Source organism: Orbicella faveolata, unplaced genomic scaffold (genome assembly GCF_042242905.1).
Source record: "Orbicella faveolata isolate gen_17 unplaced genomic scaffold, um_ofav_v1 contig_1, whole genome shotgun sequence".
NCBI lineage: Eukaryota > Metazoa > Cnidaria > Anthozoa > Scleractinia > Merulinidae > Orbicella > Orbicella faveolata.
In genome coordinates this window covers 32,157,635-32,213,550 of record NW_028301536.1, presented here as the reverse complement: position 1 = coordinate 32,213,550, position 55,916 = coordinate 32,157,635, and the positions used below count along the sequence as shown (strand labels likewise).

Here is a 55,916-nt window from a genome sequence, read left to right as displayed (position 1 = left end):
TCGAAAATTTTCCAGTCGATAGATTTTTTAAAATTTTTACGGCAGTCAGATAATGAATTCCTCGTGTCAAAAATGCAAAAAAAATTGGGGGTCACCGACTTCGTTTCAGAGATAAAGCGTGTGGAAAACTACCCTGATTTTGAAAAATTGGCGCACGTAATTCAGCATGGTCTACAGGGGTTTATAGTTAAAAATATCGAAGGTGAGTCAACGGAGGCAAACGACCTTAGTAATATTTTGTAGAAGTGGTTCTGTTGCGTAAATAATTCCAATTTTACCAACGTTTTCACAAAACTTAGCCCTTCAAGAGGCAATTGAAACCGTCGCACAGATAAACGAAGAGCTACAAAGAACGGAATTCGATGGGGCATTTTGCAAAAAATTCAAACTTCTAGTCGATAGATTTTCTTTATTTTTTCGCCAAACGTAGAAAATCGGTAGAGAAAATGATCCATCAAAAGAAAAGTAGGGGTCACCATAGGTCCAAGATCGTTTAATCCAGGCAAAGCTATAGCAATGGCCATCTGCCCTATCATTGTTCATGTTATTACTTAGCGCGCGCTCTCATGCATGACGTGGCGAGTGACTTTGCGTGCACAGTAAGGATGCGCAGAAACAATTAGCGCGAACGTCCTCAAGGTGGCTCCATATGGTAATCATTTATGGCGTTGCGCGCACAAGTGTTATGTTTTGAATGCTGTTTTTGCATTCGCTTTCACACCCAGTCCTTTCAAACTTATTACATGTAATAACGAATGATTAAATAGTATTTTGCTATCATTTGGGCTTTAGTCTTGAATTACAAATGCCCAAACAAATGTGCTTTTTACTGTTTGTGTGGCTTTATTTGTGATTTTCTTGAATTTTCTTCGGTGAAATCTTCCAAAATTTTTACAACACGTCGCTTCCAGCGGGATACGAATTTCAAACACGAAAACAGTAGGGTTTGTAAAGGCAGTTTTTTCAATTTTTTTCAAATTTATGTCTTTTACCGCTGCAAAAAATCTGGTCTTATAGATTTCTCTGAAAAACGAGCTCCGACTAAAGTAAAATATTTACTACCAATCTGCCAAATTTTACGGAATTTCACTGAGGGAAACGCGAGAAAATTCACTGTCAGTTTTGCTTAAATTCACTCTCGACCCCAGACCCTTCGCTTTCTTGATCTCGCTGTCCGTCATGCGCAAAAGAGAACAGCTCTAGGGTAGAGAATGCCTTAAATTCTTTTGCCGGCTCTTTCAGCGCGCTCTTTCTCAATCTCAAGTTTGCAAGAAAGCAGATTGAGTGTCTGTTGTAGAAACGCACAGTATCATGGCGGAAGTTAAAATCTTCAGCACAGGGGAAGACTGCAAGTCGTCTTGGAGGGACGCAGGAGCAAAATACGATAAGACAGACGAGCATTTGGAAATCATGGGAAAACCAGTTATGGAGAGATGGGAAACCCCGTACATGCATAAATTGGCTTCGATAGCAGCGTCGAAAGGCGGCCGTGTTCTGGAACTCGGCTTTGGAATGGCAATTTCGGCGACAAAAATCCAGTCTTTTCCTGTAGATGAACACGTCATAGTTGAATGCAACGACGATGTGTTCAAACGGCTTGAAGTGTTTTCTAAAGAAGCCAAGCAGAAAGTGACTCCGTTGAAAGGTAGGGTAATTCAAGCATTGCAAGCGAACGGTATCCGGTCACTTCGCTCCATGGTCATTTCGCCTCCGGTCACTTCGCCCCAACCAAAAGTCACTTCGCCCCATAACCGAGGTCACCTTGCCCTATAAAAAAGTCACTTCACCCCATACGGAAGTTACTTCGCTCCATGATATAATTAACGTGCTTTTATTATGTTATTTTAAACTCCTAGTATAGTTCCACTGTTTAAGGAGTATACTTATTAAAGATTAAAGTGTATATATGATTACAATATTGTCTCTATTTGCCTAACTGATGTTATAGTCGGCCCATTCATAAATACGATGTGGATGACATGTTTGTTAGTTTCACTCGCCCTAATCTCTCTCTGTCCCCCACGCCATGCTGATGTTGTTGATGCGCTCGTTGATCGATGGCCGATCGAATTTCAAAAACTGTAACCCTCTAGAGTATGAATTGCTTGTAAAAACCTTGTTTTTAAACATGTTCGTGGTTAAAGAACTTAAAAAGCGATCAAGATCTTGGCGTAGTTATAGTACGATCGTGTCTAAATATCTTTGTTTGATTACGCGCGTTGTTTAGTGTTCACTTGTAGCACTTACATAGCAACAAAGTCAAACGAAGTCCGTGGATCGATCGATGGCCGATCGTATGCGAACATTTTTGAAAACCATCCAGCGGCTTTTACCCTGTAAAGTTTCAACCGCCTGTAAAACTCTTTCTGTCATATTTGACCTGAATGTATTTCATTTATTGCGAGTGTAGTTGCACAGAACTTCTGTTAATGAAGACTGTATTGTTGTTTTCTTGCCACGCGTAATGTGTGAACTTATGTTAATTTTTTTTGGCACAACACGTCAATCTTTCAACGGACTTGTTTATTCGAAAATTCGGAATATGACCTTAACCTTAACTATTTGTGTTACCTTAAAAGATTCTCTATCACCCTTGGATAAGTGAACTTGCAATGTAACGCCTTAAAATGCTTTTAGTTTTCCAGTGCAACCCTAACCCTAAGCCAACAAACGGTCAGCCAAGCGGTTGCTGAAAGCCTGCTCTTACCTGAATGCACCAAGGGACTAGGCCGATAAACCAACCAAACAAAAAAACAAGCGGCTCCTCTAGGAGCCACCAAATAAAATAAAAGCAATGATCAACAATGCAATACATAGAATACAGAAAAAAGAAATTAAAACATGACAATTGTTTTGATAAAATAAAATCCTAGAAAAAGCCGAATAACTTATGCAAACTTATCTTTATTGAAACTCGTAATTTTTTCCCAAAGCTCCCTTGTCTAAAATTATTGTTTAAAGTAAAAGAACAAGAACAGAGCAAAAGACAAGCAGTGTTTCATCGCTGTTAAGTCCTGAAATTTGAAGCGTACATCATTGCTGTGTTGTTCAAGTTCCCATGCATTAATGGGGTTTTGAGGGATTACAACGGATAAGAATTCGTGTTGAGGAAAGTAATTGAACGAAATGATATTTAGTGTATTTTGAGGGATTACAACGTATAAGAATTTGTGATGAGGAAAGTAATCAAACGAAATGATATTTAGTGTTACCAAGCGTATTTAAGCGAACGTGACTGGAAGCTGCATTAGTTAATAATCTGAATTGACATAAGTCTTAAGTTCAAAATCAGTCCAACTCCAACATCAAAACAAAAAAATTCACAACAAATTTCATTAATTTCTTACATGGAGCAAAGTAACTTCTGTATGGGGCAAAGTGACTTTTGTATGAGGCGAAGTGACTTCGATTATGGGGCGAAGTGACTTTTGGTTGGGGTGAAATGACCATGGGGCGAAGTGACCATAATTCAAGCGAACACACTAAACCTGTGAAAAATATTGTGACTTGTAGAATTGCGGTGAATTATTTGTGCAAAACCTTTTGTCAATTATCGTTTTTTTTTTGTTTTTTTTTATAGAACCATACTTATTTATTATTTGAAGAGTTCTCTTTTTATCTGAGGCCCCCCTGCTTGGAAAAGCAGATGCAGGTTGCTTGCCATGAGTCACACACAATTTTACACTGCAGAGAATGAGTGAAGTCTGCGACCGCTAGGCCTTTCCACAAATATGCGGTAATTTTTTTTGGATATTTAGAAGTTTCCGAGATATTAAAATATTTAGAAAGTTTAGAGATATAAATTTGGAAATATTCATAACTTTGGATTATGTGTACTAAAGGCATACTCGATCGACTCGATTGATATCTCGATCAACACTTGATCAACATCTCTCGATGGATACTCGGTCGACACTAGGTCGAAACTCGATCAACATCTTGATTAACACCCAATTGACATACAGCTGTCAGTGTCAACTGACTCATATGTATTGATTGACACTCAATCGCCTGTCTGCAAACATTAGCCGACTCTCGACTGGCGTTGGACTGAGATGTCCATCGAGTGTCATCTGATGTGCTGATTGAGTCTTGATCAAGAGTCGATCGAGGGTCAATCAAAAGTTGATTGAGGGTCGACCAAGGGTATTGATCGACACTTGACCGTAGATGCCTTTAGTACACATGATCCGAATGGCTTAGCCTTGTGTTGTCCTCGCTGTTTTCTTGATACAGTACTCTCTTCTGTGCCAGAGACAATCCAGTTCAGTGATTGCCCTCTTGAAAAAATGTATTCCATATCACTAAAAGGGCTAAGGCTTCAATTTTCCAAGAAGATCGATGCTGGTAACATTGAAGTGCCTGAATTTTCTTCCTCATCTCCTACTACTCCAAGAAATTTTGCCCCAAGTAATTCAAAATTGTTGTATTTTTATGACAAAAATAAGAGATTTTTATAAAAAGTGTTTTATAATAAGATATTTAGAAACATTTTGTGATATTTAGCAGATCTTTTGGGAATTTCTGGAAAGATATGTGGGTGATTTTACATGATATTTGTGGAAAGGCCTAGCAACAGTGGAGGGGAAGGGTTTGCTAGGGCTACAGTCCAACCAATAGTAGTAGGATATTGGATATTGTCATCCAGCCCATATGTTTAGTTTATGTACGTGTAATGAAAGAGCACTATTTCCACAGGCTTGTGGGAAGATGTGGTTCCTAGCCTAGACGATGGTTCATTTGATGGCATCCTGTATGACACATATCCATTGTCAGAGGAGACGTGGCACACACATCAGTTCCTGTTTATCAGGGATCACGCGTTCCGACTCCTCAAACCCGGAGGGGTACTGACATATTGTAACCTCACTTCATGGGGAGAGTTGCTAAAGACAAAATACGATGATATCCAGAAGATGTTTGTGGAAACACAAGTCCCTGAGTTACTGAAGAGTGGATTTCTAAAAGAGAACATATCAACAGAAATCATCGAAGTTGATGTACCTCCTGACTGCCGCTACTACAGCCACAAGAAAATGATTGCTCCTATCATTGTAAAGAAGTAGAAAAGCTACTCTTATGCTTACATGAATTGGCAGGGTGTGCTGTAGTACTAGGAATTTGGATGCCATAAACCTTTAGAATTGTTTATATTTTTCACATCTTTTTGCTGAAGCTTTGACAACATGTCTAAAGAGCACTTTAGTGTGTTTTATTAAAGGTCCATAAGAAAAAATGGATATATTTATATATATGACTGATTTTTGAGAAGGCTCTGAGCTACAGAAATGCATGCATTTCAGTGTTCCATCTTCTGCCTAGGGTTATATGGAATTTACAAATGGATTTCAATCCACTAGGCCACTGGTCAGTACAGGTGGAGATTAACATGTGTACTTTCTCTCACCTCACTAAGTAGATTTCTTCACCAACTCACTTAAAACTCTGCCAAAAGAGTGTTTGTTCCACATACCACATCAATTTAATGTAGATGTAAGGGATCATGTGTACTATAGGAATACATGATCGAGTGCTGATCAATACCCTCAATCAACACTCCATCAACCCTCGATTGACACTCCATTGACACCTTAGTTAAACTGACACTCCATCTACACTTGATCGACATCTCTGTCGACAGTTGGGGAGTCAACCAATTTTTGATTGATGCATCTTAGTTGGTCGACACTCAACCGATTATCGACCGACTGTTGATCAAGTGTTGATTGAGTTTCGACCGAGTATCGATTGGGATGTTGATGGAGTATTGATCGAGATGTCAATCTAGTCTAGGGTATAGATCAACACTCCACTGGGGAGGTCTTTAGTACACATGATCCGATGCAAGTGTGTATTTAAAGACTCTCATATGTGATTTACATACATTTACCACCAGGACATGAACCAATCCCAATTCTTAACCTGAGCACACAAGTCCTAAATGGCCTACCGTCATCTGCTCAGTCAACATTATTTCAATATTAAAGAACAAAACAGAGGCAATAAAAAAGGTGTATTACATAGTACTTGAATAAGCCATTACTGAGTTGCCTTGGGCCTCTGTTTCAAAATGAGTCTTTGTGCAAAACCTTTTGAATGTATGAAAATGAGTTTGATTTGCATGAAAATGAACATGTAGGCCAAATACATTTCCATAGGAATGGTTTTGCATGAAGACTCGTTTTGACACAGAGACAAAAGTTCACTCAGAAGTGGCTTATTACGCATGTCATCATACTCTATACTGATGTCAAATGTGGGATAGAAAGGAACACATCTTACTGGTTGCCATTATAAGCACTGCGTCAGACATTGTGCTGTGGTAGAGTTCAATGTTTGTTGTGTTTTGGAAAAATTGTTATAAGTAAAATTACAATTTGCTCTCCCTTCAACAATTTACCTACATTGTATAGGCAATATCTTTATCTTGGTGTTCTGGGAGCATTTCCTGTGTGAGCAAAGGTACTTAGTCACAATTTTAGAACTGCTGTGACCAAAAACTGTGGCAAAATCACTGATGCTGTTCCTTCGAGGATTAGTGGTTTGTCAGTATCAATAATTCTTTTTCTGCAGCATGAAGTGACAAAAGGAGCATTGACACTCCTCCAAACTCATTCCCACTGAAGGCAAAGTGACTGTTGCAGGTTTGATTGTGCCATGTTGGGTAAATTGCTTCACTCTTGAACATTAAATTTGTCTTTCAAGAGCTCGAAGAGAAAATCTATTGTCAACCTTACATCCTACCTATTTGCCCAAGAAAAAACTGTCCTTTACAAGATACTTCAATACTTAGAATGATATTCTACTCAAGATGCCTCCAACAGTTACATTATGGTGCTTTTGTGTAGACAGAAGGCAGTTGGGAAGATACTCAAACCACACCCAATGAAATAAGGTGAATTTGATCTTGGTAAATTGAATAGAATAGATACCTTAAGTTTATTTATACACAGTAAAAACATCTGGCCTTTATTACAAAACTTGAATTACATTCTAATACCATTTAAGTAAATGCCTACCTTCCCAATGACCAATACAGGGAGCCCAGACAGTATGTGCCTTATACTGTATTGGTAACAGCAGTCACCTTGGCATACGCCATTTCTCATTTAAATTCTCAGTACATGAAGAGTATGAAGAATATATAGTCTGGATAGAAGACAGTCTGGTTGGTGAAACAGAAGAATGGAGTCCAGTTTACTTAAATTTCTAAGTAAAACGTTTTTTGAATGGTGGCACTTGAAATTTGTGTGAAAAATTGGTATTCAGGTTGTCTGTCGGTACTCCCTCAAATCTCAATGATTTGCTTCTTGAATTAAGATTAATTGGATGCAACCAAGAGCTAGTAACAGTTTCCAGGACTTTCCAGCAGTTACAAAGTGATGTTACAATTGGTATTACAAATGCCCAATAATTGGTGAATAAGTTCTAGGGTACTTACCATCTACATGGGAAAACCGGAAATTCCAGTTGCAAAATCAAATGGTTCGCGCCATTCCGTTTGGGAAGCTTCAGAAAATATGGGCTGTGGTTTGAGGTGATGCTATTTTTCTGCTGTTTCAAGTCTCTCTAGCTGATGTGGATATACTTTATAGCGATTCCCTCTCCCGCAATGTTCAATTTCATTGTTTAATGTTTATGCCTGAAATTTCCAACAGGATGGTTTTTAGTGCAGAGTGCACTATTGGGATGGTTATGGGGGTTGCCTGCCGCTAAGGAACTAAGGCGCTATGACGCTATGGCACTATGGCCCTATGGCGCCAAGGTGTAAACTTTAATGTTTGTTTAATTGATTAATTTCAATTAATTAATTAGTCTAGAGGCAAGGAAGTAATGGGAGTAGGGTGGGAAAGGTACATGTGTACTCTACGTAAAACACATTCCATCGCCGTCGCTTGACTTTGAACATCGCAAAGCTATATATTTGTTTCAGGTAACCCCTTGCTCTCCTTGTGGTACTATTCTCCTTAGAACAAAACTAATTTGCCCTAAACGCATGCGTAGATTAGTTAGGGTTCGTGGCTTCTATATTAGGTGAAGGATACATTGCATACGGAATCACGCACAAATGTTGAGTGGTTTTCCTTATGGTAGAGCTCAACATGTAAGACGCATGCGTTCTAGCATTGTTAGTGTTATACACTATCTTTACACGCAGTATTTTATATATCGTGTCATGTGACCAAGGACGGCAGTTATTTTTCAGGTAGCGCCAGTTGTCCCTTTTTATTGCAAAAGTGAAACGTTACTGTGGCTGCGTAGCTTTTAGAATTACAAACAGGTCGGTTCAACAGATATCATCTGCTGTTTTCAATCTACAATAGTGTGCTTGTCAGAGTTCAAATATATTGCTTCTCCTTAGCGACTTGTTTATTTCTTGCCTTGAGAGACCAAAAAGTTCTCAAGTTAGTGGCGTTAATACTCCGCAAATTGTGAATTTGTAACAAAAGAAACCAGGAAAATGCTCAAATATTGCTGCAGACGCCGTGGCACCTAATGAAAGCACAAATTAATTTAATCAGTCTTTGAGGAGACTCATTCATATCAGCCAAGTAGTGCTGTTTATCTTCAATACTTTTCGTTGAAAAGCTTCTCAGCCATCAATATCGTTGTGTGTTAATTTTGAATTGTTTTATTGTTAACAACAAAGGTGGCAACAGAAAAAGAAAGTGGTATTTCGTGACTATCTGATAATTAAATTAGTTCTTGTTCATCGGTAAAAATTTGCATTTTTAGTAAAACATCGTCTCTGTTCCGTTTCTTCATCACTACATCAGATATTTAACTTTCTTTCATTTATCTCCAAAAAACAAGGACATCTTCCGTATGTTTTGGAGAAAACAGGGGTTTCATATTACATGGCTTTGCGAGGAAAACAAAAGTATCAAGTTACAAAGTTGGCGTGAAGAGCTAAATTGTCACGTTTGCTGCTTCAGCGTATTGTTGAATTTAAAATGAACGAAAATCAACTTAAAGCACCAGTAGTAATTAATTTGTGCGTAATGTTTGGACCTTGAATGAAAATACAACCTTGAAACATACACACTGCAAAGGGGAAAAGCCGTAGCAGACTACCAAGATAGACACAAACCGGAAGTGAACCGAGTAGGGGTGAGTACTTATGGGACTACTGTACCAGAGCTATCAATTGCGCTTTGCACTATCTGAGATTGTCTCACTAGTTGTAAATGGTAAGCACCCCTGATCATTGTGGCAGAAGAGGTCACCATAGCAACAATACAACATGTTGAAACACCATTAATTTTTCATTAACTTTAAGTGCTTGTCACTCAAAACTGAGCAAGGAGATCCCCATTTTTTGGTTAACAATCAAAGATAAAAGTTTTGTGAAGTTTGAAAAAGTTAAGGTGCCTCTGCACACCTTACACAAGTTTTTGAACGTATGTATGTTATCACTACAATTCTGCAATAAATGATTGAAGTCATGATCATCAAGCTTGTTTTTTTAGTTGTAAACAATTCAAGCTAGAGTTAAGGATGTTAACAGGTTTTACTGTTGCTATGGAAACCTGTGAGCCAATCACTGGGCATTTGTGTGATACCATTATTGTAGCATCATCTGATAAAGAGTGGTAGTATTGATACATCAAAGTATCAGTGATGGAAGCTGTTGTCAGCCACCTTAATACAAGACAACTACACACTTGATCCAATCAACTTAATTATTGCTTTATTACATTAATAATTTTAATAGTTTACATTCATTTGAGACCAAGACCTTCTAAAAGTTACACAAGGTTTGGAAAATTACAAATTACAAGTTAGGATATTACGATGCAGATTAAATGCAGCAACCTGCAATACTTGCACTTACATTGTACATTATTATACAACTGAATATTATTTACTTAATTCTTACTCCTGCAACTAAAGAGTTACTTAATGGTCTCCTAACTTCCTTTCCAATTTGCCTCTTTGGCACAGGCCCTTCTTTGCAATATTTTTTTTAGGTTTTCTTTGAGACTGAACATTGCAATTTAGTAATTGACAGCCCTTCTCTCTTTGTTTGCCCAGTTAGAGTCCATCCTTGACACTGGTCTCAAACTTCAAAAAATGTTTCTAAAAATTAGTGTTATCTCATCTGATAAATTCCTCTGACAATGCTTGACCTACAGACCAGACACTGGCTATACGATGAAGCATTATTAGCTTATTATTAGCCTATCCATAACCTTTTGACAATTACCATTATAATTGTATCTATAACAAAATTTCCAATCATGATTGGATCTCTGCCTGCTATTAGTCACCTAACTGGTGTGCATTCATGTGGGTGTCCAATTGTACCTATCATGTTCTCTTGCAGGTATCTAATTAGAACTATTTGTATTTAGATGCCTGTAATTGGATACCTACATGATTCACATGTGAATTACGTGCACTTTTATGGCTTCCTCAATGTTTCCCAGTGTTTTTGAAACTTAGGAAAATGCTACTGACCTTTTTGCTCAAAAGAAGTTCTCCAAAGACTTTTTCAATTTTGAAATTTGTTATAGATATGATTAATTGGTAAGTGGACCTTGTGTCATACAATTCAGCGAGTAATCGTGATCATAATTTAAAATCGGCCTTGCACTTCACTCTTGTCCGTTATTGAAATTACTTGCCCGATTACTCCCTGAATTGCACTCCACTTGGTCCAATTACTATTACAAATGGTTCCAACTGAAGTTGGGAGACAGGGTACTTAGTAAGGACTGGGCTCTTATTTCTTGATCAAAACCATCTCCTAAATGCTGAAGCTATAGCAAAATTCATTAATGAAGCCAATCTAATGGATCAATGAGACCAACAAGTTAACAAATCATCTTGACTAAATATTACAATAAACTCTGTTTTCAGAGGGCTCAATATCTGAGGAGGGAAGTAAATTATAAATGTAACAGTAATTTAACAATGATTCCAATTCTAATTACAGTATTCAATTGATATATGTTTGGTTCTCTCCTTTGTATTAATTTTCAGTTTGAAACCAAATTGAGAAAATAAAACTCCCCTGAAAACCTGCACTTGTGGCCTCTCCTTTCCATGGCATAAATGTAATGTACAACTGAATACAAAGATCCAAATCTAAAAAAATATATAATTATGCAGTTGTAATTATTCTTCCTTTACCCTGGTCATCTCTCTGTGCTGCAGATCTACCTCTATGACCTACAGCACTACATCTCTTTGTTTTGCAACCTTGCGTTTACACAAAGTTGTATTTTCAACACTTCAACAGCAATCTTGATCACTATTAAAACAATATTTATGGATTATCAGTTGTGTTATGAAACCCAAACAGTTTAGGCCAAAAACATTAACTCTGAAGGAAAACATTTTATGAAACAATAACCTTCTTTAGCTAACTTCTAGGTTCTGGTTGTTTAGCTGATGATTAAGTTAAACAACAACAACTCAAACAACTTGACCCAGGTCCAGTAATACATTATGTTTTCTACAGGCTTGAAATAAAAATTAACACTTACGTTTAATACAAGTCATAATTAACTAGTTGTCTCATGTTTTGTCAATTGCCAAACTCATTTTGACTCAAAACTTTGATGTTCAACAACACCAAATAAAATGTATTTTACTGACCATCAAGTTGATCAGCTGGCTGAGACAAATCTGATCATTAGACATTCCTCTGAGTGCAAAGCAAATGTCTAAGTCATGTTACAAATCAATAACATTTAAGATCTAGCCCTTGTTCAGAAAAACATACGTTGCTTGTAGGCTAACCAGAGCACTATTTATACTTACTATAATGCTATTTGGCTCAATGCAGTTAGTCACCTATCTCCAGCCCACCATCTGCCACATTCCAAACCATGGGGAATTGGGATTAAACTTAACATTTGCTGAACAATCAGCAATGACTCAGCTATTGGACTTAAGTTTCAACTTGACTCAGGGAACAGATTTACTCACAGACAGTCCCACTGTTTTCTTCTTTCAACGCAAAAGCCTAGTAAGTTGTTCCATCACTTATTTGTTACTTCTACAGTACATTGTAACATCTAGATCTACAATTATATGACATGTTTTCTACATAATAATGTAAATAATCTCAGTCAATGTTTTTTAGTGACCTTGAGGTATAATATTTTAAAATCAGTGCCTATACTTCATAATTTTTGGGGGGCCATACCAAACATCTAGTGTAATTACAGTGCTAATTCATTAAATTGATTTTTGATTCATACAATTTTCTTTTGTCAAAGACATGTAAATTTGCTGCAACTATTTACAATATATCATCAACTCCACTGATTAGTTTCATGACTTGATTAAGTACTTTGGGGGTTGGAAATCAAATGAGGTGTAAAACAGCAGATATCCGGCTGAAGTCTGCAAAAGAAACAAATATTTTCTGCCATAAATAATAAATTTATTATGATATGATCTAATTATGGTATGGTATGATGTGGTGTGATAAATGATATGATATTGTTCCAGAAATTTATCCAGTCTTTCCCACACCCTTATTTGAACCCTCCCCATTGTCATTTCAAATAACCCTCCTTGGAGTGAGTACATGGATAATTTCTGAAACCACACAACACAACAATCATTCAAATATCAACTCTACTTTGTAAAAGAAATGCCAAACCAAAGAATGCCCAGTTTAATGCGTTTTCTGGGAATATAATTAAATGCACTTATTCCAACTGTCTGTCCGTTGAATTTTACCCACAGTCAGAATGAATGCAGGTTGCCAAAAATAATTGTTCCTCAATTCAAGTATTTATGTGCTTCCTCTACACTTGGGCAAGAGACTCTTTATTAATGGCTGGCAATTAAAAATTCCTTTGTGTGCATTTAAATTAGCCTAGACAATGACCTTGTATTAGATTAAAAATTCTTCTAATTGTCATACTGACAAATTAATTTATAATCAGCGGCTATTTATGAAAAGGGTCTATTTCATTTATGAACAAGAAATAATTTTACTGGGAGTCAAGGATGAAATGAAGCACTTGTGGATAACTCCTTGTCTCATGAGTGCCCCAGATTTGTTTCCTAAAAAAGAGCCTCGAGTAACATGATTTAATATTCACTATCAAGATGAAACCTAGAAGATCACTAGTAGACATACCACAACTTCTCTGGGTGACATCTCAGTTACATACTGATCATCAAACTTGTACCACTTCTTATCATAAACACTCTTGCAGAATGCAGTGTAATGTCCGCCATGCATGGTTCCATAATGATTGGAAACGGCATGCAGGTTGTAACGTGCTGTAAACTTTGGACCCACTACAAAGTTGGACATGTCCAACTGTGACATTTGAAAGGAGACCCCTGTTTGAAGTTTCTGACGCCACATCCCTTCATATTGAAATCTACAAAAAATGTACAAGATTACTACATGGACCTTACACCTGCTTTCAGTGTTACATGCATAGCAACTATCTCTGCTCTGAATGTTTACATCTTTCAAATATTAAGTGAGCGGTAGCAGCTTAATTCTACCAGAAGTCACTATTGAGAGCTGATTGACTACACTAAAATTGTTTGAATTATCCCGTAAATTGGGAGTCCACAATCTTCTTCATTCATTTGAGGTCAGTAATTGTATATACTTGTCATTTGTTCCGCTAATAACCAGAAAAATTGCTAGTTTCACAGGTAAATGGTATTTCAGCCATTTATGTGGTCAAAAGATGTCGCCTATGCATGTAACACTGAAAGCAGGTGTAATGAAATGAACTACAGTTATGTACTTGCTAAGCCAACAGACAACTTGCTATGAAGACTTGCCACAAGGCGACCTTTGCTTAATCCTATGCTTAATCAACACTCTCTTGCTTTGCTTAAGGGCAATCTTTGAGCAATAAAGTCAAAAGCAAGAAACCAACAGTCAAGGAAAGTATTATTGGAAAAGACTTTTCGAAAGTCTTATAACTATTGATAACATATGTCTTGTCAGTTATTTGTACGTGTCAGTGACCAACTTGAGAGCAATTAAGCGGCTTTGGTCACTGAGCACTTCCCAATTTAGTTTTGGTTGTACATTTTTTCCATTTCTACATTTTCCGTGTTAATGTTTTAATTTAATCAGTGGAAGGTTTGTAAATAGTGCAAATAAAAATCTGAATCTGAAAATAACAGACCCTCCAAATTAAAGTACCTCTCAAGAATCATAGATTCATAGATGCACACACTAAAGCTTGTGTAAGGAAAGTCATTTTTGATTACCGTTTGAGATGTACAACAAGGATGGCTGGCAGCCTCCAGATCTGAATTGTTTTACTGGCTTCCCTTCTTTGTTGGCACTTTGGACAAAACCTGACATGAAAAATTCAAATTAGACCTGTCACTGATGGCTACCACAGTGCCTTATACATTGTAGTCATTCAGATTTCATTTTCAAATTGGCTGCTGGGTGACACAGCACACAATATTGGGTCAATATTTAAAATACTTACCATTTATCATCTCCTGACATTTTCTCAGGTTTTGTAAACAAGGCTAGGCAATCCTGAAATAAGTAATCAATTAATACTCCAAAAAATATTACACATCCAAACAATAGTACATAAACTACAACTTCTAAAATATCTCAACAAATCTCAATATTAATAGCCCATTAAGGTATATTCTATAAAGGCAAAATTCTAATCCTCCGTCTGTAGTCTTCTGATGACACTGTTTGCTTGTTAGAAACAAGATTTATTGATTGTAGCTAGAAATATCCATACTATCATCTTCCATATCATGGTTGACTAAATCAACTTAATTATTGTTATTTATTAATTAATACATGGAGGCACGGTGGCCTCCTGGTTACTGCGCTCGTCTCTGGATCAAGCGGTCCAGGTTTGAGCCTTGGCCAGGGACATTTTGTTGTGTTCTTGGGCAAGACACTTTACTCTCACAGTACCTCTCTCCACCCAGAGGTATAAATGGGTACCAGCGAATTTATTGCTGGGGGTAACCCTGCAACAGACTAGCATCCCATCCAGGGGGAAGAGGAAATACTCGTAGTCGCTTTATACTACAGAAACCGGGATAAGCTCCAGCCTGATGGGCCACTTGGCTCGAATGCAGACTATACCTACCTTTACCATTAATCAATACACATACCTGGAGAGTGCAGCGACTTGCATTGGCTGGCAGTGGGAGAGTAAGGTTGGAAAAAGTGTCAAAAGTCCTGGATTCTTTACTACAGACCATACACTTTACAGTTGACATGAACAAACCCTGAAAAAAATGACCAAACAATTGTGTAATCATTACATTAAACAACACAACTCTTGTCTCTGCTTGGTTTTTCACACATCGCTTTTTATGTTATTGCAGCACAGTCACATGTGTTTAATCACAGTTGTCAGATTACTATTATTGTAACCCTTTGTGAAAGACCAAATGTTGTAATTGAACACCTTGCCACTTGCACATCAGTAGAGCAAACCTTGTGCACTTAAACTCTGGTCTTGCTTTTTTGATCGAAGAGAAAGCTATAGATGTCATCTTACATCAAACAATTCCACCATAATAGATTCATTCCTCTTCTTGTGGTTTTCCCAAGCAATCTTGGCAGCTGTTTGAGGGTCTAGATCATCAGCAGGTGCCTTAAGATATGGCTTGCTCTTCACCTACAGGGAACATACATGACAAAAAAATTTGTTGATTTATTGAAATTTTAATAGTACTTCTTACTAACTATTTCACTCTCAAGAATAGGTAGGTGTACAGGTAGGAAAAGAGGGAGGTAGGAAGATTGGTAGGTACGTGGGATGCAAGGTAGGTAGGTAGCTAGGTAAGTAGGTAGAGAGGTAGGGAGGTGGGTAGCAAGGTAGGTAGTATGCAAACAGTTAGGTATCAGGTAAGTAGGTTGGTAGGTAGGTAGGTAGGTAGGTAGGTAGGTAGATAGGTAGAAAAAAGAGGTTAAGTGGGAACATTAGTAGGTAGGTGGGGAAAGTGAGAGTTAAGAAGGTAGTAGGTATGTAAGCACCAGGTGGGTAGGCGGGTGGGCAGGGTGGGTCTTTCTGGTTTGTGTAACATTGTACAACACAGAGTATTGCTACTCTCCTAGGTATGATACTACTTCAATACAACATTGGCAGACCGTTGCTCTTACTAATGGTTTGGCATTTAATATTTGACATTTGTGTCTAAAGTGATAGCCTAGAATGAAACTTACTTCTTATTATACCTATTCAGTACCAACAATACCTTGTTGAGATCCTCTTGTAAGCCATCCATCAAGAAAGCTAACAGTTCCTGGGAATCTTGTTGGTCATACCCAGAGAACTGGGATTTAAACTTTCCAACTGTTCGTTTGAAATCTCCTGGCGACACACACTTGAATTGTCCAGAATGCAGAACTCTGACAAGCACTGAAAAGCTCTCTGCTAGTTCCCCTGAAAAATAATTTGTTTTGTAATGGGCATATGCACTTGCACTGGTTGATAACAAACTAGGATCATTATTTAAAAAGCTGTGTAATACAGCTGGACCTGATATTATTTTCAACTTGGTTATTTCAATCTCCCTGTAATGTTGAACCCAAACTCATTTCCCTTGCATTTGCCCTGGTTTATTTTGCAATTTACTATCAGCTATAGATGACCTCAGTTTTTCAAACTCTCTGCTATTTTGAACTGATTTTTGTTTCTAGAAAGATTGTATGTAAGTCCATCTTATAATGGTTGTCCTTTAACAAAAAACATGTTATATTCATATTTTAAATCATGACATGAATTTCAACTTTTGTCACCTACCCTTTGTTCCATCTCGATTGCTTCTGTTGAGATCTTCTCTGTAAACCCCTGAAATAAAAAAAGCAGCCAAAGGGGAAACACTGCTCAAGCACTGTACAACAGAGTTCATATAACAAGTGTTTCCCAGGTTACGGAGTCCTGTTAATCCAGTTCCCAGCCCTCCATAGCTAGGGTTAAAGCTGTCAAGCTGGTTGGCAGACAAAGGTTTAGCACTGCGGTTTATAACTGGTCTGGCTGTTCCTGTTTGCTCCGAGTCTGGTTTTGATAAGCGATCTATTACCGGTCTCTTAGGACCAGAAGTGCCCTGATCACTCTGCTTTTTTAGGTTTGGTGAGGAATTGGATCTGCGCAGCATTGGCCTTTCTACTGAAGATTGTCTCTTTATAGGGGCCTGCTGTTGCTTTTGCACACTAGATTGTGGTGCAGCAGGTGTTGTCCCTGATGAGGGTGGATGCCAATGTGTTGTATGAGTATTATTATCTTTGTAGTAAACTTTTCCTTCACTTTCAACTTTCTCCCAGCCCGGTGGCAGTCCTGTTACACTACTTGATTGTGGTGCAACAACTTTTGTGCCTGACTGAGATTGATCTGGCTTTTGCACACTAGATTGTGGTGCAGCAGGTGTTGTCACTGATGAGGGTGGTTTCCAATGTGTTGAATGAGTATTGTGATTTTTGTAGTAAACTTTGTCTCCACTTTCAACTCTCTCCCAGCCAGGTGGCAACCCTGGTGTAGTTACATAGGCAGTTGCCTTGTTGGAAGCAGCCTGTTGAGAAGACTTTGACACCTTTTGTCCACCATGTGGCTGTTTTGCGGATCCACTAGGAACATCCTGAGTTGGCTTCTGATCAGAATTAACTACATGTCCTGGAGGGGAAACTTGACTTGAATTAATAGTTGTATCCCTTCCATTTGGATTGTTTCTTGAATCTGTCCTTGGGATGGGTGAAGTGGCAACCTGATGATGTTGTGCTGCTGGAAGGGAGGACTGTCCAGGAACTTGAGTACCACCATGAGACACTTGACTCACTGATGGAACTTGTGGGTGGTTTCCTGGCTGCACACTTTGTTGGCCAGGCATATGGCCAGAAACAGGTGGAACAACAACTCCAGGGCCTTCGGGAGGTACTGATAATTTTGAAGATAGCTGTGGTCCTCCAGCAGAAGATAAAGTTGATATTGTTTGAGTAACCTGCAGTGGAGCCACTGAGTGTACTTGGCTAGTTGAAGATGTGGAATTCACACTAGCAGGCTGAGTCCCAGGCGTTGACATGTTTGAAGATGAAGTCGACTGTGAGATAGTGGATTGGGGTGGTGAAATACCAGGTTGAGCAGATGGCTTGCTTGAAGGGCTTGAGAATGGCACACCAGGTTGCAAAACTGGCTTTGGAACAGTTGCACTTAGTAAAGATGGTTGGGTATTTGGTGCCATTTGAGGACCAGAGTTAGGAGTGTTTGCTTGAAGACCTGTTTGACCTGAAGGATGTGGTGCTGTCATATTTGGTTGAGAACCTGGTGGCCTAGGTCCTCCTGGATTTGAAATAATGGCCTGTAGAGCAATTTGCATTGAAGACTGCATTCCTGGTGCTGACGATTGCAATATTGGAGCACCAGGTTGTGAGGATGGCATGTTCCTTGGATCCAATTTTTGAGGACCAGTATGCGACAGTTTTCTGTCAGATAGTGAAGCTGAGACAGCTGGAGGAATTCCTGGTTGATTATAGTTTGGGCCAGGTGTGTGTACTGGACTCAAACCTTCTGAAGGAGCTTTCCCTCCTGGAAGTGGTCCTGAGGATGGTACATTGGGAGTAGGTTGGAAAGGAGCTGGGGAAGGTGATGGTAGCGATTTGTCTTGTTGAATACTGCCTTTTGGGTTAAGAAGTTGGCCATCCACATTTTGAAGACCTGCCGTTGGGAGGGCTGGATACTGGAGGCTACTGTTAAGATGACCAGTTTCAGGAGATGATGGCAACTGAGGTGATGATATTTTCTCTTCTGGAAGTTCAGGGTAGTCTAGGGATGATAGATCTATGGGAGTTACAGGTTTAGGTTGTGACTGCACCTAAGAGTGAAGAACGGTATTTGTTAATAGAGTAAAAGGGCACAGATGACATCTTTGCTACAAAGAAAAGACGTACTGGCTGCAGTACATTACACAAATGGCAATCATAGTCATCAAAATGGCTGCTGGCAATGTGACATTCACTAAAATGTCATCTTGTAGACTCAAATTCTGTTTCAATCTATTAGCAATAGATTGACTTTACAGTACACCCTTGACTGCCAAAATTGAGCCAAAATGCAGCTGTATTTCTATAATTACTTATGAAATATAAATGACTTTAGGTTTTTTTTGGCAGTGTTGATGTTTTGAATGTACAATATTTTTCTATATTTCTTAGTCTCAAGCTACCTTTGGCAATTCTGCTTTCAGAGCAACAGATGGATAATGCCACAACCAACTATGGAATCCACCATCAAGAAAGAGTGGTTCATTCTTTAATGAACTGTATGAGTCAAAGGTAAATATCACATCTTTGAGCCTTTGAATTCTGCTTTCAGGTGTAATGTCTGCAATCTTTGTTGACTCATCCATTAAAATAACAAAATCTTTTTGTCCTCTCTTATTCCAAATCTTTCTTGTTGCCTCAGGCAATCTTCTTTCTATGCTGCCAACTGACACCCTAAAAAAAGAAAACATATCATTATTAGAAAATATCAGTTGATAACACATTATTTCAGGCAATAAACCAGTTCAGATATAACATAACTATGACATAACAAATTTTCATAGATTATCTTTTGTAGGTCCTGAAGGCTATTACACATAGATAATTTCAAAGCATACCCCCTTTCACACTTTTTGTATATATTTCTTACTAGCGTTTAAGGCCATATTGGAGATCAGATCAGATCTACTCTACTCAGTAGCACACCATGAGTGAAAATACTGTTTACTATTGCACAGACATAATATTCTTACCCTTGATCCAGCAGTTCAGCTGGTATATTTACACAACATGAACATCTGATGTGATTCTCAACAAACATGGAATGAGGTCGGCAGTCTAGGATCAGAATTTTGGACTCACTCTCTGGTGTTAGCAGGTTGTACAGATCTTGTGCTGTTACACATCTGAGTGAACCATCTGTAGCCGCTGATTTGGCCATGGAACTTGGAGACTCCAGACCACTAATTAGTGTACCTAACACAAATGACAAATCAACAAATGTTAAAAGTGTTTATGCTCAGTTAAAGACTGAACCTTAATTTGCTGGTGTTCTAAAGATCATCATAAAATATCACCCTTTGTCATTATTTAACTTTCTAGCAGGAAAAATTAAGAAATGAAAATTTGAAAAGCACACGACAACATGTATGAGAGATTGAGGCAAAATGCCATTTTGATTGCAAATTTTGAAGTAAATCAATGTTTGTTTTCTTTTTTCCTATCTCTAAGTCTATCAGTCAGTCAGTCAGTCAGTCAAGCCACTTTCTGTCAGTCAGTCAGATTAGTTAAATATAACCTACTTTAGACTAGTCACGAATACTATATAACACTTACCACTACCACTATCTTGTGATTTCGGTGTGAGGATTGAATTATGACTGACCTTAGTGGCAAAAAAAAAAACAATTAATGACTGAAAAAGAGGCATTTACACGTATAACAAGATGAGCATTCATTTAAACTACTTGCAAGAAGTTGACAATTAAAACAAGAAACTATGTGTAAATAAAATTCATATTGTTACCTACCTTAAGCTTTTGATAAACATCAGAGGATGAACTAATAGAATTTCCATTCAAGAGCAAATCAATATCGCTGTCAAAACCACTGTCACTGAAACAATACATAAACAACATAATGCCTTAGTTAGAACAAGTTCATTTATTTCACATTATTTTGTACCACTGATAATAAAATGTTAATCAATTAAATTATTGACAGACTTATTCATGTTCAACTTTTTGTAAAACACTCTGACGTTGGATGTACTCTGGGATTTTGATGAGGATTTATAAACCCTGTCATGAAATCATGTTATATGTTTTTACTTTTCTAAATTAACCCTGGGAACACACCTGAGCTAAAAACTGTCAGGGAATTTGGGCAAACTCCCTAGTCCTTGTAGACTCTAACTTGTGGCAACAGCAGACAAATATGGAGATCACTTGAAACATTTACAATAATTACTATGTAAAAGCACTTCTAACAAAGAAAATCATCAGATTTATTGAGTTTCCTAATATTTACTAGGTGGAATGGTGTCATCAATAGTCTTGTATCAATATAATACAATAGGTAAAAGTCTGCATACGAGCCAAGTGGCCCACCAGGCCAGAGCTTATCCCGGTTTCAGTAGCATGAAGCGACAAGGAGTATTTCAACTTCCCCCTGGATGGGACGCTAGTCATCGTAGGGTTCCCCCCCAGCATTAAATTCGCCGGTACCCATTTATACACCTGGGTGGAGAGAGGCACTGTGAGAGTAAAGTGTCTTGCCCAAGAACACAACACAATGTCCCCGGCCAGGGCTCAAACCCGGACCGCTCGATCCGGAGACGAGTGCACTAACCATGTGGCCACCGTGCATCCCAAATATAATACAATATTGAATTTATATTTATGAACTTTTTATAAATTTTTAACTTACCTGTCTGTTCCATTGCCATGCTTTGCCTTCAGCGATTCCAAATTTTCTACAGAAAAAAATAAAAGGAATTGAAATTGTGCTCTGTTTCTACAATTATTATAATTATTATTCAAGAAACTATTACCAAAGTTCCCTTAGCTTAAAAAAGGGTCCAAGCATCAAACATTGTTACACATAACCCAATCAGTAGCTCATGCAATACTTTGAATAATCTTGGTCAACACTGGATTTTAAATGTAAAATAAATGTTACAGTCCTTCTAACCTCATGCTAAACCTATCAAACTGATTTTCAAAAATGTCACTGGTCCTTCAGCTTAATATGAGTCAGGATGTACACAAGCACTGATGCCTCTAGAGGCACCAGCACAAAATACAGTTGCATTCAGACACTGGGAACTTTAAGTACCCAAGTACCATACACATGTAGTGTGTGAGTACAAGTGAGAACACATTTTCTGAGATTTGAAATTCATTGATAGCATAGTCAAATTTGCTTCTTAGGAGTCCCTTGTTTTACTCTGCAGAAATTGACAATTGAGTTTATTTGTAACTCATTTCGAATTCATTTTGTTATAAATTTGTACATGGATGACTCCAGAATAATTTTGAAATGGCAAAAGAAATGTGACAATTTTTGCGTGCAATACAACAAGTACAGTGTGAAATGTTTACCTACTGACAAACAGAAGGTCCAATAAATAATTCTTACTGCATTATTTTATAAATACTTTTATTAATAAATAACTAAAAAACATGTTACTCTTGTCTTCCTCTTCTTTTCGTTTTGCTTCTTCCTGTGCTTTTTTGTCAGCTTCTTTTTGAGCTCTAAGCTTTTCATACCTGAACAAACATATTGTAGGCCCTCAACACAGATAATAGCACAATCACAGTAATTACGTTTTACAGGGTGTACTTGGATTGAACAAATATACCTTTACACAGTCAAATGAACAATTCATTAACTGTTTTGAGTTCAACATTTCACTTAACTTAATCATGATACATTATTTTAACTGTTGGATCCATTGTTTGCCCTTGACAAAGTGATACCATATAGTTACATAAAAAATCCTGGAGAAATTATAAATTACCTAGCTGACGCCTTGGCAGGTCATTTTGCACTACAAAATGTCAGTGGGTGCAGTGGTGCATCCATATAAAAAGTGCCTGAGTATGTAAAATGTGTGGGCCTGGAGTTCTAAAGGGAAGGTCCACCCAGATTGAAAAATAATATCACTGGACTGAATGTTTCGTAGAGCATTGTCACTCATGTGACCAGCAGCCATACAAATTTATTGTAAAAAAAAAGAAAGTGTTTACATAAGAAAAGAGTTCAGCTCCCACAGGATTGGTTTGGTACACCAACATTATTCTATAAACAATTTATAGAGCCTACCAAGATCAAAAAGGTGGGGTTTGGCCCCCTCCTTCCTCTACCAAGGTGCAGGCATGCAGCATGAGAATTGAAAAAAATCAAAGAAACCAACCTTTTATCGAGACTTTTTTGCAGTGCTTCTGCTCGGTTTATAGACTTGATGATTTTTGATTTCCCCATTAAATTGTCAAAGTAGTTCTACAATTAAGAAAATACCAATTTTACAAATTCTACAATATATATTACATACTTGTAGGCAAAGAAAAGTGTGGTATATAGGATACTGCCTTTACTGGGGTTACATATTAAAACAATATTACCTGTTTTTTTGTTTCATATCTAAATACCAACAAATGAACATTTTCCCATTTACTGCTCAATGATCTACAGTCTACAGTTCTCTACAATGTCTGTAGAGTTGAATATCACTGTGAAAGTATTTGGGATGAATCTAGATTTAGGCTGGTTTTGCTACCTTTTGAGTTTGCTACATTCAAGTTTGCTACACTCAAGTTTGCTACATGTTCGCTACTCACAGGCCAAGTTTGCTACCTAAGCTAACGGAGTTTGGCTTGGCAGTGTATAAAAGAACATAATCATCACGCATGTTACATCTTACATGTAGGTCTCTATAATTATTTAGAAGCATCAGCTAGAAGCATGTGGTTGGATTGATTTTCATTGATACAGTTTAATTTCAGGAAGCTTAAAAGTTTATCGATAGTAGTGAACACAAATTAAATGGGTAACGAACTGGAAGTTGTGTGTAGTAAACATCTACATGTAGCGAACTTGACAGGTAGCAAAACCAACTGTTGCCATATATCTACATGCATTTAGAGGAGGTACAACTAAGCATGTGAGGAGGCTGAGGGCATTGTGTTTCTTGGCCAGGAGTACTTTCAGATTGATCTTATGGCTAGAGAACAATTAGTTTAGACCCTAGCACCTGTAATCTTGAAATTTGAGTTTTGTTAGCTTCATGCAAGTTGCTTTCCTTTTAAAAGCTCTTGCTTTTGAAACCTCTCCTTTAGCTCAGAATCTCCAATCATCTTCCTTGTGGTGGGTATCAATATTTTCTGAAACCTCACATTCTCCTAGAGAAGCAGATCTGAAATAATGCCAGTGCACTCACCTTGTTGTCAGAGTATTTCTTGGTCTTTTTAATCAAGGAGATGATATTAAAAAAGCGCATGTACATGGCATACGCATGCTCTTCATCACCTTCCAGGTCATGACTCTGAGCTTTCAAGTAAACTTTATCAGCTGACTTGATGTATCTACAAAGATAAGATTAGTGCTTAGTCAGATTATAAGCATATTGAATTGTACATGTAACCACTAAACACTAAACTTCTTTATACTGTTTTGAATGTGCATACTAATGAAAACTAACCTTTTTGTTTTGTTATCTAATTTTAGATATTTTCCTATCATGATATGATTGTATATTGCTCATCTTCCTTGTTACTTTTTCTAGAGCACTATTGTGTAGTTTCAGAGAATATCCATACCTCCCCGACAGAAGGGATTTTTTCCAAGACCCTCCCACCCCTCTGGAAATTCCAACTAAACTTGCTACAGTCCTTTAAATTTTTTGGTCTTAGAGAACCCCCTGCCCCCCAGGAAATTCCAATCCCCTCTGTGGGAGGAGTATGGATATTTTCTGGTGCTGCACATTGGACTTTTGGATTTTGGCACTATGTAAATTAAGTGTTATTATTGTAATTATTAATAAGTATTAACTTATGTATGCAATACATGAAATGTATGCATAATCAAAGATCACTGAATAATAAAATTTAAGATGTTTAACATACCATATTTCTTTGAATAATAGCAGGGGGTATTACCCCTTTTTTGCACCAAAAGGGGACAATTACTTGAGGGGGGGGGGAGTGATTAAGCCAGGGGGACGATTCTTTCAATATTGCTTTAAAGGAGTCACCTATACCCATAGCAAAGCTCAAGGGAATAAAGGAAAAAGCATAAAAAGCATGTTATAACAACAACAAAAAAACTGTCAGAAAACCTGTGCTTTTGTAAACTATCTGTTGTATGTAATGATTAAATCAAAGCTTGAATGTTATCCCATTGGATATTCAAGGAGTAAATGCCTAATTTACTGGGGGGGGGGGGGGGGAAGGAGAATGAAAGGGGAGATATAGGGAGAGAAGGGTTGATTACCAAAGGACATGGTAAGGAATAGAAGGGTGAGGCAGTGTTTCAGCCAGAGAATTTTCCTTCAGGGCCAAAGTGACCCCTGAAGATCCTTTTTAGGGGCCAATTTTGTAGGAAAGGGGCCAATAAATTGAAAGTTACAGAAGGAAAAAGTCTATCAGGGTACCAAGGAAAATAAAGCAGTTTATTAGGATCTATGATAAAATTTAATAGTAAGTGCTTCTTGAAGTGTTTCTACTCAATTAAGTTTCAGATACCAGTAGGAAGGATCCCTGCATTACAAGAGAATGTATACATACATGATGTAGTCAATGATCAAGGGTTTGCAATGCATTATAGGGCGATTTCAAACACGGTCAGCCATTTGGAAGTTTTCCGATGTTAGAGAATCAATACAGCAAAGCAAAAGGATGAATTGACTTCTTTTCTTATGTTGAATGTTTTAGAAGCAAAGATCTTTCAATACGATTTTCTAGAAGGACATAATGTGTGACAAAATAACCATTATTGATCATCAACACAGAGAAATTTAGCCGCCATCATGGCGACTAAACCAGAATTTTTGGTCGCCAAGGATGAAATGTTAGTTGCATTGGCGACCATATCGATCACAATTTCGAGCCCTGGGATGGCTTTTTAATTATTATGCCTGTGTTAAGCCTGAGTCTTGTAAAAGGAAAGGGTCAAATTGGCCCTTTTTTCGTTTTTCTGGGGGCCATCTCTGATTGTGATGCGGGATTGCCGCAATGGCGCGTTCTGGCAGAAACACTGGAGTGAGGGGCAATTTATTCAAAGAGAGTCAGGGAGTGAGAGGCATTATTCGAGGGAGGGGATCATTTCAAATAATCCCCTTGAAGGGGGATAATTATTTTGAGTGGGGATTAATCAAGAAATGTACACTGTACATGTTGTTTAGCCCCTAGCTGGTGAGCCCCCAACCATTCACTGTTGTATTCACACTTAAAAAAAGGGAAATAGACAGTGTTGTCAACTTCTGGTTGAAGGCTAAACAGTTAGGGGCAAATCAACTTTAGGGCTGAACAACTTCACACCTAATCAAGAGGTGGCTATTATTTGAGGAAATACTGCATGATACATTGTCACGATGAAGCCATTCTACCATGTAATCTGAAAAATTTACAAATCAAGAACAGAACCAGAATGTGCTCCTGCTATAACCCTGTCTGTGACTAACTCTTCATTGAACAATAAGCATAAGAGATAACTAAATGAGCTACACCACGAAATTCTTAAACTGTTGACTGTCATATCCTTGGATTCATTCTTAAAGGGCATAACTGACACTCTAAGGGACATGTGTGGCAATTTGATTTCTTATCTGACGGAAAAGTTTTCAAAGTTCAATGATATATTTTGTGTGAAAAATCCTTCTCCATCGACCTTGTGAGGCATGTGAAAAGGGTAATACCGATATATTGAAGAACTCCTTAGTAATGCATGAAAGATTTAAACGGCATAATGTGTTTTGAGTTGAATACTGTCGAGAAATATGATGTCCTCAAGAGGAGATTTTCGAGCCAGCTAAAGATGAAAGCTACTTTCCCCCTGTAGCGGTCTTATTGGAGAGAAAAATAGAAAAGAAAAAGGAACAAAAGATGGGAGGATGAATATCGGAAACTTTATATAGCTGCAGATGTGAATGCAAGTTGAAAGAATGTAAAGTGTATGTGCTTGTATTCAACAGACATGGCCTTCACACAACATAAAGATGATAAATATTCTTTACAAAAAAAGGCCAAAAGCTGGCGGATAAAGAGATTATCAAAACGCACATGAAACTCCACGCTGATCCGTGGCAAATTCATGGTTTGCATGATAGTATTAAAATGCCTATTGGTTAAAAAAATTGTGTCAATCAAACCCAATCAGGTTTACGGTCACTTCGTTCCATCAAAGTCACTTCATTCCACCAAATAGCCACTTTGTTCCAAAGAATAGTCACTTCGTTTGAGAGGCAAACTAAGCTATTAAACTTTTATTCTCAATAGATTTTTCCGAAAATTCGAAGTTAACGAATGCTTGGTCTGTTTTGAATCTTCGTTTACCAACGAGTTACTCCGCGGCACATCTAATAAATGTGACATCGATGTACCAAGACTTTGAACGGGCAAGGAACTCGGACTGCTGATCGGTAACGAAAACTAGGTGTCTCCGACTCCGCACTCTGATGTCAGCGTGCAGGAACTCTGATGGGATATGGTCTGCTGCAATTTCAAATTCCAAGTCCTGGGGATCTTTTTAGTCTGATGTGAAGATTAAAGCACTTTCATTGGGATATTTCACCTAGTTTACTTTTGTAAACGCTTTATCGCGACAATGGCCCTTTAATCTAATTTTTCACTGCAGGCAAGTCTATAAACACGCATGACATGGTGCACGCAGTTGGCTTAAAGACTGTTGTAAACTTATTTGATGTGATCTAACCGAAGATTGTACCATTTTCTAGCCTGAGAAATGGAAATTATTATTCATGTAAGGACATATTACTTTGTTTTCGATGTCAGCAATGCAACTTTTTTGTTGTAGCTCGTGATTTTAGTTCTCACTTATTTTAATCTAAAAGATTCTTAAAATGCAGGAAATGTGACTTCACAGAACACGGAAAAATGATGATAGAGTTAATATACTGGCCTGATAACTGCTACAGCACTAACAACAAAACACAACTTACGCTGAGGGATTAGCATTTCTGTCAGCAGTAAGGCCAGGATCGGCTAGTTTGTTCAGGTCTCCTAAACAAGAAGCCAAGTGCAGGTCCTTTAGTTTATTCTTGTCTGACGAAGGCATGACGGCTTATCATAGAGGCCTGACTAATTCAACATTTTGACGACAACTAACTCTCCGGGAAGCAATGGCGGCCATATTGAAAACGAAAAACGACGTCATTTGCTGCATATAACACGGTTTTTGATTGGATGACAAATTAACCAATTATAAACATTCTCTTATTAAATGTTGTTTACCCGAGAGGTCCACGCACGATACGGTGTGCTGGACTTGGAAGAGGTCAAACGATTCCAAGCTGATAGGTGACATCGTTTTTCCTAATCATGCACTGATACTTCTCTGTTACAAAGAAGAAGGTGAGTAAGCAGATCTATATTATGCGTACAGAGCCATTTCATTTCATTTGACTCTAATTACCGTTCGGACACAGGTCAATTGTCCATAATTTGAAGCTAAACATCACGCGATACATATTTGCAGCAAGGTCATGCAAAGAGTTCTAAGCTTAAATTCTATCCTTCAATATCAATCTGTCTGATACGACTCTGCGAAATAATTATTGTCTGATAGCCATCTTCTCTGGGAAGGTGTTCAATCATCCGTTAATGCGGGGTCCAACTCAGTGTAGAGTTGCCTGCTTCTTCCAATGCCTGAGCAACTCGTCTTTGGTTCGCCAGATGGATGTATGCAGCGGGAAGTTTAAACATGCTTTCCAATGAAATTCTCAACTAGTCACGGGGGAAGATATCGAGAAATAACTAAAAAACGTTCAATAGACAAGCAAAAGCCGCAAATGTTTTCGTTACGAAAATGAGACCTGCTGGAACCAAGGTGATAAGAATCTCTTGGCTGGGAATGTACCCCATTGTGGATAAGCTACTTAATATGGGATCCTAGTATACCTAAATGGTAATAATGCTGCCGAAGGGGAGGACGATATTAAATATGCTAACAGTAACCTTATGAACTGTACTATGTCATCTGCTTGCAACGGTGAAGAATTGATTTCTACAAGAAGCCATATGTGAATCGTTATGAAGGGAAATCAATTTAAATTTTTATGGGGTAGGGTGCTTGGTGGGATTTAATAGATAGTGCGTGCAAAATACAAGAGCCCTTCTCTTCACCGGAATTTCTCCCTGGCTCTTTTAGTGTTCATAAATATTTGATATTACACCTCCCTCCCCCTCCCCCCAAAGAAGAAAAAAATAATAATGATGATGGCAATTACAAAACACTCATTTAGCTGAACTTGATGCTGTTCAGTACATAAAGGAGGGGATATTTTAGTAACCCCTCTCCCATTACACTGCAAATGTTTTTGCATGGGTCCCCCTTTAAAGCCAACTGTTTGGCACGGCCCCCTGTCAAATATCACCAGCCCACGCTTTCCTCTCTTTAATATATCTTTAAAATGGACATTTTGTAAACAAGTTATTTTGTGTGCCGCACTTTCACTGCAAATGTTTTTTGCATGATCCCCCCTTTGAAGGCAAATTTATTGGCATGCCCCCCTCTAATACATTGAAAATGAACGGTCCCTAAGCATCAACATTGTGCAATGGACACTTCTGAAAAAACTCTTTAGTAAAACTATAAAATAAACATTTAGTAAACTATAAACTCTGTGACAGCAACATTTCGCTGTTCAAAAATCAGATGCCTCTTGAACAGCAACTATCAATGTTGTGAAATCAACTATAAACTCTCATTATGAATTTGACATTGCAGTGACATTTTTTATCACAAACTTTATATGTTCTAACAGCAACATTTTGCTGTTGAAACAATAATTATATACAATAAAAATCAAATTGCTCTCCAACAGCAACTATAAAATACATTGTAAAATCAACTATAAACATCATTATGAATTTGACATTTCAGTAACATGATGTACCCTGCTAAACAGTTAATTTTTATCACAAACTTTATACGTCCAACAGCAACATTTTACTTTTGAAATAATATAGACTATAAAAATCAGATGTGTCTTCAACAGCAACTATAAAATATGTTGTAAAATCAACTATAAACTATCATTATGAATTTGACATTACAGTGACATCATGTACCCTGCCAAAGAGTTATTTATTTTTATCACAAACTTTATACATTCTACTAACAACATTTTGTTGTTGATATAATATAGACTATAAAAATCAGATTCCTCTTCAACAGCAACTATAAAACATAGGCATGCAAAGCATGCAAGAGTTTTTTTTTTTTTGTGAAGTGTCGGAGATAGGAGCTTTCATGGAGCTGTTTATAGTAATGATTTGGTTAATTTGAAAAGTTTTATTGGTTGCAATGTACAGCAACAAAGAAACTAGGAATTTATGATGTACATACAATGTTACATCGGTCATGTTAAGATAGCTAAATAGTAAGCCATAAAATGTTTGACTGAACAAACTACAGTAATCTGACACATCTCAAGATTAATGTAGATACCATCTTATTTTTTTTCTTTGATTCGTTCTTTGATAAAATCCACACTGTGATTGGTGTGACATGTGCACATGCATAACTCCCTCACTCACTAATCACATAGCCCTTTCAACCCCCAAGAGGAATTTTTGCTCAAAAATACTCAAGTTAAGAGACCTTTTCGCATTTTATAGGAGTCGTAAGTTTACCCTTTTTACACAACACAACACAACAACACTACTTCACCGAAAATAGAAGGAAAGAGAAAAAAAACCTCTCTGACACATTAAAAGTCTGATTTAATTGAACTGCACTTTAACTTGGTGCCACACAGTCTTCAAAGAACATTTGAGCAGTTTTGATACTTTTTACCTTTAAAAATATCGGGCTGAAAAGAATGTCATAAAATGCCCATCAAATAAAAATAAACTGCTACTGCAGAGACGTAAAAACCGTCCAGAAATGAAAGATTCTTTTTTGTTTAATATCCTGGGAACAATAGCTGATAACTTGTCTGCTCTAATTGAATCTACTCCCATATGAAAAACAAAAGTGTTAAGTTTTCATTTGTAACTAAAGACACCAAACATCTTGTGGGAAAGAGTGGTGACGATTCGTCAGCGCTACTTGAATTTAATCCCTTGTGAAAAACAAGAGTGTCAAATTACCCTTTGTAACTAAAAAATAAATCATATCTCATTATATTTACATGTAACAAGAACAAAACAATTGTCATCTGCACTTACTATTGTAAACGTTAGAACTGTTTCAAATCTAAATAGTCTCGTCTCCTCTAAAACATGTCCTAAGAACTAGAAGCAACGATTTGTGAGCTCTAATCGAATTTACATGTACTCCTCGTGAAGAACAAAAGTATCAAGTTACCTTTGTAACTAAAAATAAAATATCTTGTTGCATTTGCATACTACTAACTCACAAACTGTTTCAAACCTCAAGGCTCATCTCGTTCGAAACTAAAATCCTCAGCCTAACCCAGAAAAAATGTCGAAGTAATTAAGCCAAATATATGAATACTTCCTCCTCTTTTATATAAGAATAAATATGGCCGTTCTTAACTGTGTCGGAATCAGATCTTCTCATATATCATTTACCTTTACAATAAGAAATTTTATTGGCTGTTTATAGTAGATCCAATCTGATTGGTGTGACATACATACATCTCTCACTCACTCACTCACATATCCATTGACCCGTCCATAACATACCCGACGCGCTGACTAAGAGGTATTTTTTTACAAAAAAATAACTCAAATATGGTGTAAATTAAGTCTACTATAAACTATCTATAATACAAATTTAACATTGCAGTGACATCATCATGTACCTGCAAAACAGTTAACTGTCTTTCGCCAAGTGGCAATGTTTGTTAAGCTATATTGTGCAGTGCAGGGTAGAGTGTAAAGTACAAACTTAGGCAATTTCTCTTCAATACAAATTCTTGCTGTTATAGAATAATCTCTCAATTGAATTCAATCTGAAATAAGATAAAATGAAACAATCATTTCCCTTATAAAAGTAACCAAAAAACCCAATTTTCAGTGTAATAAATGGTATATGCAACCTAGCTAGAGCAACAGTGATGTTTGTAACACACTTCAAGATCATCAAAGTCAGTAACTGAGAGCTGACCACCAAATTAAGTGAAACAGAAAATAACCACTTAAAACATCAAAGGATGGCTTAAATAACTCATTAAATAAAAGAAAGCAAGAATGGGCAAAATTGAAGAAGATTTAAGGGGATTGCAATGGGATTTTTTGAAAACCCTTCAGCCTAACAGCCTTTCAAAGTTCATATCCCTGTTGCATGATAGCAACAGTGAATATAACTGAATATAAATTAGAATTGGACATACTTGTTTATCATGAAGTAAAGTAAGTAAAGTTAATAAGGATCTGAAGGATAAAAGTAGCATAAAAAAACCAGCAAGAAGTGAAAAAAAGAGCAATTCACACATTTAAGAACTCACCCTCTTCTTGCTTTCCTAAAACATTACCAAGAAAGCACATGGAAGTCCACTGCGCATGCTAAATCGTCCAGTCACGCATTTTCCTCTGCACATCCTAAATCTTCCATTCGCGTATAACCACAACTCCTTGCACCATACCACATCACTGTGCATCCTAAATCTTCCATTTGCCCATAACCACAATTCCCCTGCGTTTAGTAAGAAAAAGTGATTGCAAACCCCTATAATGTAACCGTATATTGATGAGGCCACCACGCCTCCCACAGGATGCACTCATAGCACCCAATAACTGGGCCTGATCATCATGATCAGTGGTGTTTGGTGCAGGCGCAGAAACAAATCCTCTCCAAATTTTACCTATCTTTCTAAATAATTAAAGACAAGATCTGACTTTGTAGTTTAACACCTGGGCCTGGTTGTTTGAAAGCCAGTTAACGCTAATCCAGGTTTAAAAGTTAATCAAAGTTCTAATTTCTCTTAAATAAAAGTGTTTTCACTGTCCATGTTTGTTGGAGTTTGTCGTTGTTCAACGCCAAAATTGAAGGACAAAAAATTTAAACAGAAAACTTCACTGAAAAGTTACGAAAATTGAAATAAAAATTTATGCTAATCCTGGATTAGCTTAATCGTGCTTTGAACAACCCGAACCTGGGCAATGACTAATGCATGTAAATGTTCATGTATATTTTATGTCAAAAGATACTATCAATAATAAATTTCCATTTATTATTATTATTATTATGAAGTATTAAAATATTTTAAGAGGAGGCCTCTAATCACATGCATCTGGTGGTGGTTTTAAGGAGGGTCCTCTAAAAAACTAAAAGTCTAAAAATTATATATTAAAAGTCTAAAATACAGTATATTAATGAAAGCTAAAAATGTAAGACTTAACAGCTAAGGTTTAAACCTAGAACTAAGATTAAAAATAATACTAACTAAGGTTAATTATAAAAATGGTTAAGTAAAAACTGTTTCTGCAAATGTTTGTGTTTAAGAATCCTTTTTGGCATACGTTTTTTGAGCTCACTCAGCAAACTAACAAACAGACAGCAAGTGAAGAGATTGATCCATATAAGGGGCTTTACTTGTTTTGAGCAACAAGAAATGCAATCTGAAATTTTCAAATCTAATATGTGCCATCAGGGGCAAGTAATGATTCTTTTAGCATATATCACTCAAAGAGAAAAACTTGACCACTTGCTTCTTAGTTTTTGTCCAGTCCATCATGAAACTAGTACTGTTGCCCTTGTACTGTAAGGCTTGATAGTCGTCAGCTGTCAGCTCATTAAGACAGCTTGACTTAATTGCTACTGTCAATAATGTAGTCAACATGATTACAGGATAATTAGAATACCCAGCAATAATACTGCTCTAATGACAATATATTAGTGCTGGATGATACATATACACTGTACCCACTCTGATATACTGAAGTATCAGTTACAAATGTTTGCAGTCTTTTAGCCTGTCAATTGCTCAATAAAGTTTTGCATGCAAGTAAGAAACAGATTACATGTAGGTTACTTGTAATCATGACAGTTTTACAGTCAGCTGTCAGAATATTGTTATTTTCTCTCGCAAAAGGTATCTTGCAAGTCAATGAATTTTAAGGAGGTATCTGTAGTTGTGTCAATTGCATAATTTGTGGAAAATACCATCTATCTATTTGGCACATAATGTGACCTCTGAATGACAGAAGATGATTTGCTTTTACTGTAAGTTATGTCTCATGCATAGATCAAGGGTGTTTAATATGGACTACTTAGGAAACCATATGGCCCATTTCATCATGATATAGTTTGTCATGTTATTATACTCATTCCCATTTGCAATTCGTCTTCCTTTTGCAGAATGGTTACATAGCTGTTACATTTACAAATGGAAGAGAATGTTGTGTAAATAGCAGCTGTCAATCAGTGTCATGTCTCTGACTCACCTTGAATTGTTTGACCAAGTGGGCGATTACCCAACACCTTTCAATAGACATGATGATGAGGATGAGGACTATGATGAAGATGAAGATGACGAAGATGGAATCCCTAAGATCAGGATTGGCATCTGTGCTATGAGTAAAAAGGTGAATCTAAACCTGCCATCATATCTCTATATGCCTTAGCTTAGGTGTGAGTCTCATGCCTTGATGTTGAAAACTTTAATGTCTTGTGTACTCATGACTATGGACCAAGCTCTTGGCCAAATAAAAGAAATACCCTATTTCTGACCATAATGGGTAACAAACCAAACCCTTTGGGGCCTCACATACTGATATAGCCCATACAAGGGAGTACCTCCCACTCAGAATTGACAGGGAAATTTCTGAGGCCTTCTGCAACAGTTTTTAAACATCCTCAGAAATTCGCAAATGACTTCAGATATCTTTCAGTTTGGGTAATCTTTGAAAATCCTGGCACTCAGGCTAGGATTATAAATTTCATGCCTTTGACTCTGAAAACGTTTGCGGTACATGTGCAGTATATTATAAATTGCGTTCACATAGTGTAACGCAGTCATAATCCAGTTTGTATTGGGAAATTTTCAGACAGATTTGTTTGCCGATTTGGCCCTGGCCCCCCACAACAGGAGCAAATTACATCATGAGCACATGCACGCAGTCACATATTCATGCACCCTCGGCAATAGCAAATGGCCATGAGTTGTGGTAAGAAAACAAATTTTCCGTGTAGCTCGGCAAATGGCCATTATGACTGTCAGATCTGTGGTCAGAAAATAAATTTTCCAGTTTGTAGCTCAACAAATTCCTTGTGGCCATAATTGGTTGTCAGAAAACAAACTTTCCGTGTTGATTAACCCGCCAATTAAGGCCATGTTTTGTAGTCAGAATGGTTAATTAATCTTTTTCCTTTGTGAAAACAAGATGTAAATTTGAGCGATGCAAACAAATTTATACAAACACAAAATTTAAAAACATTTGGCGACACGCTGTCTTGCAGAGTCACTGGTCATTAACGTTATTTTCTCAAGAAATATTTGTTACAAGTGTTGCTAATCTGAAATTGAATTCTAATTAGTGTTGCCAAAAGTTCAAATGCCTTTCCCGGAAAATATTTTGTCCAGTACAAGTTAATACTTAATTAATTAAAAAACACTTTTACCCGTAGGCTTCAACTTCATGTGCAGATCATTATTTGTCATTTCATCAAACTTGATTTTCTAAGGAGCCATTTGAACAAAACCAGAGTAGACCAAACATTCAAAGTATGTGTGAGAACGCACCGCTCTAATCTTTGATTACTACTAGTTTTCAGATATCTGTGGGAGGGGCTGGAGTTTCTGAGTTTTCTACTTTACTTTACTTTTACTTAGGGTTCCTGCCCCTTCCTTAGTGGCAGCTCCCACACCTTTTGCAAAATAGTTATATTCAGACTTTTTCCCTATTTTTCTGAGGTTGATCCCATGACCTGGGCAATCTGACTTCCTGTCCTCTCAGATTTCCTCTCCTCCTACCATGCATGTCCTCCCTATCCAATGCTCCCTCCCTGTGTCCCCATCAACAGATTTTAGGAAATACTCACAGTCAATGGATAATATGGCCATCAGTAGGTCATGTAAGTCTAGCTTAACAGGCTGCTGTACATTCTAAGTTGTTCACAGCCTGCAGTTACAAATTATCATTAAGTGTCTGAAAGTTATAAAATTATTAACAATTATGGTCTCAAGATTTGTTAACAATGATTTTTTTGTCAAACTTCTTTTTAAGACTAATTCTCCACCAATGCAAGAGATTCTGAATCGGATGTCTGTGTTTGACTGTGCTGACATCTTTGTGTTTCCTGAAGACATCATCATGAATGTTCCTGTGGAAGAATGGCCAATCTGTGACTGCCTGATTTCATTTTACTCAAATGGATTTCCTCTTGAAAAAGCTATTGAGTATGCCAAACTTACAAACCCTTTTGTTCTGAATGATCTGGAGATGCAGTATGCATTAATGCACAGGTTTGTACATCTGTATTATGACACTCAGTCCCGTCAATTGTAAGACTGGTACTATTAATACTGTAGTTGAAAGGATCTTTAGGAATCACTCTCTGTTGTATTAGCACAAAATTATGATGTTGTCTTTGGCATGTAAATAATTTTTTGGTCTTTATATAATGTGTGTTTATATACTTAGTTACTTTTGTTGAATATGATGTTATACACCCAACAAATAACTTGGATCAGATACCATCTTACTTAATTTATCTGACAGGCTAGGATAAAAGCAAACGAACATGCATATGAATGTGGATGGTAATGTGACATGCACTGATCAACAGTACTGTTCACTCCTTCTTTTTAGACCAACAATGTACAGTATCCTGGAGATTGCTGGAATAGAAACACCTAGGCATGCAATATTGCTACGAGATGAGGATGGAAATCCCATTGACACAAAATTTGTTGAACTAGATGATTCAGTGCAGATTGGTGATAAGGTGTTCCAAAAACCCTTTGTTGAGAAGCCAGTGGATGCAGAAGACCATAATGTATATATCTATTTCCCCTCGGCAGCTGGTGGTGGGAGCCAGAGATTGTTCAGAAAGGTTGGAGACAGAAGTAGTGTGTACTCGCCTGTAAGCTCTGTGAGGAAAGAAGGGTCATACATCTATGAAGACTTTGTAGTCACTGATGGGACAGATGTGAAGGTAAACCAAGAGTTTACCATTATTTAATTACCATTCATCTATCGTTTACAATTTATTAGTCAGTTTAAGACAATTACTTGATACTGACTTTTGATGGTGTAGTATACCTCCAAAAGTTAGCTTATTAGTATATCATTGTGTCTTTTGCATGATGCACAATTGTGTAATTTATGAGGCTGAGAAGAGGTTACAAGTTGCAAAGTTACAAATTACACTGGTTTAAAATTCATTAAGTCACTCCTGGCCGGCATGGGCAATTCTTTGTAGAAGGATACAGAGGAAGAGATACCTCTGAAGATTTGCAAAGCCAGCAAGGTTAAACAGGACCACTGTATGCATGGGATATTCATCATATATCAGTGTTTCTCAATGAATATAGCAAAGTGTCTCAAAGTTAATTTGAAAGGGAAACAAGAAAGAACAAGATCATTGAACAAGATTTTTCAGTGAAGAAAGAACAGGAAGTGACTGTGATACCTGCTGGAAGGCCAGAACGATAAGACGCACACCGGAAAGAGCCACGCAAAAAGGGAAAGATCATCAGTAGCCCTTCTTTGGAGTTCCCAGTCATGCAGGACTTAACAATTGTTGTTGCCATCAAAAGGCACTAGAAAATGACCCAAAATCTTTCTGATGGCTTTTCATATCATTGTGACACAGTGCTGAAAAAACATTCACCCTAGCCCTTTTGCTTATTAGTTGCAAGGAAATTGTGGCCCAACTTGCCTGACTGCATTCTCCAATACGTGGCTTTAATAGAACAGACGTACCTCTTATGTTTTGCAATCTTGTCTGAAACCTATGTTGAAACCAATATTGTTGTCAGTGAAGCGATTAGAAAACACAGCAACATGCCTTGAAATTAAGGGGGAAGCTGCAAGAAGTCCTTGATCTTTTTGAAAGCCCATCTCACATTTTGTTGGCATTCAGCACTGCAGCAACCTCATCCTTAATGATGTTATTGTTTTGGAAGACCAAATCACTTGTGCCTTTCCCAGTACTTTAAAAACGTATTACACGTAAATGCCAATTAAGTTGCCCTGCATTTGCACCACACACTCATCTTAATGAAGGGGCCGGGCATGTTTTGTAATATAAGACCTTGATGGGTTGCCCTCATCCGCATGCGTTTTTTAAAATTCTCAGGGTTGGTGCTGGTGACTTAGAAAAGTCAAATCTGCATGTCATTTGTTAGGCATGTCTGATGAATTTCAACCTATATTCTAAGGTCAGAATCATCAGGTATTGTTGTTCAAACATCAATGTAATCTGGCAAAGGAAGACATTCTTTTGTAAGTTGTAGGCCACACTGTATGGTCTGTCCTTTGGCATGTGAATGTGGAGACGAACTCTTAAAAGAACTCAGCCACGGTATTTTGAGCTATTTTGGCCACATCCAAATTTACCTTTAAATTGAAGGAAACCCGAAAATAGTATTATCAAAAGAAATAGTAATAAACCATAAACGAAGAAGGATTGTTAAGGATGAAGGAGATTAGCATGGATTTCAAAGAACGAACTTGAAAAATTTAGGCTAATCTTTTCAAGATGGGCAAACCGTGACGTAGAACCTTGAACTGAAATGCAATGCCCAAAACGTAATCTGTGAAGTAGTCGTCGGAGATAAGCATTTTATATAACGGCTGTTTTTTTCTCTTAACTCAATCCTTAAAATAAATCGGAGCACCATTGATAGTGTTAAAACGTGACAATTTGACCCTGAAAGATATCTTCTAGTTTGACTGCTCAGTGTATTCAAAAACGGTTTCATTTCTATCTCTCTCATTTCCGGTAATTACCAAATATTCCAGTCGTAAAGCTGGTCTTTCACAACAACGCATGATGATCAATCAATCAAATAAAGTTTGATTGATTCATTAATTGATGCTCATGGTTACAGCAAGTCAGGTGATTGTTGCATCCCCTCCGAGATGGTTGTGGCGGTGTGATAGCCACCACCGTGTTGCACTCTTTTATAAAAGACCTAGTACTCTTGTGCGTCTTTTTTCCATAGATAGATTGGTGATAATCTTGCTGTTGTACTATGACTATGGAAGTGCTTGTTATAGTTGTCTTGGCCTGTCACGTTTGCGGAGATTTATGCGGTAAAGAGTGCTTTTTCTGTCATATGGAAGGTAAAGTGTTCTGAAGATGGAAGAAAGTACTCTGTGAGCATATTCCTGGATATTGTGTGGTCTAAATGTGACCTTTAGACTGTAATTTCTATTCACCGCAACACCTAATTGATGTATCATGACATTCATGTTGATGGCTGGTGGTTGGAACACACATTTTATCCTTTTGTGCACAAGTTGCAAAAACAGCTTCAAGCAAGAAGTGGTGTTACTGGAAATAAAGATTGGTTGCTGTTATGATCACTTCCAAAAACCAGCTAAACAAACAGAATCCTCGTGGAGTTTTGGAGATCTATGATGATGCCACAGCCAGAAGCCGTCTTGGATGATCCCTGATTCCACCCCCGCAACTTCCACAACATATTTATAGCTTTTTAAGCTCTCTTTGGGACTATTCTAATTTTGAAGCATTTTCAAAAGTATCCACGATGACCAGTTTCACTTCCAGGCAACCTTAAATGGGAATTGGCAATAGTATGATGTGTAGGGGTGTAATGACAACGTCATACTGGGCATGTTGAGATACCAACTAAAGTATGCAGTTAATTCCAGGTGATTTTATTAACTTTTGATTGTGATAATTAACATTATTTCAATTCAAGGTGTACACTGTGGGCCCAGAATATGCCCATGCTGAAGCACGCAAGTCTCCTTCACTGGATGGAAAAGTTGAAAGGGACAGCCAAGGGAAGGAGATACGATACCCAATTATTCTTGATCAGCAAGAGAAAGAAATGGCCCATAAAGTTTGCAAACTGTTCAAGGTATAAGGTGACATTTGCTTTTGAGCCTGTATTCCAATTAACCCTTTTTATAATGATAGTTTCTGAATTTTCTTTACCTTTTGATAACAAACCCAGCAAACGGTTGCCTAGATGTGGGGAAGGAATTACCACAAACCAAGTCGGAAGAATCGTTATTACCTTACAGACCCCCATTAACCTTTCGTGTAGGAAAATATGCCTGTTAAGTCAAAGAAGAAACTTTAAAGTATTACGGGTTCGTTGCTAATTTGTAGGAAACTGGGCCCATTCACTTTCTCTTCTGCTTCTTGTTTTATTTACTCGTCATTAATTAGCTTTTTTCTCACAATCTAACTGCATTTTCAAGCAGACAGTTCGCAATAAGAAACAATAAGCAAACCTAGGAATAATATATCATGTACCATCAAGATCTCAGAATGAACTCAGTGACAGGAAGTATAATAATCACTGGCACAGTATCAATTTGTAATGAACTGCAGTTTCTTTGCAACTTTGTCGTTTTGTTTTTCCTCGTAGCAAACAGTTTGTGGTTGTGACTTGCTCCGCACCCATGGCAAGTCATATATTTGCGATGTCAATGGCTTTAGCTTTGTCAAGAACTCTAAGAAGTACTATGATGATGCTGCACAAGTGTTAATGAGCCTTATTGTACAAGAACTAGCTCCTCAGTTGTACAAACCATACAATCTAGATGTGCAAGAGGAAATTCCTGCTGTTAAAGCTCTGGGAGGTACCAGGCTGGAGCTAAGGTGTGTGGTTGGCATCATCAGACATGGTGACCGAACTCCAAAACAGAAAATGAAAATGGAAGTCCGGCATCCAAGGTAAGAGGGAGTTTCCTTCAAACAGTTCTGTCGTCTACTCTAAACATGGGCAATACACTGAATGCCCCAATGGGGCACAGTTACGTAGTATCCGACTGAATTCCAGCTGGATCATTTAGAGAATACCACCTCCAATGTTCTGATTCCTCTTGGGAAGTTTTGGCAGACAACCATGTTATTCACGACACGTCAATTATAATAAACAGATTTCGCTCCTGCTGCGTTTATGATGAACATGGTTATAATCAACACGTAGTGTCATCGATACACGGAATGAAAAGGGAACTTTAAATGTTTTACTCACGGCATTAAGGTTTGTGTAATCAACACAGAACCGAAGAGTAGTTCCTTTGTTACCTACGAACAGCCATGGGAAAATCCATGGGCTATTTGAAAGTAGAGGTGTAACAATAATCCATCATCACCATACAATGTGAAAACAACATTGACAATACTTTTCGATGCTTTGGATGAATGCTCTCAGACATATTAAATATAGTTCATGACGAGAACAAGGAGTAGTGAAACCTTTTCTTATAATCAAATTCTGATAAGTATGAGAAGATACAACTTTTGGTAAAGTTTAAAAAAACCGTTTGGTAGGGTTGAGAGTCACCTTAATTTTCGAAAAGTTTAAGGTGGCTCTGACCTTGCATACAGTGACTGTGCCCGCCTTAGGAACGCCAGTCAAAACCAAACCGTCCTACTGGAACAACACGATAATAGTCTTTTCCTTCGCAGCAAACAAAAATAAAGACAATGCTAAAGTTGCGTTGGTCTCCTGTTACTTTACTCGAGAAGTCTGGGCTTAATTTCACGAGGAACCACGCATTTTGTTCAAAATAACACAACTATTTTCCTACCTCGCGACACTCTACCAACTACAAGTGAGTTGCCGGGCGCGGGTGACCCACTTTTGACACTTAATTGAAATTGAGTTAACAATAAAGATTAGCGAAAAAACTGAGCAACGACGTTTCGGTGTCATCCTGGCACCATTTTCAAGTTAAAAAATATTTGTGCGAAAAGTAAACTAATTTATACCAATGGTAGAGGTGCGAAATTGAATAAATTAAGATTAAGATAGCTGTTCAATGTTCATGTTCATTCCAATGAGGTGTCAAACACTGGTAATGAGTTCAGTGTCTGTTCAAAGCCTAAACAAATACTTTTGCGCGAATGGAGTCTGACTGTGTGTTAAGGCTCGGTTTCTTCTTGCGAATCCACAACATTTCGTGGATCAAGCAATCGAACTTTCCGTGACATTTCTTTAGGATCTTAAAGTTGTTAGTCAGGTCACCAACTGTATCAACTCGGTGTTCATTTTGAAGGTGTTTTCCGATGGTGGTAAATCGGTGTTCCTCAATCTTAATCTTAATTTATTCAATTTCGCACCTCTACCATTGGTATAAATTAGTTTACTTTTCGCACAAATATTTTTTAACTTGAAAATGGTGCCAGGATGACACCGAAACGTCGTTGCTCAGTTTTTTCGCTAATCTTTATTGTTAACTGTATTTCCAAATTTAATCTTATAAGAATTGAAATTGAAAGCCTGAAAACACAAAATGTTTCAAATTTTTGACTTTTTACAACCTGATATGGTTTTTGGAATTATAAGTCCCTTTTCGTGAAAATCTACCCGATGAAATAATAGTGTTGGAACATGACGCAATTATCTTTTCTATGAAGTGTTCCAGGGTCTCTTGTCTCGAAGTGTATGACGTGTGTTTAACCATGTATTTACTCACACAGTGCTATAACGTATTGCTTATTTCTATTGGCAGATTTATTGAACTGTTTAGGAAGTACCACGGCTTTGAAGATCAGAAGCTTAAACTCAAGAAGCCAACTCAGTTGCAAGAGGTGTTGAATATCGCCAGAGATTTGCTGAATGACATAAAGGAGGGGAAGCCAGTTTTTGAAAAGCCTAACAAAATCCATCAGCTCAGAACTGTGTTGGAAATGTAAGACCATATCTTTATCTCTTCAGAAAATTCTGTATTACTTGTGACCCACAAAGGACTCTAGAGATCGGCTGAATTTTTTTTTCCTGCATGGGCAACTAGATCCAGTCACTTCACAACCTGAAAAATTCTCATTTCTCGTATGTTTTGAAAAAGAAACATTAAAGCTCTTAAAAACCTAGTAGTCTGGAAGTATTTTTGAGAGGGAGCACTGAATCTAAACCTTGACGTCAAATTTTGATCTTACCCACAACAAATGCTACTTAAATGCACATCATCAGTTTATTTCCTCGTGTCTCTCCAAGGTATGGTCATTTCTCTGGTATTAACCGAAAAATCCAGTTCAAGTATCTTGGAAAAGGAAAACCTCGAGAGGGAACTGACAGCGAGCACAGTGACAGAAATGTTGAAATTAAAGGAGAAAATGAGGGGGAAAGAAAGGAAAGCGGAGAAAGAACAAGTGCAACCAGTAAAGAATCAAGCCTGACTGAGGAGGCTGATCAGAAAGGAAGTGAAGACAAACTGGAGGTTCCTGTTGACAAGGAACATTCTTTGCTGTTAATTGTGAAGTGGGGTGGAGAACTAACCATGATGGGAAAGGAGCAGGCTTTAGAGCTGGGTCGTGCTTTCAGGTATTAACGAAATTTATTAGTCTGTTCTTCCGTCCTCTCGAGACAACTGCGTATGTTTATTGAGTAGATACTGAAGTAAAGCCTTCGAAATGCAAAGATGTTGATCCCGTGCTCTTTTAATTTATAATTCCTGCCGTTCTTAAATGTGTATCCTTCATCGAAGTTATCTTCGGTTAAAACAGGAGCCTGCAAAGCAGTGCCATTTTATTTCGCTCTGTGTGCAACACAAAGGCTCTCAGCGAGAATAGGGAATTAAAAAAAAATAGTTTTGCTGTCCAAGAAAATACAGTACGGTTATACATTAAGCATTAATGGAGTGTCCTGCTAGTGTTCAAACCGCTTACCACGTCTGTCAAATTTTGAATGGTTTTTTTTTGTTGTTGTTGTTGTTGTTGTTGTTATTATTTTTATTTTTATTGGAAGATCCATGTGCTTTACAATACTAACGTTACCTACAATGCTAACGTTATTTACGTTACTAACATTACGTACAATAGTGATATATATATATATTTAAATTAATTACTACATAGCATATATTACGTTACAAATACAAAATACTAACCAAGCGTACAATTTACAACACAGTACTAACATCGACTTATCACTTGATACAGTACTAGTTTATGATTATCGCTTACAAAATGCTATTTTACCTACTTAATTTTGAATGGTTTTTGATGAGGTTGTTAGAATAAAGTTCAGCAAACTTCTGTAATTGTTTTGTAAGTGTCATCTGTTTCGTCCAGGAACCTGAACACATGGTATATTTTCTAAAATCGCCACATCTGATTTTAAGCTTGTGCAAGTGTAGACATATGCTTCTACAATTTTATCACAGCTTACAACAATTTTACCACAGCTTGCAACGATTTTATCTACAATGTACATTAAACTCTTGCTGTTCTTAAATAGGTGCATGTATCCTGGTGGCCAAGGACAATACTCTAAGCTGTCGGATTGTGGTCTGTTGCGACTTCACAGTACTTACAGACATGATTTGAAGATTTATGCATCAGATGAGGGACGAGTGCAAATGACAGCTGCAGCTTTTGCAAAGGTACCTAATTTATGGCACTGAAGGGGCATTTAATTAAAAAGTGTATTGTAATGAAATACAGTGGGTGTTTGAAAAATTAAAAAATTTTGTGATAACATTACTCACCATGTTACAGTGTGAAAGTTCAATATATGCATTAGTTTGTTGGTTGCTCTTAAATCCTGAACTAAAGTCCTGCACGTTCACATGCAGGCTGTGGCTCAGGCAGATTGCTAAAGTACATGTAGTATTTTAGCTGACCCATTGAACTGCTTAAGATGATTAATGTCTGACTTCACTTTCGGTGTATTTCAACCATGGAGATGAGGATAAAAAAGTCATCTAATCATTGTTCTTATCAGAAAAGGAGACACGTTTTTACAGCACTTAATATAATACTTGGAGATTTGAGCTTATGTCTTGCTAACATAATTGATTTGTTGTTCGTAGGGTTTTCTTGCTCTTGAAGGTGAACTAGCGCCTGTTCTTGTACATCTTGTGCGTAGTGATAAGAATACTACAGAGATGCTTGACACCCCTGATGATGCCGCAAAGATACTGGGAAAGTAAGTCCCTGTGCATGACTGCAATTGCGGATATAACAATAACGCCATCATGTCAAGTACGAAAACTTTAAAGTTTCTCTGGCGTCATTAAATGCTATCGTTGTTGTTCTTTAGCTTGGGTGGCTATGGAAGCAGAGTCAGAACTTTACAGCACAGGAGAGACAGAATTGTCTTTTATCGTTCATCGTGGTGATACCGAGTACTCGTTTCTTTCAATAGTTAACTGTAATTGTATCTGACGGGGAATTCACACCTTAGTGAACAATTCAGTCGTTATCATCGTTGTTTTTATTTGTGAAATGAATAAGTCACAAACGGACGTGGAGGTATGAAGGAAGGACCTATCGAACTTTCTAGTCTTAATACACCTCACAAGAGCTGGATCGGGTTTGGTCGTCAGTGATGTTGCGCTATAATCTTCTAGTTGGCTCAAGTGATAGTATTCTCTGGTACAGTAGCTACTTTTCCTTTGCAGGGTGAAGCACAGATTACATAAAATGCTTCATTCTAATGAAGATTTCAAGGAAGCAGATTTTGCCAAGGTTGTGAATGTTTTTCCTCTTTTGTATAAAATGTTTCATATTCAAGATATTTTAATTTGCGCATCATTTCCATCGATAGTACATTTTCATCTTCCCAGGCTTCTTTCCACTAGGCACATGGCCATCTCTTTTCTGCTTTCAGAGTAACGTTTTTAATGCCGCGAGAGGGTGTCAAACCAAACAGTTTGTTTCAGTTGTGCCACATAATTGAAGCATCAAAAACGTTACTCTGAAGGCGACAAAAACATTTGTGGGTGTCGCAGTCTACTGAAAAGAGTAACAACCCAAATCCAAATGTTACATTTCCATGACATGGCAGTGATAAAAAACTGTTGCAGGCCTCTAATAATAATAATTTACCCAGGATAACCCTTCAGTACAAAGTACTGCTATCAACGGGGTCTTGCTGACTATGAATTTAAAGCTAATATATAATTATAATTAATTAGTTAATTAAATATATTAATTATATTTTATTAGTTAGCTATACTTAATTATACCAGACACCTATCCCTTTGTTACACCCGTGCGCAATTACCACGTTGAGCTGATAAGCATAATCGCGATGCGGTCGGACTTATGTTCCGCAAGGAACCGAGAAGTGTAAAGAAGAAGTAGAAATAATAATCTTTAGCCCCATGTTTTGAAGCTAGGAGTAACAACATTGGTGCTGGAGTCTGAGGCTTTGACAGTCTGCGTAGTATTTATCAGTTTGTTCAAACGTCAGTGGCACATGCTGGCATGATAGCTAGTGAGCATACGCTTTATAAAGCGGTCAGAGTTCATGCCCTAACTTGAGTCATTGTGTCTTGTTCTTGGACAATGCACCTTCACGGTGCCTTCCTCAACCCAGGTGTATAGACTTGTTAGCGCTTCAGGAAAATACACGCTAAAGAAACCGCAGCTAGATACCAGTCTCATGGGCCACTAGGCTCTAATACAGACTTTAACAGTCGGTCATCAGTAACTGTCATTCTCAATATCAATAACCCAGGGCCTTACCCGGTATGCGGCAAACCAAGGCACTTGCCTCTGTAATTTTTTTCGTTTTTGTTGATTTTCGTTTTGAAGGGGGCAAGGTAAACACTGTTAAATACCTAAGAAGAGAATTTAACCTCAGTCATAATTGTTTATAGCTACGGCCTTGTTACCCGGATAATCACATGTAACAGACCAATTATTTTGTCATTTATTTTAACTAGCTTGCGCCAACCAGGTGTCACTCAGTGATCAATGCCATGAAGTTTGTAAAGAACCCCTACAAAATGTGCGAGAAGATCTATAACCTAATGCAGGCTCTTACGGGACATCTGAAAGAGATGATTGCTCAGAAAGTGTATGACCCCAGAGGTAGGATGCTACCTACTTTGCAGCGTCTTCGTTTCTAGTAAAAAGAAGTGAAATTGCTTCAACTGTAACACTTGCAAGACAAGCACAGGTCTATTAACAGGTTGCTTTTCCAAAGTAGAGTATTTTATCAGATTATCATGAACATGAAATGTTCGTTTCCCAACTGTCAGGCTGATTAACCCATTTTCTCTCTCTTGTTCGTTTGACACAGATCCATTTCTTTACCAGGATGAAACACTCGAGCTGATGATGTACAGATGGACAAAACTAGAAAAGGTTACTTACGTTTGTAAAAGTGCGGACATTGTAAGAAATCCACACAACTTAGGACTTCACAAATCTTTATTTCCTTCAGAGGACTGTATACTTTCTGTACTTTCACAATCTTGACAATCTTTTCGACACACGAGTTCGTGTTCTCTCTCACATTTTACAATCAAAAATTTAGAACCATCTCACCCTCTCTCACATGACTTATCTGTCAATCAACTTGAAGCATGTGACCAGATACGTGACGTGTAACGCAACTACGGAAATCGGACAGACATAAAACACTTGTATCTGTCTCACTGACGTTTTAATCTTTTTTCCGTCTCTTCCTTTTGAGAGCATTTGGAACGTTCTTAGTGGGTCCCCGCCGTTTTTTTTTTTTTTTCTTTTTATCGTTTCAACTCTAACTGGATAACCTTGAATTGCCCCTTCAGTTGCGTTATTTTGGTGCTGCATTTTTCGTGCAATTAATGATAGCTGATTGGGAGAATTGCAATTTTGTCGCGAACTTTTGCATATTGTAGAGCTTTCACATCTAATTGTTCAACATTACTCTGGCAGTTAAGTTTAACAACGTAGCATGCCAAAATCGCTTTGTTGTCTCTTAGGATTTCAAGCTGAGAAGTGGGAAGTTTGATATAAGTCTTATTCCAGATATCTACGACTGCATCAAGTATGATGTACAGCATAACAGGTTGGAACTTGATCAGAAAACCTCGCTTACGTAATTCTCAAACAGTTGAAGTAATTAATTCTAACATGTATCGCCCAGTGAAATGCGAACTCAGTTTTAGGTGTATTAAACACATCTCGTGTAGTCGTTTGGCTGATTGGTTAGCAGGGTATTTGGAGAGTGATCTGTGAGGAGACTGATGTAGAATGTAGTAGATCAGGGCCAATCTCATGAAAACGGTAATGTAGCCTGAATTTCCACCAGTGCTCTTTTGTCGTTGCGCGCCACCAGGCGAGAGACGGCTGACATTTCTGGCTATCGGATATGCAAACCTGTGGTATTGGAGTGACTCAAATTGAGAGTGAAAATACTGTTCCTTCTCACACTTCTCATAGGCACAGCCAGCGAAAGGATAGATACATTTCTTACTTCACCACCGACTGAGTCTTCTTTACTCTGTTATTAAATTTAGTCAGCTGAACTTGATGAACAGTTTGGATTTGTACAAGTGTGCCAAGGCCTTTGCAGATATCGTTATTCCACAGGTGAGTCGATCAGTCGAAAACCTGTAGATAAAAAATTGCGGTTATGGTGTCCATCGGGAATCTGGGCGCACTCGTCTATTACAAACCTTGGGTCGGCTTAAACCCAACCCAATGGCTGTACAATGATGGGAAAACGTTGACCTTTCACTCGTACTAATATCATAGAGTTCGTTTTACGGGGGAAAATATTCCTAGTCAAATTAGAGCTTAAGTGAACCCACTTTTGGGGCAAATTGCTAAGATAAGTATTCACTCACATGTATGTATTTAATCTTGTAAACGTAGATGTTAAAACGTTTAGCTCCTTCTTAGAGATCGGTATAGAGATAAGATTATGGTTGTAATTGCTCTCTTAACACTAACCGTTTAAATCACAACTGCTTTTAATTAACTTGGTTGACGTGTCCCGACAAAATACTTTTCCAACCGTTTTGGGTTGAGGCTAGTGATAACGTTAGTTCTTTCTATGTGGAATCAATTTTGTTTTGTCATATGTGTTGGTAGAGCATTTTTCGTTTTCTATCAAAGAAAAAACCGTTTTTGGAATGATTTGGTCAGCAGAAATGTTGGATATTGCAGATGAATATTTGCAGGTGAATTGGTGAGAAAGCGTCCTGTTGGAGAGTTTAACCAAATCGACGGTCGTCAACTGTTTGACCCAAGTGGGATTAAATATCTTTCAGGAATATGGAATCACAAGAGATGAGAAGCTTAGCGTTGCTCATAGTGTATGTGCAAGGCTCTTAAGAAACATCAAAGGAGATTTGCGACATGCTGACTCGTCAGACATCCATACTCGTCTAAATCCTGAGTAAGAAGTAGACAGAGCATGAAATTTATACTTGTTGAAAACTCACCGCTCTAGAGATCGAGCAAACTTGTGCATATAGAAACAAAAAACAATGAGAATAAAAGAGCGAAAGAGAAAAGTAGGAAAGAAACAGTGGCACATCTCCTGAGGCAAGAATTGAGTAGTTCATGCGTACAGAGTTGGCCATTTCGCTCTCCATTTTGTCAGTTTATTATTTTTAAACACTAGTGTACCTTCATAGAGAATTTTTCATTGAGTAAAACGCGGAAATTTCAAGGCTAGGAGAGGTTATCTTTACATGTAAACAGGACAGCAAGATATGGTTCTTGGCGATAATAAGAAAACTGAAAAAAGTTGATAGGTCAAACAAAATCTCTCCATTTGCATTGTATACGTTAGCTTTACTTCTTTGCCATATTGAATTAATTAACTTTGTATATCTTGCGAAAGTTCTTCACATAGTTGTCTCTATAGCTACTTGCAGAGTGTGGAAGCCCCCCATCGTCAAGTTCGAACGCGACTGTACTTCACTAGCGAGAGTCACGTACATACGGTGCTGAATGCTCTTAGACACGGAAAGCTTTTTGAAGTAAGCCATAATCTGTGTTAGTGTTATCACTTTTAAATTAGTTTCCATGAAAACCAAGAGTTTCGTCTGTGCACAACGCCTGTGGCCATTTAATCTTTCTTAAAACTCAGTGTCCGTCAATCGTAGCCTTAATTCAAGACTATTTTTTTACATCTTTGTTGTCTTTCCAGGTAAATGCACATAGTAGGTGACATCCGTGCGATGTTATTACTATTTTTATCATAGTCTTTTTTTGGTTCAAAACGTTCTAGAATGTTCCAGATGAGCAGTGGGAGAGAGCTGTAGAATTCTTGGAACAGGTTCCTGAGCTTAACTATATGACTCAGTTGGTGCTTATGTTGTATGAAGACCCTGAGGCTGATCCTCTTTCTGATCACCGATTTCACGTGGAACTCCACTTCAGCCCTGGAGCAAAGACCTTGGATGATCCAGAGTTCTTGGCAAGTAGTTCTCCATCAAGAAAAGCTGGTGAAGAGGAGATGAGATCTTCTGCGGCCAATTTCCCTTCAACTGACAAAGATGTAGAACATGCTTGTAAGAGCTGCAAAGTTGATGAAACTACAATGATGGATAGTGGTCACCAAAGTGAGGATACATCTGATAGTGTTATCAATGAAGACACATCTCTTTGTGATCTTACCGCATCCTCTCATCTTCTTGTAACCACAAGCACAAATCCTGGACAGCATGAGGCCGAAGAAAATCAGGATTGTGTGAATAAAGCTGTGAAATGGACCACTGGAACCTCTCAGAGCCTAGAATCAGCTGATGAGGAGGCAGCAGAAAGTAATGAGTTTGAAGCTTATGATGAAGTTGTTTACAGCGGAAATGAGCTCCCACGTTCTGCAATCGGAAGCGATGACTATTCTGATTCTGCCCTAGGAGCAAGTGTAGAGGACATTTATCTTTCTTCTGGTATGTCCATTGACGAATTACCTGAAGAGGAAACGTTTATAGGCAGACGGCGGCACAGCATGAGTGACACTGAACTAAAGAGTTGTCATGGACAACAGATTCGGAAAAAAGGCAGACAACTCAGTAGACGTAGATCTGAAACTGACTTTGCGAACAATGTTGCAACTGCAACACGAGAGGTTGCACAGAAAGACAAAGGAGAGGGAAAGGTCAGTTCAGTGACCTGTATTGTGGAAGAAGATGCATCAGAACGTCATGTACCAGTTGGCCGAGCTAAGTCTCATTCTATGATAGAAAATGTTAATCTTGACAAGAATTCACAAGGTATGTAGTGAGCAATAACCATGCAGTTATCATGCATATAAGAGAAACGTGAGAGAAATCAGTATGGAATAACCAAACAAGTATGATTTGCTGTTACTACAAAAGCCCGGGAAAGGTTAACACTTCTTTAAAAATGGTGTAATGTGATTAAATAGCCTAGGAGGTTTGTTTAACTTAATAGTTGTGCAGTACATGTTAATATTACATATTCAGTTACCGAAGGGAACATGATATGATATGACGCATCTATGTCTAGTAAGTCTTCAAGTGTTTGCCAGTTTCTATCGGATCTTTGAAAGGTAAACGGAATGGTACAAAAACCAAAAGGAAGTACAGTTTGTTGAATAGCCTGTACTGACCATTACTCATCCCGCTTATCCCTAATTGGCCAAGCTATGAAACTTCAAGAAGAGTATTACACATGGTATATTGTTCATTGGGTTATTATATGATGATATGATGAAATGACGAAAGAAGTGGCCATTTCAAATTCAAAGCGGCCAGGTTGCAATGTGAAATTGTAACTTTGCAGCCACATAAAATTCAATTACTGTTGCAGCATTGTTTAGACTATACCACTGAAACATTGACGTAAGTTTGCATAACATACAATGGGATTTTCCTTTTGATTGACAACAAAGAGTTTTCGCAGATGAAAGAGGCTCTTCTTTTTCTTTTTCTGTGCTGAATCCCTAGCTGAATTGTCTCGCTCACAGCATCTGATTTTTTGTATCCATTTGACTTCTTTCACTTCAATGACTTGGTTTATCGACAGGAACCTCGAAACCTCCAGCTGCTCGCACACGGAGCTTTGAGCATGGTCAGCAAGTGAAGACTATCGAGTCATCTTCTTCATACAGGAAAAGATTCAATGCTGGTAAGGACACTGATGGTGTATTGTCAACAAAAAGGACCCTAGAATCTCTAGTGCTTGGTAATAAAATCTCCTGAGATGGCTCGGGTTTCATAGATGCCATGGCCTTTGGGGATGACTTGTACTTAATTGAACCCCACATTTTTTGATGTTTAGTTTTCAGCATTGTTGATGCAACATGACAGAGAGCTGTTTAAGGGGTTCCACATTACTAGTGGGACTTCTTGTGTGCACTTTGTTGTTGCATTACGTGCTCTAATCACTGAAATACTCGCTGTTGCTTCAACCGATCAGGAGCAAAAGCAAACCACGGGCTTTTGTAACCAGTTTCATTTTGATCATTTTTCCGTCCTGATTGTGGTATTGGTTTACTACTCTCTATGATATCTGACAGGCCTGGTTACTACTTTATTTTTTACATTACGACAGCAGTTGGAGTATCCCTTTTAAAATTGTAACTACTTACTTAGTTGATGTTCAGTTTTTAAGACTGGATTTCATCAGCAACTTAGGATAAAACGAGTGCACTATGTAATTGGGCGTTTAGGTATGTACTCTTTCACCATAAATTAGATCGATGGTACAGTTTGTGTTCGTTTTTCCAACGTGTTCTTCTGTGAAAGCGCCAAAAATGGAGCAAAATGCTCTTTGATGCTTCCCCACTCTCAACTGGTCAGGAGGGGGAGGAAGGTTGGAGGACTTACAGGGCCCTGTTGATTGACGGAAACCTTAATTCGTATTGAAAATGCTCTAAACGTTTATACAATATGCTCTGTGACGCTCGTCACTCTCACCTGGAGGGGATGGGCAGAAACTGCATGCCCTAGGTTAAAAGCCACCACATCGGTCCATAGGCCGAGCAACGGGATAGTAATTTCAGTATTGTTATAGTTGCCCTCAATATTGGTATAACCACGTATTGCTGTTTTTTGTAGGATCTGCATCTGCCATTCGTGCTCTTAGAAAGTTTTCCTTCGACATTCAGAGTGCTTGGGTTGTGAGGCCACACTCCGTTACGAGAAGCTCCAAGCAAAGTAGCAAGCCACGCAGTAAGACCAACAACGGTTTATTTACAAATACTGCATGAACCCCCATAGACCGTGTTTTAAGACGTACTGTCTTGTTCTTCCTCGGTTAGAAAATAAATAGAAGCATTTGGTTGCCCTCTCACTGACCCGCAATTCCTGATTAACTTTGCTCTACACCTACGATGTGAAAGAGACAGGTTATGAGAGATATCGCGCACTAAAAGATGATTTATTGCCTTTATGTAACACCAGATTCCTTCTTGAAAAGGGTAATTACGATGCAACACAATACTAACACTGCCCATTTACTTCATGTATTTATTCATCGGAATTGTTCATGGGCATTTACTGAAAAGGCAACACCTTCACCATCGTGTCCTTCGCTGAAATCACCTGCTGAGATTTGCCATCTAAATTGTGAGCTTTAAAGTTTTTACGTTTTACCTTTTTTATGCTAACTGTTGGGAATTTTGGTTATATCTTAAGTTGCAGAATATTATGAAGAAATGACCAAAGTGGAATCACTGAACCCCCTGCGTACATTGCACAATGCTGTACCTCTAAAGAAGATGGACAAGTTCTTTGACAAAGTGACTGGTCAAAACATCAAAATCCGTTTTCCGCCAGTGCCTTGGCCATCAAGGAGCATTTCTCGGGAGGGTAACGTTACAGACTTGCTAACAGAGGCAATCGAAAAACTACATTCTTGACAACAGTGATCTGTCGTGCAGTCACCATGGACAAGTGTTAGATACATAAATTTAAATATTTTCGCAGTGGCAACAAGCGTATTTTTTAGAAATTTTGTTATTATAGAGCTTTATTGATGTTAAAATTATAAAACTGGTAGTGCGCAAGATGTAAATCAGGTATTTTTTATTAAATTTATGTAACAAGTGTTTAAGAAAACACATCACGGGTCTCAAATCATGAAAATATTATGCCAACCTTTTTAAGTTCGAAAGGGAGATCCTCCATGGCTTCTTGCGTTTTTAAAGTACAGTACGGTATTTTGCACAGTGTGAACAAAGTTTTATTCATTCAACCATGTATTCAAAAGATTGTACATTTACAGTGTTGCTAACCGGCAAGTCAGGCTGGGAAAAAAGACCGACGAGGTTACAAATTATAAAGCTGTAACGCACAAGAAACTTAGGTAGCTAGTGTTCAAATTATCGCAGCCACTTCAAGAGGATTACAGTGCAATGTGATTTGCTGTACCGTGCTCCGATGCAGTATGCAATGAATCAAATATAATGTAAGTAATGTAACAGTTCGCTACGCTTGGCGACTATTTTACAATAGTATTACTGTGTCATTGTAAGACATGAATTATACTACCGAACGAAAGGCAGAATTGATTTTTGATCTTAAAACGCTTCAACGAAAGAGATACATAAGTTTATATATTTTGTTGCCATGGCTATCGATTTTAAACTTATAAGACATAATTTAGGTATTTTTATCAAATTTATATGAAATGAAACATTGTTGTAAAATCAAATAAAAGTGAATTAAAAATATAGTATTTTAAAGTCTAATCATGGTTTATTTCATTGAGCTTTTCCTTAGTATCTGGTAGCGAGTCAAGGCTACTCTTATGTTGACAGTTGCAGTCGAACCTCTATTAAGCGGCTACCCTTTATAAAGCGGCCAGTTATCAAAATTCCGAAATTGTTGTCAGTAAAATACTGCAAATAAAACCACTATTATCAAGCGGCCCCGGCCATCTTTAGGTCATCTTCTCTATTGCCCTTACCCCTATAAAGCGGCCACCCAAAATTTTAATAAACAAACATAGTTTGGCTTCCTTTTCAAAAAGAAGATGACAGATGAGAGTTCGAAATGGAATTTGACGACTGATAAAAACATTCAAACACACGTTTGAATGTCTCCGCGATACTAACGCCAAGCGGCAGCTTGCTAACAAACTTTCCTGTTCGCGAACGTGTAACGACATTTTTCCAGGAGCTTAGCCCGAGGAAAACTGTGAGTTTTGAGGAACAGATAATGTCCAAGTTCAAATACATTACTTGCAAAAAAAAAGAAAAAGAAAAAAAACGTAACGTTTAATTTTCGGACAATTTTTATCTCATTTCGGACAAATTTCAGACAGATACGTAAATTTACGGCTACAAAACACGAATTAGACTGAAACAAACAGCCTTAAGATCTTACAGACGAGAAAATAACACAAATTATATCAGGTCGTTACGTACCTCAAGCAATGTCTCGACTAGAATTCGCTCCGTAAAGGATCAAAAGGCCCTTTTGGCCTGCCTCGTGGCGCTTGCTGTAGAGCGGAGAAATCCACTGCTGAACCAAACAAGTGTAAAATGAGGCTAGCTAAAGTAAACAGGAGCGCACATCCACTTCAGGTTTTTTTAGGGAGTACAATTCGATCCGACTCGATCTGACGCTTATTGACAGAGGAATGGAAAACCAGTCAGGGCGATTCATTCCTGGGCAAGGATCATAATCTTTTGGATCCGGGTGATTCGTTCACTTGCTCCTATTGACGCAAGTACGCTAGGGGGGTGACGCTCGTACTATACAGAATACAAGCCTTACACTTCCGGTATCATAATTTACGAATTAATACGATCTGGCCTGATGCTGGTTACCCATATATATCATAGTGAGATGTTGATCATAATATTAGCAATTTTTTTTTTTTTTTTTTTATACCTGTTTGTTTATTCACAGAAAATGCGCATTAGTTGTTAGTTTTCAATCCGCTCATTGTGATCTTTAGATTTTTGTGCGTGACGTTTAGCCCGTCACTTCAACGTTTTACTGTCAATTGTTGCCAAAACTGATTAAATCGCGAGCGAGTTGTGTTAACCGTGGGCTCGGACATGAAATAAAACGCTAAAAACAGCCTGTCACAAATGATTGCGTCTCCAAGGTCTTTATGATCTTCATGCCAGTCCCCGTTAAAAAGGAATAAATAGGGTGTCTTGAATCTGCACAGGGTGGCTACCAAAATCAATAGCACAAACTGCCGCCAATTCAGCATTTTATGCTTGTCTTTCATAAACAAAAAAACCCCGCGAGTTTCCAGAACCGCCCTTCAGAGGAATCTTACATTATTAGGAACGCAAAGAACGGTTACACAGGAATTTCTCACACAGAAGTTTAGCGATTTGCCCACACATACCTCGTTTCCACGTGAAATTTGGTTACCTGAACAGGTCACATGGACACGAGGCAAAAAGAACTAAGCGCTTTGGAGCTACAGTTGAATCTCTCCATACGGACAGCTCTCTAATACGGACAGTTTCCTGTGAGCC

At 37.8% G+C, this 55,916-nt stretch overlaps 3 protein-coding genes across 3 annotated transcripts; 2 read left to right on the top strand and 1 right to left on the bottom strand.

The window, feature by feature from the left end:
• The first annotated feature begins 1,181 nt into the window (after positions 1-1,181).
• On the top strand, positions 1,182-5,250 carry LOC110047099 (guanidinoacetate N-methyltransferase A-like). The gene is made up of 2 exons (XM_020752833.2): positions 1,182-1,645; positions 4,699-5,250. The coding sequence occupies exons 1-2, from the start codon at positions 1,312-1,314 to the stop codon at positions 5,064-5,066; spliced, it is 702 nt and encodes a 233-aa protein (XP_020608492.1). The 5' UTR covers positions 1,182-1,311; the 3' UTR covers positions 5,067-5,250.
• Positions 5,251-9,669: 4,419 nt separating this feature from the next.
• Positions 9,670-27,865, bottom strand: LOC110047214 (ubiquitin carboxyl-terminal hydrolase 8-like). Its single transcript, XM_020752965.2, has 17 exons — positions 27,648-27,865; positions 23,910-24,054; positions 22,887-22,972; positions 22,160-22,239; positions 21,398-21,443; positions 20,500-20,584; positions 20,306-20,354; positions 19,723-19,945; positions 19,153-19,423; positions 16,740-18,801; positions 16,192-16,379; positions 15,492-15,611; positions 15,100-15,216; positions 14,442-14,494; positions 14,212-14,301; positions 13,106-13,355; positions 9,670-12,357 (listed from the first exon to the last, which is right to left on the bottom strand). Exons 1-17 carry the CDS (start codon positions 27,761-27,763, stop codon positions 12,286-12,288), a joined length of 4,053 nt encoding a protein of 1,350 aa, XP_020608624.2. The 5' UTR covers positions 27,764-27,865; the 3' UTR covers positions 9,670-12,285.
• Positions 27,866-27,929: 64 nt separating this feature from the next.
• On the top strand, positions 27,930-54,164 carry LOC110047212 (inositol hexakisphosphate and diphosphoinositol-pentakisphosphate kinase 2-like). Its single transcript, XM_020752964.2, has 21 exons — positions 27,930-28,059; positions 33,977-34,203; positions 35,845-36,083; positions 36,430-36,775; positions 39,513-39,674; positions 40,191-40,498; positions 42,286-42,465; positions 42,771-43,097; positions 44,013-44,157; positions 44,587-44,702; positions 45,178-45,244; positions 46,447-46,594; positions 46,806-46,870; positions 47,473-47,558; positions 48,010-48,082; positions 48,766-48,893; positions 49,368-49,482; positions 49,734-50,721; positions 51,497-51,598; positions 52,531-52,644; positions 53,110-54,164. Exons 2-21 carry the CDS (start codon positions 34,048-34,050, stop codon positions 53,331-53,333), a joined length of 4,089 nt encoding a protein of 1,362 aa, XP_020608623.2. The 5' UTR covers positions 27,930-28,059; positions 33,977-34,047; the 3' UTR covers positions 53,334-54,164.
• Positions 54,165-55,916: the final 1,752 nt, after the last annotated feature.

What these genes read in the sequence shown, in the direction of transcription:
- LOC110047214 (XM_020752965.2), bottom strand. Translation starts at nt 27,763, where the DNA reads ATGCCTTCGTCAGACAAGAATAAACTAAAGGACCTGCACTTGGCTTCT. An exon ending in ATGTCAGGAGATGATAAATG is followed by an intron (nt 14,302 to 14,441) that starts GTAAGTATTTTA and finishes TTTTCATGTCAG; the next exon opens with GTTTTGTCCAAAGTGCCAAC. An exon ending in TGTCACCCAGAGAAGTTGTG is followed by an intron (nt 12,358 to 13,105) that starts GTATGTCTACTA and finishes TTTCTTTTGCAG; the next exon opens with ACTTCAGCCGGATATCTGCT.
- LOC110047212 (XM_020752964.2), top strand. Translation starts at nt 34,048, where the DNA reads ATGTCTCTGACTCACCTTGAATTGTTTGACCAAGTGGGCGATTACCCA. An exon ending in AAGTTTGCAAACTGTTCAAG is followed by an intron (nt 39,675 to 40,190) that starts GTATAAGGTGAC and finishes TTTTCCTCGTAG; the next exon opens with CAAACAGTTTGTGGTTGTGA. An exon ending in GAGCTGGGTCGTGCTTTCAG is followed by an intron (nt 43,098 to 44,012) that starts GTATTAACGAAA and finishes GTTCTTAAATAG; the next exon opens with GTGCATGTATCCTGGTGGCC.
- LOC110047099 (XM_020752833.2), top strand. Translation starts at nt 1,312, where the DNA reads ATGGCGGAAGTTAAAATCTTCAGCACAGGGGAAGACTGCAAGTCGTCT. An exon ending in GAAAGTGACTCCGTTGAAAG is followed by an intron (nt 1,646 to 4,698) that starts GTAGGGTAATTC and finishes CTATTTCCACAG; the next exon opens with GCTTGTGGGAAGATGTGGTT.